The 72,089-nt window shown below is 38.1% G+C and overlaps 1 protein-coding gene across 1 annotated transcript; it reads right to left on the reverse strand.

Moving 5' to 3' along the window:
* Positions 1-23,702: 23,702 nt before the first annotated feature.
* PPIL6 (peptidylprolyl isomerase like 6) lies at positions 23,703-47,674 on the reverse strand. The gene is made up of 8 exons (XM_053709144.1): positions 47,582-47,674; positions 44,283-44,378; positions 42,626-42,814; positions 41,257-41,319; positions 39,904-40,051; positions 35,515-35,571; positions 34,023-34,158; positions 23,703-24,309 (listed from the first exon to the last, which is right to left on the reverse strand). Exons 1-8 carry the CDS (start codon positions 47,651-47,653, stop codon positions 24,198-24,200), a joined length of 873 nt encoding a protein of 290 aa, XP_053565119.1. The 5' UTR covers positions 47,654-47,674; the 3' UTR covers positions 23,703-24,197.
* Between the last annotated feature and the right edge of the window lie 24,415 nt (positions 47,675-72,089).

The raw sequence follows: 72,089 nt of genomic DNA on the forward strand, positions 1-72,089 counted from the left end.
CACACTGTGAGCCAACTCAGATATCAGATTATTGAACATGTACCAGTTGATAGACGAGGGGGTGACAGGGTTAAAAAAATAAAACAGGGAGAGGCATTCTGGATCTACCATTTAGAGACCATATGGCCTCAAGGAATGAATAAAGATTGGGATCTTTCTGTATTTTTATAGATCTCTTGATAATCCTGTTTATTAATTTTTTTTGGATATATACATTGATGCAGTCTTTTTAAAATGACAATTGAGTCTTCATAATGGATAACTTATTTTTGTAATGATTTTTCTGATGTTATTAATGATTATTGCAACATATTTTCTTATGTATAGCACAGAAAATACTGTTGTTATTGATATAGCTAATGATTGATTTAATACTAATTAGTAATCACCTGTGCAATTCTGATGATGTCATAGAGGAGGAGCTGTGTGTTAAAATATAAGGCTAAGCTCACTAGGCTTTTGTATATGCATGATTAAGAACCTGTGTAGTTTGAAACGTTGCATTTTTATGATTTTGTACTAACCCATGAAAATATATATTCATATGGTGCGGCTGCTTTCTGGACTTTGTACATTTTGAGGGCTTAGAGTGTGAACCCTGCAGCCAGCACATTCCTAACACTTGTGCTGAACTTTCCTTTGGTTACTTTAATCTAATAACCCCTAACCTGCCACATACAGCCCACCTCAAAGTCCCCACTACACTGTTAACCCCTAATCCGTCACACCCCAACAACGCAAACTACCCCTCTACTCTATTAAACCCTAAACTGCCACACCCCCATCACAAACTACCCCGCTAATCTATTAACCCCTAAACCACCACACCCCACATCACTAACTTTTAGACACTAATATGGAAAAGAGAGAAAGAATTTCATCAGCATAAGATGCAATTCAAAGACCAGGATAAACAGCGAAACACTATATGATGACAAGAATACTACAATAAATCAAAAAATATAAGTGCAGTTTATTAATTATAAATTTCAATAGAAAACATACTAAATCAAAACATACTTATGTAACTTTCAAATGAAGAAATATGCCACAGAAAAAATATTACAGAGCATACCAAAACCCCCACATAAGGGACAGACAAACAATACACATGGGCCCCACTTATACCACAGAACTAAACCTAAGCCGGCAAATGAAAGTTCATGGCAAACAACTGAATCTGGATGTAAATGAAATGAAAGGATGACATGGCAGCAAGCCAAAACAGAGGATGAATGGCTGGTGATGATAGCTGATGCTATAAATGTAAAATGTTCATAGATGAATGAATGAGATGATGGGTAATGAAAATAAACATACATTCCAAGGCTTAGGTGAAGTTGTAGGGTAAAGTACACAAGCAGAGCAAATGCCAGATTATCAGAAGTATATGGGTGGAGAGGTGTGGCGGGCGTTATACAAATAACAGTTCAAGTGTATATTCCAGTTGGGGGCGAGTACGTGGTCAGATGGCCAATGCACACAAGCGGCAGTAATATAGTACTCCAAGCCCCTAATGTTGATCACTCATGCGATCCTTCCACTCATACTTACGACCGAGCTTCACCAACAACCACCAAGTCTCTGACCGACAAAGATAGCAAATCAAACGTGCTGAGATTCGTTGCTTCTGCATACAAGTAGTAGGGGTATCCCACGGCAAACACACGCTGCTTACCGACGCGTCCTATTGCGCGTTGGTGAAACGCGCAATAGGACGCGTCGGTAAGCAGCGTGTGTTTGCATAAATATATATGTAAATATTCATATACATATATATTAAAAAATGCTGCCCATCGCTGCGCTACTTACCTCCTTCGATGCTCTAGGTTCTGATGCCATCTGTGATGGCATCAGAACAAGGCACCCAAAGAAGCCTATGGAAGCGCTCGCTCATGAGCACAATTTGTGCTTCCTAACTTGTGCACTGGTATTACAAAGTGGAGCTCTAATATCACTTGCATGCAAGCAATATTTAGCGCTCCAATTGTAATCTGGCCCTTTATCAGCAGACCAAGACTTAAGCCATAAAGCTTACTTAGATAAAATAGCTAATGCAGCATTCTTTGCATTAATGTGAATAATTTCCATTGCTACAGGCATTTGTTGTTCTCAGAAAATTAAGGAGATCCTGAATCTCATCCATAACTTTCCCTAGAAACAAGATTTGAGATATTATCATACTAAACAGCAGTGGCCAGGGCCGCCATCAGGGGATGAAAAGCGTGACTCCAGTCAGGGCCCCATGTCCAAGGGGGACCCAATCCCTGACAGTGCCAGAATGCCATGTATCTGGTGTGGTACTTTTTTATGTTATTAGCAGGGAACTACAAGTTCCAGAATGCTGTGCAGCATAAAACTTAAAATCAGAGATGGAGGGTGGTGCTCCCGCCCAGAGCTGCACATAGGAAGTGAGTGGGGGTCTAGGGGAGGAGGAAGTAGCAGCTAAGGTTTCCACCATTTTGGGCTCGGAGTGGGACTGCAGCTGCTGCTGCTGGTGCGTGATTTGCAGCTTCCCTGTCAAGCACTTCAAGTCTGGGGCAAGGTTCCTCCCTCTTCTGCCTTCAGAGGCTCCATTTCAGTTACAGAAGGCAGAGGAGCAGGCTAGCTCTAGCTAACTAGGTATGTTTGCCAAAAAAAACAAACATGTCAGGCTGCTCAGAACCATTGTCCAGCTCAGACAGGGGTTGTTTACTCTGCAGCTGAAAGACTGTGTGCAACTCTAAAGCTGACCCCTTCACCCACTGACACCAATGAATCTTGCTTTAAATGCAATCTATACTGCTGGGGAAAAAATCTCCCACACACATGATTAAAAGTGTCTTGGTAACTTAATTCAGATGCAGTATTAACTGTTAAACTGCTAGTTAAACTTGTCAAGATATTTAATAAATCTTCAGAAACAATATGCTGCTCTGGTGAGAACAAGCAGATGAGTTGCATGGATTTCTACTTGTAAATATCTGAATAAGCTCTGTGAAGGGATCAGATTTTACCTCAGAAAATACATTATAATGTTCTTTTATTTATAAAAATTGGTGAAACACAAAAAAAACTTTGCCATAAACTAAAAAATATGTATTATTAAATAATACATACACTCATTAAAGTGACATAAAAAAGTCCATCTTGAATATGGAAAAGTACTGTGTAAGAATACTACAATATGTTTTTGCCCAATAAAAGCTTAAATCTATTTAAACTGATTTTGAAACTAACTTCAAGTGCATGTTTGTGCACATCTAGTCCCTGAGGACAGATTGTTCAGTGGCTGTTGTGGACAACGTCAGCATCTTCATTAGGGAGACAGGGCTTAGAAGGAGTTGGAGCATATAATAAGAAGATGCGACTGTGACCCAAATTTATATCTGTACTGCATATGTGTCACTCAGATGACTCTTAATTTCTAAATAAGTAACACATCTAATTTACCTTATTGTTATAGATAAATATATGCCCCTGTGTACTCCCCTCCACTCTCAAAATGTATGTGGGTTGGATGTAAATGAGGTTGTGCATGACACTAGCATTATGGGTAATCTTGTGCATGATGTCAGGAGGAATCATGAACCTCCCAGACATCGGGAATAATCAGAGGTTTGCCCACCATCTGGCTAGGTGTGTTGCACTGGCAGAAAGCTGATTAATTACCTAAGCCATATTGAAAGACATAGGAATTGCATTTTTTTTCTTGTTAGAAATAGCTGTTTTATACTGTGTGTGGTATGTGTTCTATACACACATACCACACACACTCTGATATAACACACAAACCACACACACACTTCACACACTCTCATACACAACACACGCACAGCACACACACAATCTCATACAATACACCACACACACTCCTACAACACACACACAAGTCGCGACCCAGTACACATGGTGTTGTGACCCAGTAATGGGTCCCGATCTGTGGTTTGAAGAACCTGCACTAGAACAACCTTGCCTTTCTGCAGCTTTAGCCCCTTTGCCCATTTGAAATGATGCATACATTGCTTGCAGCTGGTAATTAAAGCCTGGGATTTCAATTTCCTTGCTAATTCCTTGTCATTGTCATCATTTATTTATTTTTTATTTTTTAATTTTATTTATTATCCAACAAAGCAAAATACAGCATTTAGCCAATATTACTAGATCATTACACCACGCAGGGTTAATGATCCCGAGCATTATAAAACAACATAATCCTGTTTGTTTTAGCCCCTGTAAACACAATAGTAATAATAAGCTTCTACCTTACAAGTTTAATTAACACCTGTATCTATATTGTCGACAAGAATTTAAACCATGGTTAAATAAATTAACAACATCTATATCCCTAGACACATAAGACCTGTACCCAAGGACTGCAATTTATTAAGATGTGTCTAAAGCTAACTAGGGGCCTCTTAATCGGCCCTTAAGCGGGCCCATAACACCTTTTCCTATTTAAATGCCCTGTATTAATTTAATTCAAATTTAAGGCCGACAAGCATTCATGCACTTGTTGGAGATTTTTATATTTATAACACAAACACACAAAAGCAAACACAAAAAACAGAAAAAAACAAGAAAGAGAGAAAGAGAAGAGGAACAAAAAATAAAAAAATAACAAAAAAAATGTGGGTCCCGATCTGTGGTTTGAAGAACCTGCACTAGAACAACCTTGCCTTTCTGCAGATTTAGCCCCTTTGCCCATTTGAAATGATGCATACATTGCTTGCAGCTGGTAATTAAAGCCTGGGGTTTCAATTTCCTTGTTAATTCCTTGTCATTGTCATCATTTATTTTAATTATTATTATTTATTTTTGCTGCACTATGTGCAGTGCAAGTGTTAGGGGTTGGCCTAAACTAAAGGTGGCAGCACATGGGGACAGGGGAAGAAGTGGCACAGAGAAAGCATCCTGAGCTGCAGACTGCTGCTGACATCTCTCCTCCACTTAAAATAAAAAAATAGGCATTTTATTTTTGTTTTATAAACTGTTAGTGTACCCATCTCCTGCTTTGTGATTACTAGTGGTCTTTTCCAGGTGCTCACGAAACTTGGTTAAAATGTACTATACTCTAGTGCACCCTTAATTGTGAAGGTGATGTTCAATGATTTTGTTGGCCATATTTGACACAATAATGTTCTCCCAGGGGGGCCCCATCAATAGTTTAGTAAGGGGCCCTGAAATTTCTAGTGGTGGCCCTGTCAGTGGCAGCAGCAACGCAGGCTACACGGACTGCAGGTTGAAACATAAAACCTGCAAGCTAAAAGGATCACCTATGAAAACCTCCAAGTTTGCTATCTAAAGGATCCTTAAAAGAGAACATATCTTCAAAAGGAATAGTGGTACATCTAGCAAGAGTGGAAATAGCATTATCAATCTTCGGAATAGTTTACCAAATTTCTGTATTAACAGAAGGAAAAGTACAACATTTTAAATTAGGGGGAGATAAAAGGTTAGTTTAAAATCCTCCACTACGCACAAAATATAGAAAAAATAACTCATTGTGTAGTTCATTAACAAATCTAGACAGGCCCAGAGGCTTGTTTTCCCACAGAAAACCTCTGAATTACACTGTTTCCAATGCAGCAAAGGATTCTGGGTAAGATATGCAAATAAAATACACAATGACACACCTTTTTACTTCAGTCTGCTTTTCAGCAGGTTCCCTTTACGCCAAAGTATCAGAAGGAAAAGGAAACAGATTTAAAGGGACATTAAACCCATTTTTTTTCTTTTGTGATTCAGATAGAGTATGCAATTTTAAATAACTTTCCAATTTATTTATGTGTATTGTTCTGTTTGTATCTTTTGTTGAAAAGTATACCTAGGCAGGCTCAAAAGATGCTGATTTGTGGCTGAACATATATGCCTCTTGTTGTTGGCTTTTATCTGGCTTCCAGTAGTGCATTACTGCTCTTTCAACAAAGGATACCAGGACAATGAAGCAAATTAGATAATAGAAGTACGTTAGAAATTTGCTTAAAATTGTATAATCTATCTGAATCACGAAAGAAAAGAATCAGGTATCATGTTCCTTTAAATTTGGAATACCTGGCTTCTGCCATTCCTTTAAAAAAAGGTCAGAAACTGAATCAGGCACAGGAAAAGAGGAAAGCTGCTTGAGAGCTGCCTTGAAAAAAATGATCAATCCTCTTAACAGGTTGCTTGACTGTGGCAAGACAATCCTCTACCTCTAAAGCAATTAAAAGGTCCCACAATACGGCATGAATATGCTTTAGACAGAAATTAAAGGACACATCCTCTGCCACAACAGCAGAGTCCTGAGACTCAGATAGACTATCCTCAGAATAAAAATGCTAAGATTCAGAGATACTCCAATTATTAATGGGTAACTTAGTGTGGGCACTCCTAAGGGAAGTTCCTGATAAGATAAAGGCCAAAGAAGGGCCACCTACAAATCCTTGTAAACGTCTGCACTTAACAGCTGGAGGCAAGCAAGCTAAACAACACTATTAAACCTATATATAAAAGAAAAATCCATAGAATATATCTATATATTTTACAGTATGTTTAATAATTTTAACTAATTTGTATTAAATTGTTTTAATATTTGATATGTAATATTTCAATTACTAAGCTTTCATGTAGGCTAACTTGACCACGTTAAAATCTAAATCGAGAAACACTATGCCCAAAACGCATATTTTACATTCCTATGTTCTTCATATAGAATGATGTTCTTTTTATTATTAAATATATATTTATATATATATATATATCTTTTACATATCTATACCTATAGATCTATAGGCCTAGATATACAGCTATAGGTATATAGAGATATATATAAATATGTATTTTCAATAAATAGTACATTATCCTGTAAGTGAAGAACATTGAAATGTTAAATATGTACAGTAAATATACAGTAAAACACATAAATACATATGTACATACACACATATAAATAGGGTCATAGGATGTGTACCCCGTCCAGTCTGAGAGTACAGTCCCCTTCCATGTTTTGTATATGTCTAGGGTGATTATATTTGTCTGTGAACCCTTGACTTGTTCCCAGTTTGTTTGATTGAGAGCTTGCATTTGTATGGCTGTATTAGGATCCCAGGTTTTGTGAGAGACCTTGACGTGGTACCTGGGTATGTCCCATTTGGCCAGATGCGGTAACTAACTCTTCAAGTTTTGCTTTAAATCTTAGCTGAGAGCTTGCAAGTGAGTGCTGGATTTTCTCTGTGTGTTGTATAAATATATATACAGTGGGTATTGAAAAGAATCACCCCCTTGAAAATAATCAAATTTTGTTGCTTTGCAGCCTGAAATAAACACAGACACAGTTTTTGTTTATCCAGTTGTAATTACTCTGTGCCACTTATAACATCCAAGTGAAAGATATAACACCAACATGTCAGACAAAAATAAAGACAATTCAAAAACAGAATCACTGAGTTGTAAAAAGGATAACCCCCTTGTGTCAATATTTTGTTGAACCACCTTTTGCTTTAATTACAGCCATTAGTCTGTTGTGAAATGTCTCTACTAACATTGCACATCTAGATTGTGCAATATTTGCCCACTCTTCTTTGCAGAACTGCTCCAGTTCCGTTACATTTGATGGTGACTGTTTATAGACTGCAGTCTTCAAGTCATGCCACAGATATTCAATGGGATTTAAGTCTTAGCAATGACTAGGCCATGCAAGGACATTCATCATTTTCTCCTTTAACCACTGTGTGGCCATCCATTATTCCTTCTATCCTGACAAGTGTTCCAGTGCCTGCTGCAGATAAAACCCCCATAACAGGATATTACCACCTCCATGCTTTACTGTAGGTATGGTGTTATTTGGGTGGTGAGCTGTATTGGATTTCCTCCAGATATATCGTTTGGTGTTGAGGTCAAATAATTAAATTTTAGTCTCATCTGACCATAACATCTTTTTCCATGTGGCCTCAGAATCTCCTAGGTGTGTTATGGCAAAGCTCAGTCGTGACTGCATGTGGCCTGTCTTGAGGAGTAACTTTTTTCTTGCAACCCTCCCATACAAACGACATTTGTGTAGAATTTGTAATGTTGTTGTCACATGCACACAATGACCAATATTTGACATAAATTCCTGCAACTGCTTCAGAATTGCTGTGGGCCTCTTGGTAGCCTCTCTAACCAGTTTCCTCCTGGCTCTTTCATCCAGTTTAGAGCGATGTCCTGATCCAGAGAGGGTTTGTGTTGTACCAAATACCTTCTACTTCTTAATAATAGACTTCACTGTGCTTCTAGGCATTGATAAAGCCTTTGATATTTTCTTTTATGCATCTCCTGACTTGTGCTTGTCCACAACTTTATCCCGGAGATCTTTTGACAGTGCCTTGCCACCAATAGTTGATTGTTTGCTTCAGTTGCACTACTAGGGACTCAGATGCTCCAGCAAAGCTCTTTTCATGCTGAGCTAATCAATATGCCCACAGCTGATCATAGTTGCAGGTCAAATGGCTTTGTGTGTGCCGTTGAGACGGTGATTAGCTACACCTGATTGAGTTTACAAGTAATTTTAGGAGGGGGTGATCATTTTTCCAACTCAGTGATTATGTTTTTGAATTGCCTTTATTTTTGTCTGACATATTTGTGTTATATCTTTCACTTGGATGTTATAAGTTGCACTGAGTAATTACAACTGGATAAACAAAAACTGTGTCTGTCTTTATTTCAGGCTGCAAAGCGTCAAAATGTGATTATTTTCAAGGGGGGGTCATTCTTTTCAATACCCACTGTACATATACTAATTTACACTATGGTAAAGACCTTTGCATGCTTTTTTTTCTAACACCTGAGACCTCATATCTTTTTGGAATCCCCTGGACAGGACACAATTTGTGTCCTGTCCAGGGGAGCAATTCATGTTACCCTCTGCACATCCTGCAGCATGTGTAACTCATAAGTGTCCCGGAAAACATGGCCAAGGTGGCAACCCTAGGCAGCAGGCTCACTTGGAGAACTTAGCTTATAGTGATGGTATACTCACTACATTAAGTCTGCAATATATTATAGATCTAAGTTAAACTCTAAAATAAAAATGTTTATTTACAGTATGAACATTAGGACATTATCACGGGATGGGGGGTGGGGGAAGCTGGAGGGTGCATTCATTCCTAGTAGATCTCTTTATAACATTATTCAAAATAAATAAAGACCAACAGTGAATTGGTATTCAATATACGATTCACTATTTACAATCATGAGGCTGCTGTCGGATTGTCTGAGAATCCTAACTGAGAACCCTTAATGCTGCAGCACGGGAGCGTGGTGATGAGAAAATTCATAGGGCAGATGGTGCATCCCCTATTGGCTGTACCATATGCCTGTCAAAATAGGAAAAAATGGCTTTAACACGGAGGCGGCCAGGAATAGGGTAACGGTGGGATTAAAACGTGTTGATTATTCAATCTACTACATTATTTAGCCTAAAAATGAGAACCTCTATGTATTATTTTAACTTAGAGCTACAATATATTGCAGACTTCATGTAGTGAGTTTACCATCACTTTAATAAGTTTACCCCAAAGAATATAAATAGTAAAATATTTTTATAGACAAGAGCATGTATTTGTTCAGAGTGCAGTACTTATTTTGGCCACTATTTTCACTGTAATAAGGAAGGCTAATATTAAAATAGTAAATAATATTTACTAATCCATTAAAATAAATGTTTTTTTATTCTTATGCTTGGGAGGCGTTCCTGATTAGCCAGTAAGCCCCTATCCTATGGACTAGTTATGCACTGCCTGTTAGATTCATAGAAACATAGAAACATAGAATTTGACGGTAGATAAGAACCAAAAAGGCCCCTCAAGTCTACCCATATTACATGTTACTTTTTCCTTAGGATAGCCTTATGCATGTCCCAGGCATTTTTAAATTAATTTACAGTCTTTGTGTTTACCACCTCAAATGGAAGTTTATTCCATGAATCCACCACCCTTTCTGTAAAAAAATGCTTCCTCAAATTTCTCCTGAATCTACTACCCTCTAACTTTAGATTGTGACCCCTTGTTTTGGCATTTATTTTTTTGTGAAAAATGCTTTCAGCTTCTATTTTATTAAGTCCCTTCATATATTTGAAGGTTTCTATCATGTCACCTCTTTCCCTTCTATCCTCTAAACTATACATATTTAGATCATAGAGTCTTTCTTTGTACGTTTTATATTTTAGACCATGTACCATTTTAGTAGCCCTCCTTTGGACAGCTTCTAGTTTATTTATATCTGTCTGAAGATAGTGGGGGGTAGTTATCAAGCCGTCTACTTTTCTGACTTCGCCGGCACAATACGCCCGCCTAAGCTCGCCTACCTTCGCCGCCGCGGACCTGAAAAAATACGCCTAAGTTATCAAATAAAGCTGTCAAAAAGCCGCGGGGCGATGAGCAGTGGACTGTGACAGTTATCACTCATCCGATCTCGCTGCCCTTCGGCTTTTTCCCAGCTTTATTGCTAGCCTGTCACTAAGCACTCACACTAAACTGCACTGTTCTACCCCCTATACCGGCGCCCCCGGAGCCCCCCACAACTAAATAAAGTTACTAACCCCTAAACCGCCGCTCCTAGACCCTGCCGCAACTCTTATAAATGTATTAACCCCTAAACCGCCGCTCCTAGACCCTGCCGCAACTCTTATAAATGTATTAACCCCTAAACCGCCGCTCCCGGACACCGCTGCCACCTACAGTATACCTAGTAACCACTATCCTGCCCCCCCTACACCGTCGCCCTCTATTATAAAATTATTAACCCCTATCCTGATGATCCCGCACCTCTCCGCAACTAAATAAATAGTTTAACCCCTAAACCGCCGCTCCATGAACCCGCCGCAACCTATATTAAACCTATTAACCCCTATCCTGCCCCCCCTACACCGTCGCCACCTATAATAAATTTATTAACCCCTAATCTGCCCCCCCTACACCGTCGCCACCTATAATACATTTATTAACCCCTATCCTGCCCCCCACTACGCCGCCGCCACTGTAATAAAATTATTAACCCCTAAACCTAAGTCTAACCCTAACGCCCCCCTAACTTAAATATTAATTAAATAAATCTAAATAAATTAACTCTTATTAACTAAATGAATCCTATTTAAAACTAAATACTTACCTTTAAAATAAACCCTAATATAGCTACAATATAAATAATAATTATATTCTAGCTATCTTAGGATTTATATTTATTTTACAGGTAACTTTCAATTTATTTTAACCATGTACAATAACTATTAAATAGTTATTAACTATTTAATAGCTTACCTAGCTAAAATAAAGAGAAATGTACCTGTGAAATAAATCCTAACCTAAGTTACAATTACTCCTAACACTACACTATACTTTAATAAATTATTCCTATTTAAAAATAAATACTTACCTGTAAAATAAACCCTAAGATAGCTACAATATAATTAATAATTATATTATAGCTATCTTAGGATTTATATTTATTTTACAGGTAACTTTGTATTTATTTTAGCTAGTTAGAATAGTTATTAAATAGTTATTAACTATTTAATAACTACCTAGCTAAAAGAAATACAAAATTACCTGTAAAATAAATCCTAACCTAAGTTACAATTAAACCTAATACTACACTATCATTAAATTAACTAAATAAACTACCTACAAATAACTACAATTAAATACAATTACATAAACTAACTAAAGTACAAAAAATAAAAAAAGCTAAGTTACAAAAAATAAAAAAATAAGTTACAAACATGTTAAAAATATTACAACAATTTTAAGCTACTTACACCTAATCTAAGCCCCCTAATAAAATAACAAACCCCCCCAAAATAAAAAAATGCCCTACCCTATTCTAAATTAAATAAATTTCAAAGCTCTTTTACCTTACCAGCCCTTAAAAGGGCCATTTGTGGGGGCATGCCCCAAAGAAAACAGCTCTTTTGCCTGTAAAAGAAAAATACAACCCCCCCCAACATTAAAACCCACCACCCACATACCCCTAATCTAACCCAAACCCCCCTTACAAAAACCTAACACTAATCCCCTGAAGATCATCCTACCTTGAGTCGTCTTCACTCAGCCGAGCCACCGATGGAACTGAAGAGGACATCCGGAGCGGAAGAAGTTAATCCTCCAAGCGGCGCTGAAGAAATCTTCCATCCGATGAAGTCATCATCCAGGCGGCGCTGAAGAAAAGTCTTCGATCCGGCCGATGTCATCTTCAAAGAGGCGCTGAAGAAGTCTTCTATCCGGGCGAAGTCATCTTCCAAGCCGGGTCTTGAATCTTCCTTCCGCCGACGCGGAACCACCTTCTTCACCGACGGACTACGACGAATGACGGCTCCTTTAAGGGACGTCATCCAAGATGGCGTCCCCTCAATTCCCGATTGGCTGATAGGATTCTATCAGCCAATCGGAATTAAGGTAGGAAAATCTGATTGGCTGATGGAATCAGCCAATCAGATTCAAGTTCAATCCGATTGGCTGATCCAATCAGCTGATCCAATAATTATATTCTAGCTATCTTAGGATTTATATTTATTTTACAGGTAACTTTCAATTTATTTTAACCATGTACAATAACTATTAAATAGTTATTAACTATTTAATAGCTTACCTAGCTAAAATAAAGAGAAATGTACCTGTGAAATAAATCCTAACCTAAGTTACAATTACTCCTAACACTACACTATACTTTAATAAATTATTCCTATTTAAAAATAAATACTTACCTGTAAAATAAACCCTAAGATAGCTACAATATAATTAATAATTATATTATAGCTATCTTAGGATTTATATTTATTTTACAGGTAACTTTGTATTTATTTTAGCTAGTTAGAATAGTTATTAAATAGTTATTAACTATTTAATAACTACCTAGCTAAAAGAAATACAAAATTACCTGTAAAATAAATCCTAACCTAAGTTACAATTAAACCTAATACTACACTATCATTAAATTAACTAAATAAACTACCTACAAATAACTACAATTAAATACAATTACATAAACTAACTAAAGTACAAAAAATAAAAAAAGCTAAGTTACAAAAAATAAAAAATTAAGTTACAAACATGTTAAAAATATTACAACAATTTTAAGCTACTTACACCTAATCTAAGCCCCCTAATAAAATAACAAACCCCCCCAAAATAAAAAAATGCCCTACCCTATTCTAAATTAAATAAATTTCAAAGCTCTTTTACCTTACCAGCCCTTAAAAGGGCCATTTGTGGGGGCATGCCCCAAAGAAAACAGCTCTTTTGCCTGTAAAAGAAAAATACAACCCCCCCCAACATTAAAACCCACCACCCACATACCCCTAATCTAACCCAAACCCCCCGTACAAAAACCTAACACTAATCCCCTGAAGATCATCCTACCTTGAGTCGTCTTCACTCAGCCGAGCCACCGATGGAACTGAAGAGGACATCCGGAGCGGAAGAAGTTAATCCTCCAAGCGGCGCTGAAGAAATCTTCCATCCGATGAAGTCATCATCCAGGCGGCGCTGAAGAAAAGTCTTCGATCCGGCCGATGTCATCTTCAAAGAGGCGCTGAAGAAGTCTTCTATCCGGGCGAAGTCATCTTCCAAGCCGGGTCTTGAATCTTCCTTCCGCCGACGCGGAACCACCTTCTTCACCGACGGACTACGACGAATGACGGCTCCTTTAAGGGACGTCATCCAAGATGGCGTCCCCTCAATTCCCGATTGGCTGATAGGATTCTATCAGCCAATCGGAATTAAGGTAGGAAAATCTGATTGGCTGATGGAATCAGCCAATCAGATTCAAGTTCAATCCGATTGGCTGATCCAATCAGCCAATCAGATTGAGCTCGCATTCTATTGGCTGATCGGAACAGCCAATATAATGCGAGCTCAATCTGATTGGCTGATTCCATCAGCCAATCAGATTTTTCCTACCTTAATTCCGATTGGCTGATAGAATCCTATCAGCCAATCGGAATTGAGGGGACGCCATCTTGGATGACGTCCCTTAAAGGAGCCGTCATTCGTCGTAGTCCGTCGGTGAAGAAGGTGGTTCCGCGTCGGCGGAAGGAAGATTCAAGACCCGGCTTGGAAGATGACTTCGCCCGGATAGAAGACCTCTTCAGCGCCTCTTTGAAGATGACATCGGCCGGATCGAAGACTTCTTCAGCGCCGCCTGGATGATGACTTCATCGGATGGAAGATTTCTTCAGCGCCGCTTGGAGCATTAACTTCTTCCGCTCCGGATGTCCTCTTCAGTTCCATCGGTGGCTCGGCTGAGTGAAGACGACTCAAGGTAGGATGATCTTCAGGGGATTAGTGTTAGGTTTTTGTAAGGGGGGTTTGGGTTAGATTAGGGGTATGTGGGTGGTGGGTTTTAATGTTGGGGGGGGTTGTATTTTTCTTTTACAGGCAAAAGAGCTGTTTTCTTTGGGGCATGCCCCCACAAATGGCCCTTTTAAGGGCTGGTAAGGTAAAAGAGCTTTGAAATTTATTTAATTTAGAATAGGGTAGGGCATTTTTTTATTTTGGGGGGTTTGTTATTTTATTAGGGGGCTTAGATTAGGTGTAAATAGCTTAAAATTGTTGTAATATTTTTAACATGTTTGTAACTTATTTTTTTATTTTTTGTAACTTAGCTTTTTTTATTTTTTGTACTTTAGTTAGTTTATGTAATTGTATTTAATTGTAGTTATTTGTAGGTAGTTTATTTAGTTAATTTAATGATAGTGTAGTATTAGGTTTAATTGTAACTTAGGTTAGGATTTATTTTACAGGTAATTTTGTATTTCTTTTAGCTAGGTAGTTATTAAATAGTTAATAACTATTTAATAACTATTCTAACTAGCTAAAATAAATACAAAGTTACCTGTAAAATAAATATAAATCCTAAGATAGCTATAATATAATTATTAATTATATTGTAGCTATCTTAGGGTTTATTTTACAGGTAAGTATTTATTTTTAAATAGGAATAATTTATTAAAGTATAGTGTAGTGTTAGGTGTAATTGTAACTTAGGTTAGGATTTATTTCACAGGTACATTTCTCTTTATTTTAGCTAGGTAAGCTATTAAATAGTTAATAACTATTTAATAGTTATTGTACATGGTTAAAATAAATTGAAAGTTACCTGTAAAATAAATATAAATCCTAAGATAGCTAGAATATAATTATTATTTATATTGTAGCTATATTAGGGTTTATTTTAAAGGTAAGTATTTAGTTTTAAATAGGATTCATTTAGTTAATAAGAGTTAATTTATTTAGATTTATTTAATATTTAAGTTAGGGGGGCGTTAGGGTTAGGGTTAGACTTAGGTTTAGGGGTTAATAATTTTATTACAGTGGCGGCGGCGTAGTGGGGGTCAGGATAGGGGTTAATAAATTTATTATAGGTGGCGACGGTGTAGGGGGGCAGATTAGGGGTTAATAAATTTATTATAGGTGGCGACGGTGTAGGGGGGGCAGGATAGGGGTTAATACATTTAATATAGGTTGCGGCGGGTTCAGGGAGCAGCGGTTTAGGGGTTAATACATTTATTATAGTTGCGGTGGGCTCCGGGAGCGGCGGTTTAGGGGTTAATATGTATAGAGTAGCTTGCGGTGGGCTCCGGGAGCGGCGGTTTAGGGGGTAATAACTTTATTTAGATGCGGCGGTGTAGGGGGGGACAGATTAGTGGTGTTTAGACTCGGGGTACATGTTAGGGTGTTAGGTGTAGACAGCTCCCATAGGAATCAATGGGATGTCTGTCAGCAGCGAACTTGTACTTTCGCTATGGTCAGACTCCCATTGTTTCCTATGGGATCCGCCGCCTCCAGGGGTGGCGGATTGAAAACCAGGTATGCTGGGCCGTAAAAGTGCCGAGCGTACCTGCTAGTTTTTTGATAACTAGCAAAAGTAGTGAGAATGTGCCGCACTTGTGTGCGGAACATCTGGAGTGACGTAAGAATCGATCTGTGTCGGACTGAGTCCGGCGGATCGATGCTTACGTCACAAAATTCTACTTTTGCCGGTCTCGAGCCTTTGATAACTAAGGCGTATCAGCCTCGCCACAAATACGCTGCGGAATTCCAGCGTATTTGAGGTTGACGGCTTGATAACTACCCCCCAGTGTCTCCAGAACTGTACACAGTATTCCATATTTGGTCTAACTAATGATCTGTAAAGTGGCACAAGAACCTTGCTATTTCTGCTACTAAAACCTCTTCCAATGCAACCAAGCATTTGACTGGCCTTGCTGGCTGCACTGCCGCATTGTGTACCAAATTTTAAATCATCTGAAATAATAATTCCCAAATCCCTTTCTTCTTTAATTACAGTCAGTAATGTACCATTGAGACTATAATTGGCCTTTGGGTTTTTGGATCCTGTATGCATAATTTTGCTCTTGGTAATATTACATTTCAGATCCCATTTATTTGACCAGTCCTCTAGTTTATTAATATCACAGTTCATTTGATCAACTCCTCCTGGAACATCTACCCTGTTACAAATTTTTGTATCATCAGCAAACAAGCAAACCTTCCCCTTAAGCCCACTTCCAATATCACTTATGAACATGTTAAACAAAACAGGCCCAAGAACTGACCCTTGGGGAACACCACTAGTAACTGATGCCTCATTTGAATGTACTCCATTAATTGAAACCCTCTGTCGTCTATCTTTAAGCCAGCATTCTACCCACTTAACAATCTTAGCATCTATTCCAAGGCAATACATTTTGTGAATAAGTTTGTTGTGTGGGACGGTGTCAAATGCTTTGCTAAAGTCTAGATATGCAACATCTACGGCTCCTCCCTGGTCTATTATTTTAGTTACATGGTCAAAGAAATCAATTAGATTAGTCAGGCATGATCTTCCAGCAGTGAAACCATGCTGTCCTTTGTCTTCTAAGTTGTTTGTCTGAATGAAAGATACAAGTCTTTCCTTTAAAAGAGTTTCCATTAATTTCCCTGCAATTGAGGTCAAACTGACTGGTGTATAGTTAGCAGAATCTTCCCTACTACCCTTTTTATGAAGAGGGACTACATTGGCAATTTTCCAGTCTTTTGGAACAACTCCTGTTAGAAGTGACTGATTAAATAAATCAGCTAATGGAGTAGCTATTACGGATTGAAGTTCTCTTAGAACTCTTGGATGAATATTATCTGGACCCACCGACTTATTAACTTTTAATTTTGATAAAGCCCTTGAAACCTCTTCCTCTGTAAAAAGAAAAGTACTACTCACATTATTATTTACAGTAACATCCCTTAATAGAATCTCACTATCTTTACCATCTGTTGTAAAGACTGAACAAAAGTAATCATTTAAACAGTTTGCTATTTGTTTATCTTCTTCCATTACTCTATCCTCATTCTTGAGTCTAACTATCCCTCTGTTAGTTTTTCTCTTTTCACTGATATATCTAAAGAAGGTTTTGTCACCGTTTTTTTACAGATTGTGCTATTTTCTCTTCTGCATCAGCTTTAGCCTTTCTGATTAACTGCTTTGTCATCTTTTGATGGGTTCTCCATTTTTCTTTATCCTCTTCTGAGCCAGTGAGTTTGAATTTTTTATGGACTGTCTTTTTTGTCTTAACTGCATGTGCTACTTCTCTTGAAAACCATATTGGTTTTCTTTTTCTTTTACTTTCAACATCAAAATAATCACCTTTAACAACCCTTTCTCCTGTTAAGTGTGGTCAGTCCACGGGTCATCATTACTTCTGGGATATTATCTCCTCCCCTACAGGAAGTGCAAGAGGATTCACCCAGCAGAGCTGCTATATAGCTCCTCCCCCCTACGTCACCTCCAGTCATTCTCTTGCACCCAACGAATAGATAGGATGTGTGAGAGGACTGTGGTGATTTTAATTAGTTTATTACCTTCAATCAAAAGTTTGTTATTTTATAATAGCACCGGAGTGTGTTATTCACTCTCTGGTAGAATTTGAAGAAGAATCTACCTGAGTTTTTTCTATGATTTTAGCCGGAGTAGTTAAGATCATATTGCTGTTTCTCGGCCATCTGAGGAGAGGTAAACTTCAGATCAGGGGACAGCGGGCAGATTAATCTGCAAAGAGGTATGTAGCAGTTTATTATTTTCTGACATGGAATTGATGAGAAAATCCTGCCATACCGTTATAATGTAAACTCAGCCTTAAATGCAGTAGATGTAGCTGGTATCAGGCTGTCATGTATGTATATTTAAAACTTCAGTATTCTGGGGAATGGTACTTCACTGGATTATACTGTATGCATAGACTTAACCTAATTTGCAGGGACTTGCAATAGGTTTTAAATAACAATTAATTTATTGAGGTTAAACGTTTTTTTGCTGGCATGTAAAATCGTTTATTTCTCTGAGGTACTGGGTGAAAAAATGTTTTGGGCACTATTTTTTCCACTTGGCAATAGTTTTGTTTAAATTAAAGCAGTTTACTGGTCTCTCTCACTGTTATGTGTGAGGGGGAGGGGCCATTTTTGGCGCTTTTACTACGCATCAAAAAACTCAGTCAGAAGTTCATTTTGTTCCTGCATGATCCGGTTCATCTCTACAGAACTCAGGGATCTCCAAAGCTTGTTTTGAGGGAGGTAATCATTCACAGCAGAGCTGTGAAGATTGTAGTTGACTGTGATAAAAAACGTTTATTTGTGTATTTTTTCTGCTGTCAGGGTTAGTTATCCTTTGCTAATGGGAACAATCCTTTGCTAAAATTGTATATTTCTTACAAAGATTTGATACTATAACTTATTTATTTTCAACTGTCATAATTTTTTCTGTGCTTCTTATAGGCACAGTTCGTTTTCATGTTATTGTAAATTACTTGAAAAGCATTTCCAAGTTGCTAGTTTATTGCTAGTGTGTTAAACATGTCTGATTCAGAGGAAGATACATGTGCTATATGCGCTAATGCCAAAGTGGAGCCCAATAGAAATTTATGTACTAATTGTATTGATGTTACTTTAAATAAAAGTCAATCTGTACAAGCTGAACATATTTCACCTAACAACGAGGGGAGAGTTATGCCGACTAACTCGCCTCACGTGTCAGTACCTGCATCTCCCACTCGGGAGGTGCGTGAAATTGTAGCGCCGAGTACATCTGGGCGGCCATTTCAAATCACATTACAGGATATGGCTACTGTTATGACTGAAGTTTTGGCTAAATTACCAGAACTTAGAGGCAAGCGTGATCACTCTGGGGTGAGAACAGAGTGCGCTGATAATATTAGGGCCATGTCAGACACTGCGTCACAGGTGGCAGAACATGAGGACGGAGAACTTCATTCTGTGGGTGACGGTTCTGATCCAAACAGACTGGATTCAGATATTTCAAATTTTAAATTTAAGCTGGAAAACCTCCGTGTATTACTAGGGGAGGTGTTAGCGGCTCTGAATGATTGTAACACAGTTGCAATACCAGAGAAAATGTGTAGGTTGGATAAATATTTTGCGGTACCGGCGAGTACTGATGTTTTTCCTATACCTAAGAGACTTACTGAAATTGTTACTAAGGAGTGGGATAGGCCTGGTGTGCCGTTCTCACCTCCTCCGATATTTAGAAAAATGTTTCCAATAGACGCCACCACACGGGACTTATGGCAAACGGTCCCTAAGGTGGAGGGAGCAGTTTCTACTTTAGCTAAGCGTACCACTATCCCGGTGGAGGATAGCTGTGCTTTTTCAGATCCAATGGATAAAAAATTAGAGGGTTACCTTAAGAAAATGTTTGTTCAACAAGGTTTTATATTGCAACCTCTTGCATGTATTGCGCCTGTCACGGCTGCAGCAGCATTTTGGTTTGAGTCTCTGGAAGAGACACTTGAATCATCTACACTAGATGAGATTACACACAAACTTAAAGCCCTTAAGTTAGCTAACTCATTTATTTCAGATGCCGTAGTACATTTAACTAAACTTACGGCTAAGAATTCCGGATTTGCCATTCAGGCACGCAGAGCACTGTGGCTAAAATCCTGGTCAGCTGATGTTACTTCTAAATCTAAATTGCTTAATATACCTTTCAAAGGGCAAACCTTATTCGGGCCCGGGTTGAAAGAGATTATCGCTGACATTACAGGAGGTAAAGGCCATGCCCTGCCTCAGGACAAAGCCAAACCTAGGGCTAGACAGTCTAATTTTCGTTCCTTTCGTAATTTCAAAGCAGGAACAGCATCAACTTCCTCTGCACCAAAACAGGAAGGAGCTGTTGCTCGCTACAGACAAGGCTGGAAACCTAACCAGTCCTGGAACAAGGGCAAGCAGGCAAGGAAACCTGCTGCTGCCCCTAAGACAGCATGAATCGAGGGCCCCCGATCCGGGACCGGATCTAGTAGGGGGCAGACTTTCTCTCTTCGCCCAGGCTTGGGCAAGAGATGTTCAGGATCCCTGGGCGTTAGAGATCATATCTCAGGGATACCTTCTGGACTTCAAATCCTCTCCCCCAAGAGGGAGATTTCATCTGTCAAGGTTGTCAACAAACCAAATAAAGAAAGAAGCGTTCCTACGCTGCGTACAAGATCTTTTATTAATGGGAGTGATCCATCCAGTTCCGCGGTCGGAACAAGGACAAGGGTTTTACTCAAATCTGTTTGTAGTTCCCAAAAAAGAGGGAACTTTCAGGCCAATTTTGGATTTAAAGATCCTAAACAAATTCCTAAGAGTTCCATCGTTCAAGATGGAAACTATTCGAACAATTTTGCCCATGATCCAAGAGGGTCAGTACATGACCACAGTGGATTTAAAGGATGCTTACCTTCACATACCGATTCACAGAAATCATTACCGGTATTTAAGGTTTGCCTTTCTAGACAGGCATTACCAGTTTGTAGCTCTTCCATTCGGATTGGCTACGGCTCCAAGAATATTCACAAAGGTTCTGGGTACTCTTCTGGCGGTACTAAGACCGCGAGGAATTTCGGTAGCTCCGTACCTAGACGACATTCTGATACAAGCTTCAAGTTTTCAAACTGCCAAGTCTCATACAGAGTTAGTACTGGCATTTCTAAGGTCGCATGGATGGAAGGTGAACGAAAAGAAGAGTTCTCTCTTTCCACTCACAAGAGTTCCCTTCTTGGGGACTCTGATAGATTCTGTAGAAATGAAGATTTACCTGACAGAAGACAGGTTAACAAAGCTTCAAAATGCATGCCGTGTCCTTCATTCCATTCAACACCCGTCAGTAGCTCAATGCATGGAGGTGATCGGCTTAATGGTAGCGGCAATGGACATAGTACCTTTTGCACGCCTACATCTCAGACCGCTGCAATTGTGCATGCTAAGTCAGTGGAATGGGGATTACTCAGATTTGTCCCCCACTCTGAATCTGAATCAAGAGACCAGAAATTCTCTTCTATGGTGGCTTTATCGGCCACACCTGTCCAGGGGGATGCCATTCAGCAGGCCAGACTGGACAATTGTAACAACAGACGCCAGCCTACTAGGTTGGGGCGCTGTCTGGAATTCTCTGAAGGCTCAGGGACTATGGAATCAGGAGGAGAGTCTCCTTCCAATAAACATTCTGGAATTGAGAGCAGTTCTCAATGCCCTTCTGGCTTGGCCCCAGTTAACAACTCGGGGGTTCATCAGGTTTCAGTCGGACAACATCACGACTGTAGCTTACATCAACCATCAGGGAGGGACAAGAAGCTCCCTAGCAATGATGGAAGTATCAAAGATAATTCGCTGGGCAGAGTCTCACTCTTGCCACCTGTCTGCAATCCACATCCCGGGAGTGGAGAACTGGGAGGCGGATTTCTTAAGTCGTCAGACTTTTCATCCGGGGGAGTGGGAACTTCATCCGGAGGTCTTTGCCCAGATACTTCGACGTTGGGGCAAACCAGAGATAGATCTCATGGCGTCTCGTCAGAACGCCAAGCTTCCTCGCTACGGGTCCAGATCCAGGGATCCGGGAGCGGTTCTGATAGATGCTTTGACAGCACCTTGGACCTTCGGGATGGCTTATGTGTTTCCACCCTTCCCGATGCTTCCTCGATTGATTGCCAGAATCAAACAGGAGAGAGCATCAGTGATTCTAATAGCACCTGCATGGCCACGCAGGACTTGGTATGCAGATCTAGTGGACATGTCATCCTGTCCGCCTTGGTCTCTACCTCTGAAACAGGACCTTCTGATCCAGGGTCCATTCAAACATCAAAATCTAACTTCTCTGAAGCTGACTGCTTGGAAATTGAACGCTTGATTTTATCAAAACGTGTTTTTTCTGAGCCAGTTATTGATACCTTAATACAGGCTAGGAAGCCTGTTACCAGAAGGATTTACCATAAAATATGGCGTAAATACTTATATTGGTGCGAATCCAAGAGTTACTCATGGAGTAAGGTTAGGATTCCAAGGATATTGTCTTTTCTACAAGAAGGTTTAGAAAAGGGGTTATCCGCTAGTTCTTTAAAGGGACAGATTTCAGCTCTGTCCATTCTTTTACACAAACGTCTGTCAGAAGTTCCGGACGTTCAAGCTTTTTGTCAGGCTTTAGCTAGGATCAAGCCTGTGTTTAAAACTGTTGCTCCGCCATGGAGTTTGAACTTAGTTCTTAATGTTTTACAGGGTGTTCCGTTTGAACCCCTTCATTCCATTGATATCAAGTTGTTATCTTGGAAAGTTCTGTTTTTAATGGCTATTTCCTCGGCTCGAAGAGTCTCTGAGTTATCTGCCTTACATTGTGATTCTCCTTATCTGATTTTTCATTCAGACAAGGTAGTTCTGCGTACTAAACCTGGGTTCCTACCTAAGGTGGTCACTAACAGGAATATCAATCAAGAGATTGTTGTTCCATCTTTGTGTCCTAATCCTTCCTCGAAGAAGGAACGTCTGCTACACAATCTAGATGTAGTCCGTGCCCTGAAATTTTATCTACAGGCAACTAAGGATTTTCGTCAAACGTCTTCCCTGTTTGTCGTTTATTCTGGTCAGAGGAGAGGTCAAAAAGCTTCGGCTACCTCTCTCTCTTTTTGGCTTCGTAGCATAATACGATTAGCCTATGAGACTGCTGGACAGCAGCCTCCTGAAAGAATTACAGCTCATTCTACTAGAGCTGTGGCTTCCACTTGGGCCTTTAAGAATGAGGCTTCTGTTGAACAGATTTGCAAGGCTGCAACTTGGTCTTCTCTTCATACTTTTTCCAAATTTGACACTTTTGCTTCTTCGGAGGCTGTTTTTGGGAGAAAGGTTCTTCAGGCAGTGGTTCCCTCCGTATAAAGAGCCTGCCTGTCCCTCCCGTCATCCGTGTACTTTTGCTTTGGTATTGGTATCCCAGAAGTAATGATGACCCGTGGACTGACCACACTTAACAGGAGAAAACAAAATTTATGCTTACCTGATAAATTCATTTCTCCTGTAGTGTGGTCAGTCCACGGCCCGCCCTGTTTTTTATGGCAGGCTAAAAAATTTTTTTGGATTATACTCCAGTCACCACTACACCCTTGGGCTTCTCCTTTCTCGTTGGTCCTTTGGTCGAATGACTGGAGGTGACGTAGGGGGGAGGAGCTATATAGCAGCTCTGCTGGGTGAATCCTCTTGCACTTCCTGTAGGGGAGGAGATAATATCCCAGAAGTAATGATGACCCGTGGACTGACCACACTACAGGAGAAATGAATTTATCAGGTAAGCATAAATTTTGTTTTTTCATACAAAAATATTTAATATGATTTAAACATATATGTGTCTAATGTTTCTTTAATGGACCACCATATACAGTAGAATTAAATAACTGATCATTTGAAAACAGCAGTAGAATATTTTTTGGCAAATTTAAAATTTAATTCAATTTTCCAATATCATGTGACAGCCATTAACTAATCAGAAAATGCATATACGGTGCACTTTTGCACATGTTTAGTAGGATGCACATTTTGATACTGGAAGTATATACTGGAAAGTGTTTTGTTTAACTGACGCTTTATTATTCATTTGTATAGATTCTGAAAGTAATGTAAGAGTTTTGCTGTGTTTATTTTTCCCTTTTTTTGTAAATAATATTTTTTTTGTTATTTCATATTGCATGATATACCATTGTAATCCATACATATTTTTTATAACATTTAAAAAAAATGGTGCATCTTGCTTACCTTAGATAAATCAGCATTAAATATTATACAGATTTAAAGAATACCTGCACAACTTTTTAATAATGTAAAGTAATATCATTTGCAGGGCTATTCTGATGGTATAAAGACGGTAGTAGTATTGATGTTCTGTAAAGTAACACTATAAATGTTACAGATATATTGCATTCACGGAGTAAAAATGCCACAGTCAATAATCTTGCAATCCAGATTTGGCCTCTCATTGTATGTTGGGATGTCTTCTATTTTCTGGAGGACATCACTACCTTCAATAAGTTGTCTGAAATGCAGAAAAAAACATCAAATTATAAAAAACCTTGACACATTTCTTGAACCTTAATTGCAACAGTCAGTAGTAGAATGTAAACCAAGGTATATATATATATTTTATATAATGATGATAATAATAATAATAGTAATAATATCTATTCCAAAAAAGGAATGGCGTATTCCAAATATTTGTGACCACCAGTTTATTGTATAAGTAAAAAAAAAACACATATCTATTTGCAACTTTTACTTCATTCTCTTTGCATCCTTTGTTGAAAAGCAGATAGGTAGGCTCAGAATTGTGAATGTGTTTAGAGCAGAAGCTCAGGCCTCCCTAAAAGGGGCAGATTTTCAGGATTACTTTGGGTGAGAGCAGGTTAATAACCATATTTACTAATCAGACGATTATTTCACTTGTGCTCCAGTTCAGATATCCTAAAAAATCTGTTCGGGAGGTCTGAGGCTAGGTTTGAAAACCCCTTGTCTAGAGTAAGAGTTTTGCAAGAATGCTTTTTTACATTGAGAAAACACTGCTGTAATCTAGAGCTCAAAAGCATTCTTGCAAAACAACTGCCATACAGTTCCCTGTGCACATACCTAAGTGTAGAATATACAGTTCCCCGTGCACATACCTAGGTGTAGAATATACAGTTCCCCGTGCACATACCTAGGTGTAGAATATACAGTTCCCCGTGCACATACCTAGGTGTAGAATATACAGTTCCCCGTGCACATACCTAAGTGTAGAATATACAGTTCCCCGTGCACATACCTAGGTGTAGAATATACAGTTCCCCGTGCACATACCTAAGTGTAGAATATACAGTTCCCCGTGCACATACCTAAGTGTAGAACATACAGTTCCCCGTGCACATACCTAAGTGTAGAATATACAGTTCCCCGTGCACATACCTAGGTGTAGAATATACAGTTCCCCGTGCACATACCTAAGTGTAGAATATACAGTTCCCCGTGCACATACCTAAGTGTAGAATATACAGTTCCCCGTGCACATACCTAAGTGTAGAATATACAGTTCCCCATGCACATACCTAGGTGTAGAATATACAGTTCCCCGTGCACATACCTAAGTGTAGAATATACAGTTCCCCATGCACATACCTAAGTGTAGAATATACAGTTCCCTGTGCACATACCTAAGTGTAGAATATACAGTTCCCCGTGCACATACCTAAGTGTAGAATATACAGTTCCCCGTGCACATGCCTAAGTGTAGAACATACAGTTCCCCGTGCACATACCTAAGTGTAGAATATACAGTTCCTCGTGCACATACCTAAGTGTAGAATATACAGTTCCCCGTGCACATAACTAAGTGTAGAACATACAGTTCCCCATGCACATACCTAAGTGTAGAACATACAGTTCCCCGTGCACATACCTAAGTGTAGAATATATAAGCACTTAAAGGGACACTGAACCCAAATTTTTTCTTTTGTAATTCAGAAAGAGAATGTAATTTTAAGCAACTTTCTAATTTGCTCATATTATCAATTTTTCTTCATTCTCTTGCTATCTTTATTTAAAAAAGAAGGCATCTAAGCTTTTTTTTTTGGATTCAGTACTCTGTACAGCACTTTTTTATTGGTGGATGAATCAGCAAGGACAACCCAGGTTGTTCACCAAAAATGGGCCGGGATCTAAACTTACATTTGTGCATTTCAAATAAAGATACCAAGAGAATGAAGAAAATTTGATAATAGGAGTAAATTAGAAAGTTGCTTAAAATGTCATGCTTTATCTGAATCACGAAAGAAGGAAAATTGGGTACAGTGTCCCTTTAAAAAGGGGACACAAAAGTGAAAATTAAAATGCACATGAATGTATTTCAATTTTTTGGTAAAATCATTTCTTTTCTTCTTACACATATTAAAGAAATGATTCTAGGGAAAGAAAAAAAAAAAGTTTTGTAATGGTTTTGTAATATAACTGCTAAAATAATTTGTTGTTTATCTGTTAAAATAAAGTAATGTATTTCTATCTTTATTCTGTTAATTATCTAAATGCCAGAGGAATGTAATCAAAAATGATTGAGTGAATTAGTGTTGATTTATTTTTCTCTGCAGTTACTCTGTGCTAATAATTACAAAAAAATGGATTTGTATTTCTCTGTAATCCTCAAATAAAGTTTTATATAGCTTTATAATAGTTTTAAGTAAGGATAAATTAAATGAAATACAAGATACACCATAGAACTGTATAGAGATGCATCTAAGGACACAAACATGTTTTTGTTTATACTTAGTGATGTCATTAGATTAGACTAAGAAACTATAAATATGTCTCTTTGTAGCCAGAGAGACTACAGGGAGTGCAGAATTATTAGGCAAGTTGTATTTTTGAGGATTAATTTTATTATTGAACAACAACCATGTTCTCAATGAACCCAAAAAACTCATTAATATCAAAGCTGAATAGTTTTGGAAGTAGTTTTTAGTTTGTTTTTAGTTTTAGCTATTTTAGGGGGATATCTGTGTGTGCAGGTGACTATTACTGTGCATAATTATTAGGCAACTTAACAAAAAACAAATATATACCCATTTCAATTATTTATTTTTACCAGTGAAACCAATATAACATCTCAACATTCACAAATATACATTTCTGACATTCAAAAACAAAACAAAAACAAATCAGTGACCAATATAGCCACCTTTCTTTGCAAGGACACTCAAAAGCCTGCCATCCATGGATTCTGTCAGTGTTTTGATCTGTTCACCATCAACATTGCGTGCAGCAGCAACCACAGCCTCCCAGACACTGTTCAGAGAGGTGTACTCTTTTCCCTCCTTGTAAATCTCACATTTGATGATGGACCACAGGATCTCAATGGGGTTCAGATCAGGTGAACAAGGAGGCCATGTCATTAGATTTTCTTCTTTTATACCCTTTCTTGCCAGCCACGCTGTGGAGTACTTGGACGCGTGTGATGGAGCATTGTCCTGCATGAAAATCATGTTTTTCTTGAAGGATGCAGACTTCTTCCTGTACCACTGCTTGAAGAAGGTGTCTTCCAGAAACTGGCAGTAGGACTTGGAGTTGAGCTTGACTCCATCCTCAACCCGAAAAGGCCCCACAAGCTCATCTTTGATGATACCAGCCCAAACCAGTACTCCACCTTCACCTTGCTGGCGTCTGAGTCGGACTGGAGCTCTCTGCCCTTTACCAATCCAGCCACTGGCCCATCCATCTGGCCCATCAAGACTCACTCTCATTTCATCAGTCCATAAAACCTTAGAAAAATCAGTCTTGAGATATTTCTTGGCCCAGTCTTGACGTCTCAGCTTGAGTGTCTTGTTCAGTGGTGGTCGTCTTTCAGCCTTTCTTACCTTGGCTATGTCTCTGAGTATTGCACACCTTGTGCTTTTGGGCACTCCAGTGATGTTGCAGCTCTGAAATATGGCCAAACTGGTGGCAAGTGGCATCTTGGCAGCTGCACGCTTGACTTTTCTCAGTTCATGGGCAGTTATTTTGCGCCTTGGTTTTTCCACACGCTTCTTGCGACCCTGTTGACTATTTTGAATGAAACGCTTGATTGTTCGATGATCACGCTTCAGAAGCTTTGCAATTTTAAGAGTGCTGCATCCCTCTGCAAGATATCTCACTATTTTTGACTTTTCTGAGCCTGTCAAGTCCTTCTTTTGACCCATTTTGCCAAAGGAAAGGAAGTTGCCTAATAATTATGCACACCTGATATAGGGTGTTGATGTCATTAGACCACACCCCTTCTCATTACAGAGATGCACATCACCTAATATGCTTAATTGGTAGTAGGCTTTCAAGCCTATACAGCTTGGAGTAAGACAACATGCATAAAGAGGATGATGTGGTCAAAATACTCATTTGCCTAATAATTCTGCACTCACTGTAGTCTATTGGTGATAGAGAAAAGGTTGCAAGGTCATTTGATGGTACAGTATTGTGCAAAAGTCTTAGGCCACCACCAGCTTTGTTGTTTTAGCAAAGTTTTAATGACCATACATATATTTTTTCAGTCTCTTTATTAAGATACAAACAGAAAATACAGGAAATAAGTACACAAAATATAAAAAAATCACAATTTTCTAAACAAAATGGCTTCTTCGGGCAAAAGTCAGTTTTTAGTGTGACTTCCCTTGGCACTAAGCACATCTTGAACTCTTTTGGGGAGACTGTCCTGAAGTTTTCTGAGGTAATCTTCTGGTATATTTCAGCACTTCCCAGATATCTTCTTTAGATTTAGGTTGTCTTTCTCTTTCCAGGTGATCCCATACTGCCTCTATAAAATTTAGGTCTGGAATCTGTGGAGTCCAGTCCATGACTCTCAGGGGTTTTTCAGTTGTTTTTATCTTCAAATATGACTTCACTGCATTAGCAGTGTGCTTGGGATTGTTATCATGCTGGAAAATAAAACCATTCCCAATCACGCACTTTCCAGAAGTAATGGAATAATGAATTAAAACCTGTCTGTACTTTTCAGCATTTATGATCTCATCAATTCGGGCAATATGCCAACACCACTGGCAGAAACCAGGACAAACCCTACACCATGTTTGACTGAAGGCCGCAAGCACTCATTCTTTCATCTCTCTCCAACTCTTCTTCTCACATATTGTCGACGATTAGACCCAAACATTTCAAACTTGGATTTGTCACTGCATAATTTTCCACTTATCTTCATTCCAATCTTTGTAAGCTTTAGCATATCTTAGCCTTTTAACCTTTTCCCCTTCTGAAAAAAGTGGTTTCATGGCTGCAACCCTTCCACAAAGACCATTCTTGATCAAGCTTCTTCAAACTGTAGAAAGGTCAACTTGGCATCCCAATAAAGCTGCCAGATGTTAAACCAGGTCCTTGCTGGACTTTTGGTCTCTCAAAGAAGAAACTCTGAGAAACTTCTCATCAGATTTTGAAAGTTTTCTTGGCCTTCCAGTCCTTTTTTTGTCCTTGACCTCTCCTGATTCTTCAAATTTCTTTTGTTTTAGTTGCCGATTTCCCTTTGATAGTGGCCTTGCTGATGCAAAAGTATAATTTTATGTCTGTCAAATTCTGTGATCTTTGGCATTATGAATGGAATTATGTGATTGAAAGTTAGTCTTATTAGCAAGCTTCCAATTAATTAAACTCATACCACATGTGTATGTAATGCTCAAGCATGTCTTGCACAAACCTGGTGTAATATACCTTTTTCACAGCAGTCATTTTGACATTAAATAGTAGGACAAATACAGGTGCTAGCAATGAGATTAATTATCCCTTTATCCTATTCCATTAAGGTTTACGAGAGCCAGATTCCTGCTATTGCTTAAGTGTAAGGGGAGGTCACACTTTAGCCTATAGAAGCATTTTTTTCTGATTTTTTTTCTGTCTTTTAATACTGCATCCAAATATCCTGTATTTCTGGTAGTATTTTAATAAAGAGACTGAGAAATAATTATATATGGTCATTATACTATTAAAAATCTAATGACGGCCGAAGTCTTTTACACAGTATTGTATATCTGATGGTATTTTTTGTAAATTTTATATATAGGTATAGATAAATATAGGAATATTTATTTAAAAATACTTTGAACATATTCCCCTATGTGAAGAACATTGGAATGTGAAATATTTACAGTTAATACATAGTTAAACACTTTATTAGATATGAATATTGCATAATATGCTTTTACATGTTTTCATCTACTTGACTGTAAAGGGCTCCAATGCACTTATATATGTCTCTATATGTATTTATGTGCTTATATGTGTTTATATATGTCTGTAAATACATATATACACATATATATATATATACACATATGTATACATATATATATTCATATATAGATACATACATATACATATTTAGACATGTATATGTATGCATCTCTATGAAAGCCCTTTGCATTCCTTTTTTTTCTAATACCTGAGACCTCATATCTTTGAACCCTTATAACTTTTTTATCCATTTTTTTTAATACTTTTTATTAGATAGTGTTATTATGAGTGTAACTGTACTTTTAAATGTATTTTTGATGTGTTTTGTGACACCTTTTATTCGAGCATAATAGTTAACCAGAGCTTTGAGGTCACGCTATCCCGCCGCACGTTAAATTAAATTGCACTCAAGCGATCACGTTTACTTTAAACTTGTAATATGCAAGCTACTTCCGATGCGCAATAAACCCGATATCGCTAGGGCACCACTCATAATCAGGCCCTATATAACTTTACTTTAGAATGTATCACTGCTGCAATTTGTTTTCCACTTTATCCTATGACCCAATGTTTCCAATTACTGTACTCATCTCTCTTCTGCGTCATCTTTGCCCAATTTAACTTATATTTCTCTTTCAACTAATCGTATATTCTCCTTTTAACCATTGTCACATTTCCATTTCATCTCTGCTTCATCATACACTGTGCTGTTACATATGGTTTATACATATATCTGAACAAGTGGGAATTAGCAATTGATGGAGTGATATAAGCATAGGTATGAATGTCTTACTGGGCAATAAAATGAGGGAACAAAAGAAGGCAGAACTAGAACATATGAAAAAAGACATTGTGAATCTTTCTGATGTAGTTTTGACCAATGATGATGTTAGGTTATTGGGAAAGGGCTTCAATTTTGCCCCAAAATCGAAGCCCAATAATTTTGAGGTGTATATGGACATTCAAAAGTACATCAGAAAGATGACACTTAAGAGATATTTCTTTAAAGATACAAAGAGCTATGACAAACCAAACACTAATAACTATTTGGAGGGTAGAGATATTCAAACACTCTGCACACTTAAAAGTTTAGAATCAGAAACTGGGTTTAATATGGAATTTTCCAACTTAGAAGTAGATAGCCCTAATAGTTGTAATGATCTGCTTGACCTCTCTTTGTATGAAGAGGACTTGCAGATAAGACACACAGATTTTAAAGGCAAATCACGCTTTTATCCACATCACATGCAAGGTGAACAACTTTCTCTGTTTAATAAATTAGTTTGTAGGGATCTTGAGTCTGAATTAACTAAATGTAATTTAAATAAATATAATGATAATCTCACAACTAAAGAGAGAATAGCCATGAACACACTAAAAAAAGAATACAAATGTGGTGATAAGAGCTGCAGATAAGGGCGGTGGTTTGGTGATTCAGAATCGTGATATATATATAGGAGAAGCACATAATATTTTAAGTGATCAGCAAACCTATAAATGCCTAACTTTCAACCCCACTATAGATTTTTCCAAACAATTGGATTATCTATTAAAAAAGGCTAAGGAACAAGGTATTGTCAACCAGGAGGAATTTAATTTCATCAAACCTTTAGATCCATCAGTGCCCACCTTTTATCATCTTCCCAAGATCCATAAAGATCTTGTGAACCCACCAGGACGCCCCATTATTTTGGGTATTGGTTCTCTGTGCCATAACTTGTTCAAATATGTGGACCATTTTTTGCAACCCTTAGTAGTTAAAAATAAGGCATATCTTAAAGATACCGCAGAGACAATTAAAATCTTTGAGGGACGGACCTGGGGAGATGATCTAAGGTGGGCAACGTTTGATGTGTCATCATTATACACTGTTATTCCTCATAGTAAGGGATTAGAGGCTGTTAAAGAAGCATTTCTTGGATATGATATTCCAGAAATCCATCTTGCATTTTTATTGGACTCTATTTCATTTATATTATCCCATAATTATTTTGAGGTTTTGGGAAAATTCTATTTACAATTAAAAGGGAAGGCGATGGGGACGACTTTTGCCCCATCGTACGCGAATCTTTTTATGGATAATTTTGAAAAGAGTTTTATCCAACAATCCATATAAAAATAATATGTTGGAATACTTTAGATACATAGACGACGTAATAGTTCTGTGGAAAGGGTCTGAGGAATCTTTAGCTAATTTTACTAATTATATTAATAAGAATAATTATAATTTACAGTTTAGTGGTAACAATTCTAGTAGGAGTATTGAATTTCTTGATATTAAACTTTTTGTGGATGAAAGAAACAATAAAGTATCTGTCCGGAATTTCAGAAAGGCAGTTGACAAAAACAGTTTTGTTCATGCGAGTAGTGCTCACTTAAAGAGCTGAAAGAATAACATTCCAGTGAGTCAGTACATGCGTATTAAACGGAATTGTACTAATCTTGAGGATTTTGAGAAGGAAACCTCCATATTAGATGAAAAATTTATTAAGAAAGGCTACAATATAGATATTTTAAATAAAGCTAAAACTAAGGCTGCTGACTGTGATCGAAAAAAACTTCTGGCTAAAAGTAAGAAACATCTTCCTATTAGTTTTAATAATACTGTAGATTCCAAAGGTAATATGAATGCAATACGTTTTATAACTAGTTTCAATGAAGGGGCCCCTGTAATCAGTAAGGTTTTAAATACTGGGGTATCTTAAAATCTGATCCCATTCTAGGTAATTTAATAGGTGATAGACCAACGATTACATTTAAGAAGAATAAGAACCTTAAAAACCATCTAGCACCCAGCAAATTAAGGGAAAATAGGGAAGAAATATCTACATGTAGAGGCAGTTTACAAAACTGGTTATCAGCCCCTAGAGGTACATTTAAATGTAATAAACCTAACTGTCCAATGTGTTAAGAGAGGGGACCTTTTCTTTAATTACAATGGATCTGAGACTTTTAGTATGAAACATAGGTGCAATTGCCAAACTACATACACTGTCTATCTTCTTTCCTGCAAGTGTGACCATATTTATATTGGTCACACTAAAAGAAAAACGTCTAAAAGGTTTAGTGAACACCTTTATAACATTAAAACCAAGTTTGATAAACACAGTGTACCAGTCCATTTCACCTCAGTACATGGTAGCGATACCAGGGGTTTAAATGTACAAATTATCGATTGGGTACCCCCTGGAACTTCAAACAGATTATTACATTTAAGGAGAAAAGAAACCAAGTGGATATACAAGTTGAGAAGCCTGGCTCCACTCGGTTTGAATATTGATCTTGATGTCCAAGTGTTCCTGTAATTTTGTTTTAACCCAAACAAACTTAATAAATAGTTTTAATTATATAATAGTTGTTTTCTATGATAAGTGCTTTTGTAATCCAGTTTTAAGCCATCATGAGTTTTTAAAATGGTCTTTCATAAACTTGTTTTAACCCATTCATTCATTTTTTTACTTATGATGTTTTTAATATTGTGCATTATTATATTATGGATTATGAATTTTTCATGTATTAAATTATTGTTTTATTTTTACTGTATTAAATTAATGTTTGATCACCACTTTTTAATATACTAACCTGTATTTGTCCGTTTGCCCATCCCATCTTCAACTCGCATGTGTGATTTCTTGAGACCAATCGGAGCCTTGCGAATGGGTATATAAGGACATAAACAGACTACAACCTATTACTCTTGAAAAAGCCGTGGTGTCACCGGCGAAACGCGTTGAGGTTTTTTGGTTGTACTGAGCATCCGTAAATTTTTTTACGAGCGTTAACTTGAATTGTGCTCAAGCAATCGCGTTTACTTTCAACTCGTAACACAAGAGCAATTTAACTTGTGCGCAAAATATCGTGAAAACCAGATCCGCGCAAACATTTGTGCTCCACTCGTAATCTGGCCCAAAGTGTTTTGTGTCCTTTCACATCTGAAAAAATGTGCCTTTTCAGCTTACCCTCTTCATAATTGTATATTTTTTTTCAATTAAATATTTGAATGATGATCTAACGACTTACCCAAAAGCCACAAAATTTCTATCCATGTATGGGGTAGCCTGCAGAGTGATGTAGAACTGTGAACCATTTGAATGACGTCCTTTATTGGCCATTCCAAGAATTCCTCGCTTATTGTGGGATACTGCATAATTTTCATCTGCAGAAAATAATTAACAATTTACAACTTCTCTATAACAAGTGCAGGAGCAACATATATAACTAAACTATAAAATGTATAAACAGTTACAATGGGCATCACTTTTGTTTGATACATTAAAACCTGTCAAAAACAGAAACTTTTTTCTAACCCTCTATGTAAGCCTTGATTTATACAACCCTTAAGAAATCTTATCGTAGTCCATTTTACTTTGTCTTCTGCACTTCTTATTCTAAGTTTACGTGGTACCTTTCTGCATCTTGTCAGTGTTTTTTACTGTACTTTTTCTTGTTTATTTGGCTGTTTACTGCTTATAGTTTACATTACTCATTACTGTAATGTTTACACTACAATAAATTAGTTTAAAATGTATGGAGAAGTATAAATTTACGATTATTTTGGTACATGAAATTGTTGTTTCTACTAATTGAAACTATAACCCAATCAAATAGGCTATTCTTTCACGAAAATGAGACCTCATTATCTTGTCTCTCTAGAACTAAACCAAGTGCCCCTCATCTTACCTCTCAATAATATTCTATCTTTATGAGCACTATATTGTAATGTATATGTCTCTCCTACTGCATAAACACCTCTCAAGGTAGAACTTTCCTTTCTAAAATTGTTAGACCTCTCAGTGTTGTTGAGACTCCTTAGATAATCTCACCAGAGCAGAGAGCAGTACAATTGAAAGATAAGGATGTGCAAGTGAAAGGAGCATATGTAAGTATGTTCTCCTTATTGTCTCACTGGCCATATCCTTATTTGAAGTGACACAAGAGCATGCTAGGTGGGTACATTTTCAAGTATTAACCACATAGTAAGATAGCTAAAAATTAAATGAACTAAATAGAGTACTTTATTTTTATACTGGAATATCCATTAACGTATAATGTGTTCAGACATGAGTTAAGACATATGTTTATATTTTCTATTTTCCATAGAAATGTTTTTTTTTTCTTCTGTTACAAAGTAAGGTTTGAAGTCCTATTATACATAAAGAGGATAGCAATGGTATTACCCTTCATTAAAATGTTATAAACAAAGGGCTAGATTACAAGTGGAGCGCTAAATTATCGTGCTCCCGCAAATGGGCAAATTTGCCCACTTGGGGGCGTGCGATAATTAACCATCCATTACCATTATTGTGGTAGCAATTAGCGCTCACAAAATTAACCAGAGATCTGATCTCTGGTTAATTTTCTAAAAGTACCCCAAATGCCCTCAAAATAGAGGACATTATAGTTTTTTATTTTAAAAAATCTAGAATTTTTTGCCCTCCTTCTTAATAAGTGCATTCCTACCTAGGTGTAAAGTATCTTACCATAAATCCAAACATGACAAACAAAATTTTACCTCCAAATGTTTCTCCAAAAATAGATTCACCTCCATTTCCTTTTCCGGACAATATATCTATTAATAAAAGAGATATTAATGTGAATAGCAACTGAAAATATAACAACAGTACCTTTTTTAAATATATATTTTTTTTTAAATATAATTTTCTATACACTTGTTCTTGAACTTCCAACAGCAACTAAGCTACTAAATCATGTGTTCATTATTTTCTCCATATTCTTATCATTTATTTGTTAAATACCATTAAATTCCATAGTGCTGGGTAATAAAAATATAGATAAATAACCAGACTAAACAAAACTACCTAAGATGCACTCTGCTGCAAACAGCTTACAATATGCAGGTGGAAGTTGTGGGGAAGTCATGTGTTTTTTTAGTTTAGTTACAGCAGTGAAACAACTCAGCTCACAATTTATTTTTGTTGGTTAGGATGAAGATAGATTTTCAAAGAGCTCTTGAAGTTATGCAAGTGAGATATAGGCCCCTATGTACTAAGCAGCGAGCGGACAAGCTTCAGACATTGTCCGCTCACCTTCCGCTACATGCGGGCAGCAGAAGAACCGGATCCTCTGACCATATGTATAATTACATGCTCAAGTGAGCGTCTAAAACCCACCCCTTCTCTCTTGTGACCAATCACGTGAGAGACGGGATTGTCAATCACTGAGAGCAAGCGAGCAAGCTATCTGTGATTTTCCCTCGCCACCTCAGAGGTGGTGTAAAGTGTGAGAAGCAGCGGTCTAATGACTGCTGCTTCTTACTGCACAATTTGTGAACACCCAGAAATCAATGAATTATGTGATCAGTGAATTAGATAGAATTTCATACGTCTAAGAGCTACAGTTTGTACAACATTGTAGGGGTTATAGTTGTATATGAGAACTGTATATTTGTGCTGTTTTCAACAGAAAAGATGGATATAGTTTCTTCTATGGAACTATGGAATTTCACATGAAACTACCTTGCAGTGTTAACACCAGTGTTTCAAGCAAATACAAATCAAAATGCTAGTTACTGTAGTCTAATTTGTATTTTCTTTTGTATCCTATACATGACATTGCAAGAAACCCCAAAAACTGGCAGTTTAGGTGTTAATAGGTTTAGCTTATTAGTTGTGATGTGGGGGGCTGGCAGTTTAGGGGTTATTAGGTTTAGTTTATTAGTTGCGATGTGGGGGGCTGGTGGTTTAGGGGTTAATACTGTATTATAGTGTTGGCTATGTGGGTGGGCAGCGGATTAGGGATTAATAGGTTTATTTAATAGTCGTGATGTGGGTGGCCGGCAGATTAGGGGTTAATGAATTTAATATAGTATTTGCAATGCGGGAGGGTGGCGGTTTAGGGGTTAATAGGTAGTTTATGGGTGTTAGTGTACAATATCGTTATGGATTTTGTGAAACATTTTTGGTATAAGCTATAATGCTAGCGTTATAGCCTGCCTGAACAACTTGTAATACGGCGCAATGGAAAATCCCACACTCAAAACTTCATTTTTTGAGTGTGGAATGGATCATTGCGTTACAGGTTAAAATGCTTACGGTATAGCTATACCGCCACAACTTGTAATACGGCAGACCTGCCATTCCACGCGCAATGGCCAATTTTTCAGCGGTATAGCAGTACCGCACCATAACGCAACACTTGCAATCTAGCTGAAAGACAGCAGTTCTAGGAGTACCTTGAGTGGAACTGTGAGATCATTAAGGGCTTTTTAGGTTAGGGACACTTTTTAATTGGATTCTAAAGCATATTGTGAATCAGCAGTGACTGACAGGAGAAGGGAAAACCACATAGAAGTAAAATGCAGTAGTCAATACAAGACTAAATGTGTGAGTTAATTTTTATGGTTTCTTGAGTAAGGGCAAATTCTAGAGATATTACATGGGCACAGCAATATTTAATACGTTTTGTATTGGTGGAATGTAGGAGAGTGCAGAGTCCAGTTTGACACTGAAACAGTGGACCTGTTTTGAATACAAAGTCTCACACAGCAAGAGAGATTTCTGGTGTAGGGTGTCCATGAGAAAGGGGGATAAAAAGCTCAGTGTTTGAGAGATTGAGCTGAAGGTTGGGTGAGGTTTTTACAGAGAGACGGTTTTTTACCTGATTTAGTAAAGGAGGAGAAATAACAGGAAAAAAAGATAGATTTTTGTGTCATCATCATAGAGGTGTTATTGGAATCCAAATAAAGTAATACATTTCCAAGGGAGGAATTTATGAAAAGAGAAAGGCAAAGCACAAAAGAGATCATTGTGGCCTTCCTACAGAGAGAGGCAGAGACTCAGCCATATGCTATTTAAAGGAATTGTAAATTACCAGTTGTAGAGGAATGAAGTGAACCAAGAGAGAGTTATGTCTCAGATGCCAAAGACTGAAGGTTTTGTAAGAGTAGAGGATGATCGACTGCAGCATAAAGGTTTACAAGCATAAGTAAGATGCCTTTGCCTTAGCAGATAGCAGTTTGTGCAAGCAGTTTCAATTAAAGGATTACTTTCTGTTATAATTTTTAAGCTAAACAACTAACATATTAAAGTTAATAAACATGAATTAAAACCTACTGACCTATATTTTCTCCAAAACGAAGTTTCATAACATTCTAAAAGTTATATCTTTTATTCGCCGATGATGTCACGTTATCCTGCCCACTATTTTCAGCACTGAGTGTTCAAAATACTTAAACCAATAACTTTGTGTTTAAAGCGCCATTTTGAAACCTAGGTATTATAAACAGATTGGTACAGAGCAAAGGATACCCACGGAGTGGGTTTGGAAAACAATTAAATTTGCAGACAAGATTTCTGATATACGGTAGAGATATGTTAATGAAATGCTATTGATAAAAAGCGTATTTGGGGTAGTTAGTTAGTAACAGGCATAGAAAATATTTACTTACAGTGGCCTTTAAGTGTTTTGGGAGAGAGTCAAGTAAAGCATTTGTTGAGAGAAAGTATGTTATGTGATCATATAATAACTGCTACAGGTAAAGGGAATTAAGGAGACGGGTGAAAAGTTAAAGGTAGTGGTAGAATCAAGAAAAGTTATGTTTAGGATGGGTCTGAATAGTACTTGTTTGACGTGATCAGGATATGTAAAAAAAAAAGTAATATCATTGCAAAAAAAAAACCTTTCATCTCAGTTTACTATTTTATTCTCATTGTTTAATGTAAAGGTCTGTAGAAAGCACCAGATATTGTCATAACCTAAAGATAGAGTTTAAACATTATACACAATGAATAATTAGCATATAAAGAAGTGTTATGAATCATGCAAGTTGTACTGGTTATTTTGCAGCACAGACATTGCTCCACAGAACTTATTGGAAAATCTGTATACAAATGTATCAGTCAATATATTGTTCATATGTAAGAATGCCACTCTTTATGTTTACATTTTTTGTGTGCAGTTTTAATAAAAACAGTTTTTGAAACTCTAAAAAAGATGATTAAAGGGACAGTCTAGTCAAAATTAAACTTTCATGATTCAGATAGGGCATGTAATTTTAAACAACTTTCCAATTTACTTTTATCACCAAATTTGTTTTGTTCTCTTGATATTGTTAGTTGAAAGTTAAACCTAGGTAGGCTCATATGGTAATTTCTAAGCCCTCTTCTAACCGCCTGTTATCTGAATGCATGTGAACGTTTTTCATAGCTAGACAGCACTAGTTCATGTGTGCCATATAGATAACATTGGGCTCACGCCCGTGGAGCGATGGCACTGATTGGCTAAAATGCAAGTCTGTCAAACAAACTGAGTTAAAGGGACACTGAACCCAAATTTTTTCTTTCGTGATTCAGATAGAGCAACTTTATAATTTACTCCTATTATCAATTTTTCTTCATTCTCTTGCTTTCTTTATTTGAAAAAGAAGGCATCTAAGCTATTTTTTTGGTTCAGAACCATGGAAAGCACTTGTTTATTGGTAGGTGAATTTACCTACCAATCAGCGAGAACAACACAGTGTGTTCACCAAAAATGGGCCGACATCTAAACTTACATTCTTGCATTTCAAATAAAGATACCAAGAGAATGATAATAATTTGATAATAGTAGTAAGTTAGAAAGTTGCTTAAAATTGCATGCTCTATCTGAATCACGCTAGAAAAAAAATTGGATTCAGTGTCCCTTTAAGGAGGCAGTCTGCAGAGGCTTAGATACAAGGTAATAACAGAGGTAAACATTGTATTAATATAAAAGTGTTGGTAATAAAAACTGGTGAATGGATAATAAAGGGATTATCCATCTTTTGCAACAACAAAAAAATCTGGAGTAGACTGTCCCTTTAAGAATCAAATACTTGTTCTCATTTCTTTCCTCTTTACTTCAGTCTCCCCCTGGATTGTAGTCAGTGAAGAAAACCTCAATTTTCTGGTTTCTATCATCTTACCTCCTCCTTGTATCCAGCCATTTTTTACAATACGATGGAAGAGACAATCCTTGTAATATAATTTAAGACCATTTTGAGAGGTGCCAGCTGTTCCAGTGCACAAAGTCTTAAAGTTTTCACATGTTAGAGGGCATATATCTGTAAATAACTGGAGAACAAGGACATTTTATTCAGTTATGGTGGCAGACTGATCCATTTTGTTTGTTAGTTTGTTTTTTTCTCACACAATTTCTCACACAATTATATGCCATGCTGAGACTGTTTAGAGCTGTTCTGAGTTTGTAGAGATGCTTTAGAAACTCATTTGTTTTATTGAGGATTCCTAAAGGAAAACAAGTCTCCTACATTACAAGCTACAAAATACTCAACATAAATAAAGAATGTGTTGGAATTACAATTAAAAAAAAATCCATAAATCCGCTTACTAAGGTAAAGGCCCCTATTTATCAAGGTCTGGCGGACCTGATACGACAGTGCGGATCAGGTCCGCCAGATCTTGTTGAATACGGCGAGCAATACGCTCGCCATATTCAGCATTGCACCAGCAGCTCACAATGGGCCGCCAGCAGGGGGGGTGTCAATCAACCCGATCGTACTCAATCGGGTTGATTTCCGGCGATGTCTGTCCGCCTGCTCAGAGCAGGCGGACAGGTTATGGAGCAGCGGTCTTTGTGACCGCTGCTTCATAACTGCTGTTTCTGGCGAGCCTGCAGGAGCTTGATAGATAGGCCCCAATGTCTTTACCTTATTACAGTAGAAAGACATATGAAGGTTATTAAGTATAGAAATACATCCTAACAAATTTAATCTTAAGGAGCACTCTTCAAATATGTTCAAAATCCATGAGCCAGACATTTATTATGGTGAGGCCATGGGCCTGGAGTATATACACACTACTGACTGGCTGTATTGCTATATGAAACTCAAACGGCATAAAGGAAATAGTTCCCATTGTGAACCATGCAGCTCAAAATACAACAGCAGAGGCCACAAGAAGCAAATAAGTAATAATTGAGAACTTCGGTAATATGGGATGGATAAATGAGAGCAAAGAAGGCTTTAGAAATATTGGCCCCCAAGGACAATATTTGAGGCATTATGGCACCAGAGATGTACTGAGGAGAGATTTTATATAGATCATATCACTCAAAGGAACATTGTAACACTCAATTTCAATTACCCAAACAAGACACACGTATTCAAGAGAATTTTAATAGGATGTTTGGTGCTCCTTTTCCTACTTTTCTGATTTTTTTTTTCCAATATGTGTAATCTAAACACATTTTTTTTTAAATGTATTTGAAAAATATGTGCTGAAATTGCATTGCTAATTTTAAGACAAAAACAATTTACCTCAAACAATAGTCTTCCAATAGGTATTGACTGAATTGCAATGTCCATGTACACGAAAACATGCTGTAAAATAAAATTACAACAAATATCACTGATTAATGTATTAAATTTTTTTTTTAAAAAACAGCTGGAAATTTACTGATATAAATGTCACAAAATTACTTAATATTTAAAACTTATTAACTGAAAATATATTTAGAATCACTTAATGTACCTTTAACTAAAAACCTATATAGAAAAATATCTAGAAAAAAATCATAGTATTTTTAACAGCAGATAATACTTCCCATACTTGACCCAGGACATACTTGAAAATGAGAGAAATCTCAATGTATCCTTCCTGGTAAAATATTTAATAAATAAATAAATGTATTGTCCACAAGCTATACCTCTGGATACAATGTAAGTTTTCCCCCTCAAAAAAAAAAAAGAGAAAATAAACTGTTTTGGAAATTCTGACCAGTAGGTTTGAAGAGTATATTATTTTGGTATATTTTCAAGAAAACAACATTCTGTTGGAGAATAGATATATGTTATAGATCCCTAGACAGCGGTACCATTGTTGGATTTAAAGATATTCAATATATAACAATTATTAAGGTAAGACGTCTAAGTAAGCAATATACTGTCCCAAAATAAATGTCATGCTATATCATGTTAAAAGAAAGAGCTCTAGGCAATCTGATCATTCAGACTATTTTGCATAAGCGTATTTAGACAAAAATTCCATTTACTTTCAGTTTGTAATAACATCATTTTTTTATATTTTTTTTAAACCAAGGTATGACTTTTTTAACTCATGTATTCCATTAACTTGTAAAATGACAAGCTACTGAGGTCAATTTATCACCTTTTGAATGATCATTTTTCTAGTCCTTATAATACTCAGATGTTCTCCAAACTATGCTCTGAATTCCTTTGATGTAATGCCCACATACCTTTTTTTACAAGAGGGCTCCGATCAATAGTTTTCTCCAGTTGAATACATATTTAACTCTTTTACTCCCATAGAAGAAAATCTAAATTTTTAATTAGATTCATGTACAGGGGCAATGTGAACACAAACCACAAGAATATGTTCCTTTTAAAGTGTCCTTTCTAGTGAGTATCTTCAAGATAAAATTGTCATTAATCATTTTGTCTCTTATTGCTCTTGCTTTCCTCTAAAAGCAAAGCAATACTCATCTGTTCTCAAAATGCGTGCATATTAATTTCAAAGAAATCTCACTATGATTTATGTTCTCTGAGATATCACACAATGTGAGTTAATGTCATCTGTAATTAAAGCAGCTACATCTTAGAACCAATGGGAATCAAATGCAGTATATGTTTAGTTTTTTTGTTTTTTTGAGAAATTGACTCCACTCACTTTGGTGCTTTTCATATGCTTGCAGAAAAAGTCCTCAGTCAATGCATTGTACAGAGCTAAAGGTCTATAATCTGTGTAACCCCATGCAACGTTTGCCCATTTCAACAAGTCTCTTTCATCTCCTAGAAGACTGCCATCAAGGAAGCACATTACTTTGGAGGAAAACTCCCAGGTTTCTCCTTTGAGTTCCTGAAAAAAATCCAAGAAATTGCACAATTCCAATAAAATATATACATTTTCAAACAGCATTTTAATACATGACAAATTTAAAAAATAGGATATTTAAATGTTCTGTGAAGCCTAACAGTATACATTGCATTATATTTTGCAGCTATAGAAAAACATTAATTCTGTGGTGGAACATGTTAGAAGCAATTGGAATGTAGATCTCCATAAAAAATCATTAATCAGAAGCAATTTATTTGTAACTCAATCTCTATAACTTCAAATTTTACTGCACAGTTTGTGAACACCCAGACATCAATGAATTATGTGATCAGTGAATTAAATAGAATTTCATACGTCTAAGAGCTACAGTTTGTACAACATTGTAGGGATCATAGTTGTGTATGAGAACTGTATATTTGTGCTGTTTTCAACACAAAAGATGGATATAGTTTCTCCTATGGAACTATGGAATTTCACATGAAACAACTACCTTGCAGTGTTAACACCAGTGTTTCAAGCAAATACAAATCAAAATGCTAGTTACTGTAGTCTAATTTGTATTTTCGTTTGTATCCTATACATGACATTGCAAGAACCCCCACAAACTATTACTAAGCACCAGGCTTAAATTAATTGACCAGCTGCATTTATCTGTATGGTCTTCATTATGGAGCTCTCTCCCGTTGTCGCTTGCTCCTCTATTTATGTCTCAGTTTCTGTTAATGTAACCTGGGATGACCAAAACCCCACTTTAAACCAACCAAATCCTGCCTCTTGAACACTCAACCAAGCCCACTGCCAGACTATACCACTAGACTTATCAGACTTCATCATCCTTTTACCTCCTGAACTCTGTTTCTGGCTGCCTGGTACCAGGTCATATTATTAAAATGTTGAAAGGTATACACTGCATTACATTACCCCCACCCCCACCAAGGCATTGGAAAACCCACCAAACTAAACTATTACCCCCCCCCCCCACCAAGGCATTGGAAAACCCACCAAACTAAACTATTACCCCCCCACCCCACCAAGGCATTGGAAAACCCACCAAACTAAACTATTACCCCCCCCCCCCACCAAGGCATTGGAAAACCCACCAAACTAAACTATTACCCCCCCCCCACCAAGGCATTGGAAAACCCACCAAACTAAACTATTACCCCCCCCCCCCCCACCAAGGCATTGGAAAACCCACCAAACTAAACTATTACCCCCCCCCCCCACCAAGGCATTGGAAAACCCACCAAACTAAACTATTACCCCCCCCCCCCCCACCAAGGCATTGGAAAACCCACCAAACTAAACTATTACCCCCCCCCCACCAAGGCATTGGAAAACCCACCAAACTAAACTCTTTTCGTGCATTGTGTGAGGGGCCTTGCAGTAAATCAGATCTCAGAGAGAGACAATAAATGAGTTACTTTCTCTGAATAAATAGATAATATGCCTGATTAATTAAATATAAAATTAAAAAGACTAGTCATACCTTCTTTTTCCTCCTTACGTAGTCATGCCAAGCACTTTCTAGCAAAGGAGTCAAGATGGGGTTTTTAAATTCAGCTGGGAATGTATTTTTCAGTTCCTATGAGACAATTTTAGAGAGTTTTTGAAAATAAATAAAAAATAATATAACAAATTGAAAATCTGGAAATTAAATAATATATTTCCATAGCTTGGCTCATGCCCCTTCAAATCACTTACCAATGCTAATATGCCCTTTAGAGGTACTAGAGCTAAGACAATCAATATTTAAAGCATATGACGGCATTCAAAAACATCACAGACATGAGAACAGGCAGGGGATGTAGATATTTTGCAGTGTCATTAAAGTTTATGCAAATTTATCCTGAACCAGGTACCCTCTAACTTGAGACCTTGATCCCTTGCCCATGCAGAATCCAGGGTTTGTCCACATACTGTATATTCTTTTTATTTATTGATTGATTTCTATTTTTTAAAATTTCTCTTTTTATTTGAGAAATTGTTTAAAGACACATTTGTCAAAATGGAATAAATATAAGCTGTGTGTTAGAAAAAAATGTCCATATATATATAATTGTTCAGGAGCACTGTCCATCAGAACCCCCCCAAAAAAACAAACAGCTATAAAAAAACACAGTTCTTCATTATACTAGCAGTGAACAACATTAAAGTGAGTATATAACACTGAAGGAAGTGATCCAGAGCAACACTCCTGTTAAAGGGACATTAAAGTCAAAATGCAACGCAAGAAGAACAACATAAATTTATGTACAACCTACATTTATGCTTGAATGATGCATTAACGACATAGTAAAGAAAAAAATGAAATATTATGATTCATATAGAGCATACAATTTTAAGCAACTTTCCAATTTACTTCTTTTATATAATTTGCTTTATTCTCTTTGTATCTTTTGTTGAAAAGTGCACCTACTAGATAGGCTTAGGAGCAGAAAAGCACTACTGGGAGATAGCTGCTGATCGGTGGCTGCTAGATATATGCATTCTTAACAAAACGGAAGGAGACCACAAGCACTTTTCTGAGCCGTAATTATTCTTCGAACGTGCAACAAACTGAAATCTGGATTTGCACAGATCTCAGTGTGTTGTGCTTTCACAAGAATAACTGCGGCTCAGAAAAAAGCCAAATACGGCTTGTGGCCACCTTCTTTGTGATTTGTTATGGAAAGATGTGCACAAATGCACATATCTAGTGGCTGCACGTATATGTATCTTGTCTATGTCTATCTGATAAGTTCAGCTAGCTCACAGTAGTGTATTGCTGCTCTTTAAACAAGGGATACCAATAGAATTAAGCAAATTTGATAATAGAAATACATTGTTTAAAATTATATATTCTATCTGAATCATGAAAGATAAACATTGGATTTCATGTCTCTTTAATACCCTTGACACCCCTGGAGCCTTGCAGAATGAAGATAGTATGAGCTAGTTTGACACAAGATAGCACCAGCAACAGGCACCATATTCAAACTCAGTGTTTTTCAACCAGTGTGCCGTGGCACACTAGTGTGCCATGAGAGATCCTCAGGTGTGCCACGGCAGACTGACAACAGTGTGACATTTTTTTTAAATTTTGCTTGTTTTTTACTTTGGGCATCCACAGATAACACTTTTCCCAGTGCGGGGGTGTCCCTCTTTCAAATTTTTAAGTATTGGGAGGTATGTGACAGGCTCATCAGGCAGACAGTCAGGCATCATTTACAAACATGACATATTGACATTTATTCACAGACAATCATTATGATTGTTTGTGAATGAATGTCAATATGTCACGTATAGTTTGTAGGAGGCATGGCATGACAGCACAGTACAGTATGTGTGTGTGTGTGTGTGTATATATATATATAGTTCTACTCTGTGAAAAGCATTACTGGGCTAAAAAGCTGCACCCAGGTGGTAAATCGCCATAGAACAGGCTAACAATGGTATTGAGCCAGTTGTTCGTTCCTGTGAGTGCACTTCTTTCTGTATGTATTTAGTCTCCCTATGGGAAAAAGGGGCAACCAGACGTGGACTCCTTGCTCAGTGTGCTTAGAGGAATACTGCTACACCTCACTGACGGGGCCCAATGAAGGCCGAAACGATCGTCTGGGGTTGCTGTGTTCCTTGTTCAGAGAGGAATTGCCTGGTATTTCGGCGCTGGACTGACCGTAATAGGCGGGATCAGACTGATATACTACAGGAAAGTTCTACTCTGTGAAAAGCATTACTGGGCTAAAAAGCTGCACCCAGGTGGTAAATCGCCATAGAACAGGCTAACAATGGTATTGAGCCAGTTGTTCGTTCCTGTGAGTGCACTTCTTTCTGTATATATATATATATATATACACACTGTATATATATGCTGTATTAGGCTACAATGTGTGATTTTGTAAAATTTTGGGATGGTGGTGTGCCACAGGATTTTTTAATGTAAAAAAGTGTGCCACGGCAAAAAAAAATGGTTGAAAATCACTGTTCAAACTGATTAACCTAATAAAGAAGATGAAAGAATAAACTTGAGACAGGCGGTTACATTTAAAAACCCCTCCAATAACTATAAAACAAGCTAGGGAAAAAATCGAGTCAATTTTAAAGGGACAGTCAACAATAGTTTTTTTTTATTGTTTTAAAAGATTGATAATCCCTTTATTACCCATTCCCCAGTTTTGCATAACCAACACAGTTATATTAATACACTTTTTACCTCTGTGATTACCTTGTATTTAAGCATCTTCTGACAGCCCCCTGATCACATGACATTTTATTTATTATCTATTGACTTGCATTTTAGCCAAGCAATTAGTGCTGTGTTGTGCTAATTCTTAAATAACTCCTGGGGTTTGAGCAGTGCACAATGTTATCTATATGGCCCACATGAACTAACAGTCTCCTGTTGTGAAAAGCAAATAAAAAAAGCATGTGATAATGATAAGAGGCTGTCTTTAGTGGTTTAGAAACAGGCAGAAATGTAGGGGTTTAAATGTTATAAAGTATATTAATATAACAATGTTGATTGTGCAAAGCTGGGGAATGGTTAGTAAAGCCATTATCTATCTTTTTACACAATAACAATTTTAGTGTTGACTGTCCCTTTAACAGCATTATTGAGTACGGTTTAGTCTCGGGCTAGGATATCTGTTTAATTTGTCAGAAGGAAATAATAAAAAAATAAAATAGCATAAGTACTAGTAGCAGGAAGACACACTTGCAAAGGTAGCATTTCAGGCTTTGGAACTTCTCCCTGATCGATAAATAAAACAATTCTCTATGTTGGTGAGCTGAGATTTACTCGCTTACCTCAGCTGCACATTTAGCGATGTGAAAAGGGGGCTCTTTAAGAAGACCAACAACTTCCAGCTGTGCTGCCATGATCTGATGCTGCTCCGCTGTATTTGGTGTGCACCCCCGTCACCATAGCAACAGGACGCCGAGAATGCGCCGCGTTTTAGGGGTTCTTGCTCTTGTTAGGTAACTATGGCAGCAGAAGCAGCGTGTTACGTCACCCTCACCAGCGCAGCCGTTTTCACTTACGTTCTGTCACAGTCGCAAGCTAACTAGTAAAACGAAGAAATCTTAGATGTGCGTGTTGTATATATATTATTGTCTTTATTTCCCAATGGGAGCGACATGTCGTCAGAGATCTATTAAACGTCTAGACAACATTTATTCACGTATTAGTTTAAATGCTTTAAACTACTTGAATATTTTTACAAAGAATAACTCAATATAAATAACATAATATAGTAACTGACTGTTATTGTTTGATATCTTAATTACAAAGTTGTGAATCTTTCTTATGTAATGTACAGTATTATATAGTTAATATTAAGATTAGAAAATGCATATGATTTTACCATATAGCATCTAACATTTTACGAGAGTGTGTAAGAGAGTACGTTGCTTTACCTATTCTACTTCATAACTTTTTGTTTAAACCCTGTTTATCTGTATAAATGTTACAAATACATATTTCTCTTCTTATCCTTTCAGGATCCTTAGCTCCTTTCCATGACATAAAAGTACCAAAGTAGGCTAGGCTCAAGAATGCGAATGTCTCGAGCACTCTATGGAGGCAGTGTTTGTAACAATGTTGTATAACATTGTTCCAAACGTTAAAGGGACAGTCAACACCAGAATTTTTGTTGTTTAAAAAGAAAGATAATCCCTTTATTACCCGTTCCCCAGTTTTGCACAACCAACAAAGTTATATTAATATACTTTTTACCTCTGTAATTATCTTGTATCTAAGCTTCTGCTGACTGCCCCCTTATTTCAGTTCTTTTGACAGACATGCAGTTTAGCCAATCAGTGCTCAGTCCTAGGTCACTTTACGTGCATGAGCTCAATGTTATCTATATGAAACATGTGAACTAATGCCCTCTAGTGGTCAAAATGCATTCAGATTAGAGGCAGTCTTCAAGGTCTAAGAAATTAGCATATGAACCTCCTAGTTTTAGCTTTCAACTAAGAATACCAAGAGAACAAAGCAAACTTGGTGATAAAAGTAAATTGGGAAGTTGTTTAAAATTGCATGCCCTATTTAAATCATGAAAGTTTTTTTTGGACTTGACTGTCCCTTTAACACAGCAGCCATATGGAGTTTGATTTTTGTTTTTGAAATTGCTGGTCCTGTCTGTAAAGGGACATAAAATACCTTGTAATTAAAACGACTTTTCAGACAGTAGTGTAATAATAGTGTAACAATCTCTGATGAAGCGCATGTACGCATGCGCAAAACGCATCAGGAGTTACCTGGTGTCGCCTGTTCCCAATAAAAAACTTTTGTAGATCTACTGCAAGACTCGGCGCTTCTTTTTCCTCTTTGTATAATAAATTAACATACCAATGAATGTGTATACTTTATATACCTTCTACTTTACCGCAGTTAGTTCAATAGTCAAACTACAGCTAGCACTTGCCTTATTTGTTCAAGCCAATACTGATATAGACTAGGCTAGCCACCGCCATTTTTGTTATCAAAACTGCATTGCTTTGAAGTATGTTATCACCCCCATGAGGATAGTTAGGGACAGTTATATAACAGGGTTAGGTTTGTGAAGTGAACATCCTGCACATATGATTCTCATAACTGGAAACCCCACAATTTTCAGGTTAAATTACAAGAAAAGGGGGAAAATAATAGTATATTACCTTTTTTTTATTATTATTATGCATTAACATTTTGCATCAGAGTCTTAGTGTATTTTACGTCCCTCCTAAAGTGTTTCATATCTCATATTTCTCAATGATCGATTGTAGAGGTGTGTTGTAGCATTGCGTGACTTATCTCTGAGAATAAACACTAAGGCAAGGGTGTGGTTCAAGCTCTACATTAGTGCTTATGGATAAGGGGGCGCAGGGTTTAATCAGTTGTACCATCAAAGAGGTGCTGTGACACAAGCACTTGGGTATAGAAAAGTAGTTTGCAATTTAACATGACATGGCAAGGTATGTTTCCTTAATTGTTTACTATAATGAAAATATTAAAAATATGGGGGCGCCCTAGGTCAAAATTTAAAAATGCATGTAGACAGAGTAATATCTATTAGCTTTAAAAATTCACAATAAGGTTTATAGCTTTAAAAAATCACAATAAGGTTTATAGCTTTAAAAAAATCACAATAAGAAATACATATACAAATTGACAATGTGATTATAGAAATAAAGTCCCATATATCTTGGATAAAGGAATGGGAGGTCCAAAGGGTAACTTGTAATGAATCCAAGCCCATGCAGCTCCCTTTGGAGGGATCAATGGTACAAATCCCAAAGGCAGTGATCTGTAGACAATAAATGAAAACAGAAGCGCCACATACATGGTCTAGTAATTGAATGAAGAGTACAACAAGTGAAAATTCACTCACATGTAGGAATGCACCCCTATATAGTGCAAGTGTAGCAGGCTGTAATCTCACAGTCACCCAGCAGACTGGCCTCTTGTGGTTCACCAACAATAGGAATACAATTCTTCCCAAAGGTTTTTCTCTCCAATTCAGGATACAGAGTATGAGCAATAAATGGTTGATAGCAAGTGATAAGATTAAAAACGTTCTTTTAATAACATTGTAAAATAAGCAACGCGTTTCTCAGCTTAACAAAGCTATTTCATCAAGCCTGATGAAACAGCTCTGTTAAGCTGAGAAACGTCTTGCTTATTTTATTCTTATCACTTGCTATCAACCATTTATTGCTTATACTCTGTATCCTGAATTGGAGAAAAAAAAATTGGGAAAAATTGTATTCATATTGTTGGTGAACCACGAGAGGCCAGTCTGCTGGGTGACTGAAATTCCAGCCTGCTACACTTGCACGATATAGGGGTGCATTCCTACACGTGAGTGAATTTTCTCTTGTTGTATTCCTTATCCGATTACATGCAATACTAGGTCATGTGGCGCTTCTGTTTTCACTTATTGTCTACAGATCCTTTATTGTTTATTGAACCTTTAAGAGCTAGATTATGAGAACAGCGTTAACTGTTCCACATGAGCGATAAGGGATATATTGCGGCTCTTTATAGAAGTAGCGCTCGTATTACGAGTTGAAAGTAAATGTGTTCCCTTGAGGGCAATTGAATTGAAAGTGTGTCGGGTTTGTAAGAATTCAGAGCTCTGGTTAACTGTTACACAAGACACAAAAGTTGCACAAAACACATATAAAATACATTGTACAGTACAGTTACACTTTTAATAACACTAATTAAAATTGTGTGCATAAAATAGATATTAGGATGTCAAAGATAAGAGGTCTCAAGTATTAGAAAGAAGAAAAGAAGGCTGCAAAAGGCTTAAACATAGAGATACATACACATTTATATGTGTGTAAAGACATACATACACATATAAACAAATAAATACATATGTACACACACACACACACACACATATATATATATATATATATATATATATATACAGGTATATACATATACATGTTCTGAGGAAGGGGAGGTTCACTCCCTGAAACGTCAATAAATTTTGACTCCACGTTTGAAAAAATCCTGGTTTGTTTCTGTCTTTTGGTGAAGCTATATTTTCTACACAGAACATCCGGGTGGTTGACCTAAGGAGGGCGGATTCACTTATAGTGGATATTCATAGTGCATTGGAGCACTTTGCAGTCATGTAGCTGAAAACATGAAAAATCATATTTATGTAATATCCATATTTAATAAAGAGTTTAAATGTGTATGTAAATATTTCACATTCCAATGTTCTTCACATAGGGGAATATGTTCTAAGTATTTTTAAATAGATATTTATATACTGTATATCTATATATATATATATATTGTATATATACACTGTATAGTAGTCTTAAAGACCGTTATACGAGCCAAAATCACATCTCCCTCCAAGAACCTTTCCCTACCCTCTGATTCCCTGTCCCTCAACCCGCCTCCCTCCTTCCCCCTCCCTGCCACTCTCAACTTTTTTTTTCTGAAGCGTAGCGGTCCCAACCACTCCCGCACCCCTCCAGCGATAGGCCTCCCGCTGCCCCCCTCCTAACCCTCCCACTCCACCACCTTAGCAGCGTAGCAGTCCAACCCACTCCCGCCCCCCTACAGAGATAAGGCGCCCACCAGCCTACCTCCTAACCCTCCCACGCCACCAACTTGTCTATATCGCACTAATCCTTTAAGGCCTTGCACCCTTTCTCATGCAGTTAAGGCCTCGCACCCTTTCTTGCGCAGTCGGACACTTGCGCAGTCTGTCACTTATCGCCGGACACTGATCCTTACGGCCAGCTATGTTTGTCTCGCGCTGCAGTCTCTACTGCGCATGACTGCATAGGACAAACATACCTAATATAGGATACATATATATGTTTTACCATAAAACATCATATATAGAAATATGTATTTCAAAAAGTCATGGTAAACCTTAGCTAATCAAATGCCATATATTTAATCTTTGCCATTAAAAAAGTATATGTATACCTTTTTCTGTTTTTAATCCATTTGTTAAAGGGTTAAATTAGTGCATATAGTAATGCTTCTATTGCAATGTTATGCCGGCACACTTGGATGAACTCTTTTTTTTTTTTTGACAATTCTAGTGAACATCCAATCAAAGTTTGTGTCATATGACAATCTTGAAGTCCAGCCCCTTTTAAGCCCATAGAAAGCTTATGTAGAGAGTGGATGTGACTGCTCTATACCTCACAGCCCAGCCAAAAGAGGAAATGAAGGGGAACAGACAATACCAATTAGGATTATAAATATTTTATTATAAAATATATATACACTTTTTAAAAAAATAATTATGTGGTTTTACTTGCAAACTAATATATTTTTCTTTGCAACAATCTTATACTCTGAAATTTACCATCACTTTAAGAATAAATAGAACATATTTTGCTATGCAAAGAACATTGGAATGCTCATGCACAACATTTTTACTTTCAACTTTTAATATGAGCGCAACCCCGCGCACCGAAAAAAGCCTCCATCTAGCAAAGTTAACGCGCGAGTAGGAGCACTAATTTGTGCTCCACTTGTAATCTAGCCCTAAATCAGGAACGGCCTACTGGTGGAAATGAGCGAGTGATTCTCGATGTAAATTCAAACTGCGCATGCGCAATACCTGCACTAGAGCGTAATGCTAGAGTTCCTGTGGAGCTTGATATTGCGCATTCCCAGTATGTCTCCAAGAAGCCCTGTCAATCAAGGAACGTGCACCCTTGACACTCAAGGAGCTGCATGGTCGATTCATAGGGGATAGGTTAGGAAGCTTAAAAAAATAATAAATTACATTACCGGCATTGGGCGGCCAGAGTTTAGAACATGAAAGTGAGTTTCGTTAAGATTTTAATAATGATCTACGTTTGCAAAAGTGATATACAGCTAGATCGTTATATTTACATGTAGCATTTAGAAATATTTAAAGGGACATAATACTCATATGCTAAATCACTTGAAACTGATGTAGTATAACTGTAAAAATCTGACAGGAAAATATCACCTGACAATCTCTATGTAAAAAAAGAAGATATTTTACCTCACAATTTCCTCAGCTCAGCAGAGTAAATTATGTGTAAAAAGTTATACTCAGCTGCTGCCCAGCTTCAGGTAAAAAAAAATATGAAGAAATGAACAGCAGCCAATCAGCATCAGCAGTGCTGAGGTCATGAACTCTTTTACTGTGATCTCATGAGATTTCACTTAACTCTCATGAGATTTCATTGTAAACTTCCTTACACTGAATAGGGAAATAAGATGAGTGTGCACGTAAGCTCGCTCCTTCTGCTGTCCCGGGACAGACATACTGATTTGCTGCTTAGAAGTCCTTTACAGGCTACTGAGGAATTTTTGAGGTAAAATATCTTTCTTTTTTACATAGAGATGTTCAGGTGATATTTTCTAGTCAGCTTTTTACAGCTATGCTGCATCACTTTCAAGTATTTTAAAGGGACACTGTAACCAAATTTTTTCTTTTGTGATTCAGATAGAGCATGACATTTTAAGCAACTATCTAATTTACTCCTATTAACAAATTTTCTTCATTCTCTTGGTATCTTTATTTGAAATGCAAGAAAGTAAGTTTAGATGCCGGCCCATTTTTGGTGATCAACCTGGGTTGTTCTTGCTGATTGGTGGATAAACTCATCCACCAATAAAAAAGTGCTGTCCAGAGTTCTGAATAAAAAAAAAATCTTAGATGTCTTCTTTTTAAAATAAAGATAGCAATAGAACGAAGAAAAATTGATAATAGGAATAAATTAGAAAGTGGCTTAAAATTGCATGCTTTATCTGAATCATGAAAGAAAAAATTTGGGTTCAGTGTCCCTTTAACATTTGGGTATTATGGCCCTTTAAAGATAGGTTTACTGTCCCTTTAACAGCTGCCCAAAATATAATTTTCTGTTCCAGTAAACACATGATATATTCATAAACAATAAGTAGATTTGTTAATGTATAATTGAAGAGTTATATATGCCTGATCCATAAGGGGGAGGGGAAAGGGAAGTGAGGGGGCAGGCGGAAGAGGGGATATGCCAATCTTCTGAAAGAGAAGGACAATCTCTATAGGGGCCAATTTTCAGTGATCTTTTTGATACATGGTCCACATCTGGAGCATTATTTCATGTGTTTCAATTTGTGATGTTCGCAAATAGTGATATCTTTCTAGTTGCAAAGTCGTCGTCATTTTAGTTCTCCATTCCTTCACAGTAGGAATGTTGGTCATTTTCCAATTGGCCGGGATGAGGCTTTTAGCGCAAGCTAACATTAAGACCAGAAGGGATTTTTTGGGTTTGTTTTGGATTTTGGTTGTAAAATTAAATAGTAGTGTTTTGGATGTTCTAGGTAATTCTAGTTCTCAGATATCATTCATATCTGACCATATTGATTTCCAATATTCTTCTAGTAACAAGCAATCGCACCATATATGTATGAGGGAGCCTTTTGCTCCCCATCCTCTCCAGCATTTGCCTGTTGTTGTGGGGTAAATTTGTTTCAGTCTGGCTGGCGTAAGATACCACCTAGTCAGCAATTTATAGTGTGATTCTTGTGTGTGGGCTGAAACTGATACACATTTTCCTATTTTAAACATACGTCTACATTCTTTTACTGTGAAAGTAGTACCCAATTCCTTATACCATTGGGTAGTGTATGTTGGGAGAGTAGTCTACTATGGTGTCAGTAGGATCTTATAGATAATGGAAATTAGGTGTCTAGGTATATGTGACATGGTACATAGGTTCTCAAATAGGGTGACGTCTCTGAGAAGGTGTTGTTTTGTGTTAGTGAGTACAGAGATAGTGTTTAATTTGTGTATAAGCGAACCATGATGCTGCAAGTATAGGGTGATCATCCTGTAGTTCTTGTGGTGTTTTAAGTCTCCCTGCAGTTAGTATTTTGTTAATACAGTTTATTGGGAAGGTCGGTGAGTTCTGCGTTGAGTTGGTGTACAGTGGAAGTTCATGGTTTCTGTATATTGGTGTCAGCGGAGAGAATGGAGTGGATATATGGGAGCTTGTACGTGTTATTTTATCCCATTCTGTGAATAATTCTTCCAAGAGTGGGAAGTTAGAGATGTTGGTAGGTCTGTGTTGTTTATTTGTCCAAAATAATGTGGCTAGGTCCTTTGTTTTGAGGACCGTGATATTTATTTGTTTCCATGCTTTAGGTAGCTCATTGTGGCACCACTCAAATGTTCTTTAAAGTATTATGACTCGTCTATATAATTGGATATTAGATATTCCCAAACCTCCATTCTCCCGAGGGAGATAGGGTGTGTGTCTACTACCCTTGGTTTGATGCCTTTCCATATGTAGTCTTCTAAGAGATGTTGAAGGGAAGGTAAATATGCATAAGGGAGTGGTATGGGTGCAGTTTGTAGAGTCTGCACTTGGGATAATGGGTGCATTAAAGTCCCCTCCCAAAAAAATTACTCCTTTGGCTACTTCCAGAAGCCTCTGGGAGATATTTTTGATGAAAGTATGTTGTGCTACATTCGGTGTGTAGATATTAGCCAGGGTGACTAATTTGCCATATAAGTAACCAACAATGTACCTGCCATCTTTGTCCTTTTCTGTGTGTAAGTGTTGAAACGGGAGAGTATGTTGTAGTAAAATCCCTACTCCATTTTCTTTTTGGGGTCCCGAGGCAAAATAACCTACCGGATATCTGTGGTTATACCATTTAAGTTCTTTGTGACTAGAAAAGTGTGTTTCTTGAATAAACACAATGTTTCCTTTTAATCTGTGTAGGTCTCCTGTCACAATTGAGCGTTTGCCCGGATTATTAAGGCCTTTTTTATTCACTGTGATTAGTTTGAGTGCCATATTTTGTCAGTACAAGTTAATGTAATTTGTTCTAGTATGAGGTGGTTCTTATGTGGAGAGGGGGGTGGAAGGGAGGGTGAGGGTGAATGTGTTTTCTCTAGGATCAGGCAGTAGTAGTAATCTCTGGTGTATTGTTCAAAACAGTTTTAAACAATTCTAATAGCTGTACAAAATACACAATGCAAACCTGGGATAGGTAAACAAGAGGGATTGCATATTGAACTTTCTTTTACATTGAGGGGGTTGTGTATATATATATATATATATATATATATATATAAATATTTTTTTTATTTTAAGGGGGGTGATCTAAGATAAGCATAAAGTAATAGACTTGCAGAGATATCAATCAACTTTATAAGTGCAGCAACAGTCATTTATGTCAAAGTCAATTAGGACGTGCAAACCTGTATGTAGCTTGAACAGAGTTGTTACCCGGTATGAGGGTGCTTCATCTATGTTCCATTTGTAAGTTCCCATGGTTTTCAGTGGTGGGTCGATGATTGAGGTGCTTTTCCCTTGTCGGTGCAGTTATATCTCCTGGTGGATTGTTGTCCATTGGTAATCCTGAAAGTGTGGGAAGTGGGATCCCCAAGGTGGTGCAGAAGGGTTTGAGGTCTTCCTGCATTTTAAATATGGCTGTAGCTTCTCCTTCAATGGCAATAATGCAGGTTGGGAAGCCCCATCTGTAAGGGACCTTATCTTCCTGTAGGGTGATCGTGAGAAATCTCATGTCTCTCCTTTTCTGAAGGGTGGTGGGGCTGAGATCAGAGAAGATTTGCAGGGTGATTCATGACGGGGTGTTTGTTCCTACTATGCCTTAGTATCTCTACTTTGTCATGGTAGTTTAACAGTTTGAGTAAAACATCCCAAGCGGTGCTTTTGCTGAGGGCCTGGGATGGAGAGCTCTGTGTGCTCTTTCTATTATCACTTCTGGTGATGAGGGAGTGTTCTTTATTGTGCGAAATAAGTCTTGTAAATATCCCTGAACTGCTGTTGGATGTATAGATTCCTGTATTCCCCTGATGCATTGGTTATTCCGCCTACTGCGGTTGTCCAAGTCCTCCACTCGATACATAAGACTTTGTACCATTTCAGCACTATAATGTGCTTGGTTAGAGGATTCTGTGATCTTTTCTTGCATAGTTTCCTGTGATTTTTCTATGATGGTGACCCTTTGTGTGAGTTTAGTAACATCTTTTTTTTAGCTCACTTTATAAACTTTTGACTTCTGTCATGATTCCTTTAATATCTTCCTTTGAACAGAGAGTTTACAGGTCTTCCTTAGTAACATATTGTGATGGACGTTCTGGCGGTATAGAAGTTTGTGTAGAAGTTGCATGCCTGGATTCAGTGTTAGATGTATTATTTTCCTGTGTGTTGGTGTCAGCCATTTTTAGATAGTGGTTCATTTTTTTGGATTTTGAGGAGGTTTTCTTTTGTGGCATTCCAATGGAAAGTTCTACGTACTAGCAGGGTTGTAGGGGTTATGCGGTTATCTGCGGCAGGTTACAGGTATTATCTGTATATGTAGAAGTGCTTTTGCAGCATGTAAGGCAGAGAAAACATAATTTATGCTTACCTGATAAATTCCTTTCTTCTGTAGTGTGATCAGTCCACGGGTCATCATTACTTCTGGGATATTACTCCTCCCCAACAGGAAGTGCAAGAGGATTCACCCAGCAGAGCTGCATATAGCTCCTCCCCTCTACGTCACTCCCAGTCATTCGACCAAGGACCAACGAGAAAGGAGAAGCCAAGGGTGTAGTGGTGACTGGAGTATAATTTAAAAAATAATTACCTGCCTTAAAAAACAGGGCGGGCCGTGGACTGATCACACTACAGAAGAAAGGAATTTATCAGGTAAGCATAATTTATGTTTTCTTCTGTTAAGTGTGATCAGTCCACGGGTCATCATTACTTCTGGGATACCAATACCAAAGCAAAAGTACACGGATGACGGGAGGGATAGGCAGGCTCTTTATACAGAAGGAACCACTGCCTGAAGAACCTTTCTCCCAAAAATAGCCTCCGAGGAAGCAAAAGTGTCAAATTTGTAAAATTTGGAAAAAGTATGAAGCGAAGACCAAGTTGCAGCCTTGCAAATCTGTTCAACAGAGGCCTCATTCTTAAAGGCCCAAGTGGAAGCCACAGCTCTAGTAGAATGAGCTGTAATTCTTTCAGGAGGCTGCTGTCCAGCAGTCTCGTAAGCTAAACGAATTATGCTACGAAGCCAAAAAGAAAGAGAGGTAGCAGAAGCCTTTTGACCTCTCCTCTGACCAGAGTAAACGACAAACAGGGAAGACGTTTGTCGAAATTCCTTAGTTGCCTGTAGGTAAAATTTTAGGGCACGAACTACATCCAGATTGTGCAGAAGACGTTCCTTCTTCGAAGAAGGATTTGGACACAAAGAAGGAACAACAATCTCTTGATTGATATTCCTGTTAGTGACTACCTTAGGTAAGAACCCAGGTTTAGTACGCAGAACTACCTTATCCGAATGAAAAATCAAATAAGGAGAATCACAATGTAAGGCTGATAACTCAGAGACTCTTCGAGCCGAGGAAATAGCCATTAAAAATAGAACTTTCCAAGATAACAACTTTATATCAATGGAATGAAGGGGTTCAAACGGAACGCCCTGTAAAACGTTAAGAACAAGGTTTAAACTCCATGGCGGAGCAACAGTTTTAAACACAGGCTTAATCCTGGCCAAAGCCTGACAAAAAGCCTGAACGTCTGGAACTTCTGACAGACGTTTGTGCAACAGAATGGACAGAGCTGAGATCTGTCCCTTTAAAGAACTAGCAGATAAACCCTTTTCTAAACCTTCTTGTAGAAAAGACAATATCCTAGGAATCCTAACCTTACTCCAAGAGTAACCTTTGGATTCGCATCAATATAGGTATTTACGCCATATCTTATGGTAAATCCTTCTGGTAACAGGCTTCCTAGCCTGTATTAAGGTATCAATAACTGACTCAGAAAACCCACGTTTTGATAAAATCAAGCGTTCAATTTCCAAGCAGTCAGCTTCAGAGAAGTTAGATTTTGATGTTTGAAAGGACCCTGTATCAGAAGGTCCTGTTTCAGAGGTAGAGACCAAGGTGGACAGGATGACATGTCCACCAGGTCTGCATACCAAGTCCTGCGTGGCCATGCAGGTGCTATTAGGATAACTGATGCTCTCTCCTGTTTGATTCTGGCAATCAATCGAGGAAGCATCGGGAAGGGTGGAAACACGTAAGCCATCCTGAAGTCCCAAGGTGCTGTCAGGGCATCTATCAGGACTGCTCCTGGATCCCTGGATCTGGACCCGTAACGAGGAAGCTTGGCGTTCTGTCGAGACGCCATGAGATCTATCTCTGGTTTGCCCCAATGACGAAGTATTTGAGCAAAGACCTCCGGATGAAGTTCCCACTCCCCCGGATGAAAAGTCTGACGACTTAAGAAATCCGCCTCCCAGTTCTCCACTCCCGGGATGTGGATTGCTGACAGGTGGCAAGAGTGAGACTCTGCCCAGCGAATTATCTTTGATACTTCCATCATTGCTAGGGAGCTTCTTGTCCCTCCCTGATGGTTGATGTAAGCTACAGTCGTGATGTTGTCCGACTGAAACCTGATGAACCCCCGAGTTGTCAACTGGGGCCAAGCCAGGAGGGCATTGAGAACTGCTCTCAATTCCAGAATGTTTATTGGTAGGAGACTCTCCTCCTGACTCCATTGTCCCTGAGCCTTCAGAGAATTCCAGACGGCACCCCAACCTAGAAGGCTGGCGTCTGTTGTTACAATTGTCCAATCTGGCCTGCTGAATGGCATCCCCCTGGACAGATGTGGCCGAGAAAGCCACCATAGAAGAGAATTTCTGGTCTCTTGATCCAGATTCAGAGAAGGGGACAAGTCTGAGTAATCCCCATTCCACTGACTTAGCATGCACAGTTGCAGTGGTCTGAGGTGTAAGCGTGCAAAGGGTACTATGTCCATTGCCGCTACCATTAAGCCGATCACCTCCATGCATTGAGCCACTGACGGGTGTTGAATGGAATGAAGGGTGTGGCAAGCACTTTGAAGTCTTGTTAACCTGTCTTCTGTCAGGTAAATCTTCATTTCTACAGAATCTATAAGAGTCCCCAGGAAGGGAACTCTTGTGAGTGGAACGAGTGAACTCTTCTTTTCGTTCACCTTCCATCCATGTGACCTTAGAAATGCCAGTACTAACTCTGTATGAGACTTGGCAGTTTGAAAGCTTGAAGCTTGTATCAGAATGTCGTCTAGGTACGGAGCTACCGAGATTCCTTGCGGTCTTAGTACCGCCAGAAGAGCACCCAGAACCTTTGTGAAGATTCTTGGAGCTGTAGCCAATCCGAATGGAAGAGCTACAAACTGGTAATGCCTGTCTAGGAAGGCAAACCTTAGGTACCGGTAATGATCTTTGTGAATCGGTATGTGAAGGTAAGCATCCTTTAAATCCACTGTGGTCATGTACTGACCCTTTTGGATCATGGGTAAAATTGTCCGAATAGTCTCCATCTTGAACGATGGAACTCTTAGGAATTTGTTTAGGATTTTTAAGTCCAGGATTGGTCTGAAAGTTCCCTCTTTTTTGGGAACCACAAACAGATTTGAGTAAAACCCTTGTCCCTGTTCCGACCGTGGAACTGGATGGATTACTCCCATTAACAAAAGCTCTTGTACGCAGCGTAGAAACGCCTCTTTCTTTGTTTGGTTTGTTGACAACCTTGACAGATGAAATCTCTCTCTTGGAGGAGAGTATTTGAAGTCCAGAAGGTATCCCTGAGATATTATCTCTAGCGCCCAGGGATCCTGGACATCTCTTGCCCAAGCCTGGGCGAAGAGAGAAAGTCTGCCCCCCACTAGATCCGATCCCGGATTGGGGGCCCTCAATTCATGCTGTTTTAGGGGCAGCAGCAGGTTTCCTGGCCTGCTTGCCCTTGTTCCAAGACTGGTTAGGTCTCCAGCCTTGTCTGTAGCGAGCAACAGATCCTTCTTGTTTTGGAGCAGAGGAAGTTGATGCTGTTCCTGCTTTGAAATTCCGAAAGGAACGAAAATTAGACTGTCTGGCCTTAGGTTTGGCCCTGTCCTGGGGCAGGGCGTGGCCTTTACCTCCTGTAATGTCAGCGATAATTTCTTTCAAACCAGGCCCAAATAAGGTCTGCCCTTTAAAGGGTATATTAAGTAATTTAGACTTAGAAGTAACATCAGCTGACCAGGATTTTAGCCACAGTGCTCTGCGTGCCTGAATGGCGAATCCTGAATTCTTAGCCGTAAGTTTAGTTAAATGTACTACGGCCTCCGAAATGAATGAATTAGCTAGCTTAAGGACTCTAAGCTTGTCCGTAATGTCATCCAGAGTAGCTGAACTAATGGTCTCTTCCAGCGACTCAAACCAGAATGCCGCCGCAGCCGTGACCGGCGCAATGCATGCAAGGGGTTGCAATATAAAACCTTGTTGAACAGCGAGGCATTTCCGGTGGGAGGAGCTGTTCAGCAGCACACGCTGAGTCTGGCGGGGTGCATCGAGACTGAGCAGCTGTGTACAACGATCTCCTGTGGCCATTTCTCCCGTTGCTGGTGCCCTGCTGCATCCTAGGGAGACGGCCGAATAAATCCTGGCCCAGGCGGGAAAAACCTCCAAGGACTGTTTTTCACGGCTTCTAGTCCGAGCCGCAACCTCACCCTGTAAAATAAATGGGACGTGAGAGAAACCATTACTTAATACCGTTTATTCTGGTTAACTGAAGCCTGTGGACATATCTATCCCGCAAATCATAAGGATTCAGCTGGCGGGGCTGGAGTACACTTGGTCCGCTACGGATACAGCAGCACTGTGGCACTGGAGCAGAGCGTCTGCAGAGGACCGAACTGAGACCAGGGAAGGAGAGCGGTACCCGTTGTGGGGTGATTACACCTCCTAGGATTCGCTCAAGGTGAAGAATTCCCCCGTTTCTAGGGGTATGTCATATCGGACAGCTGTAAGAACGGCGACCCAGCAGTAGAAGAGAGCCGACCAATCGGGAAGCCACCCTGCGGTTGAGCCCTTTATTTCCTCCAATAAGAAGTGAAGGTGTGTGAAAACCTCTCAATCAAGTCACGCCTTGCAAACCAGTTAGTTTCTGCTTTGAGTATCGGAGCAGTGCCCGGGTTCCACAGGCAGAGGAACGGGCTCCTAGGTACTTGCGGCCATAATTGGATACAGAGGAGAAGTTCAGAGTGGGGCACGTAAGTTAAAATCTCCTGTTGCCTGCTTTGCTACTACAGAACTGTAAGCCCGCTTGTTAATGGGAGCCATTAGATGTTGGCTGTAAGAGAGAGGCTGACTCTCTAGTCAAAAGACATAGTGTTTGCTTCCTCTCCTATTGTCAGTCCTCAAGAAAAAAGGGGACATTTGCACAGTGAACTGGGTTTGCCTCACCAGGGTTGATATCGAGTCTTTGCCCTAAATAACGCTTTCCCTATATGTGAGACTCTCGAACTGCTAGCTTCAGTTTGCCACTTAGATGTGGAGGACAATATGGGTATTATATGAAATTGGCTAATTCTACGTGTCAACAAAGAAATGTTAGAAATGTATTTCCAGGGTTGCATATTGTAATTTGAGAACTGTGGGGATAACTAATATGTTTATGCATGTAATCACCTGTTATGACAAGTTTGGTCAAACCTTATTATCCACAGGGAGATCCTGAATCTGTTTAATTGGGGCGGTTTGCCTATATCTACATAGTAATGTGTAATAAGGATTGCTATACGTGCCGTGTATTTTTTTAAATCCCCTATACATTTTCTGTATACTTGTTGGCTCTTAGAGGAGTTAACAAATTAGACCTAGGCTTAGGAAAGCTTTAGGTGAACAAACAGTGGTGTAACAACTACGTAATAAGCCCCCTTTCTGATTGCCTTAATTTGAGTGCTATATAAGCCCCTACAAATTTGAGATAAAACTGAGCTATAAGGGCTCTGTTAAAAACCCTGTGTAGTTCTACCTGGAAGGAGGCAAGCTCATAGAAACACAAAAAAAGAAAAGGGCAGAAAGAGGAAAAAAGGGGGAAGGATAGCTACAAAAGAAAGGGGGGAAAAAGGAAAATAGAGGGAAGATAAAGGAAGGGAATAAAAGGAAGGTAAAAAAAAAAAAAAAAAAGATAATACCATCTGGATAAGGTAGTAGAGACTTTCAGGCCATACGCACTATTTTGCTTTATTAAGCACTTTGCAGTAACACTAGTATAATCACCAAATAATAGATTGGAAATCTATATAAGGGGAACGGGTGGGAGGGGGGTTCTTGTGATTGATGTTTTTCTTTTTCTTTTTTTATTTTTTGTTGTTGTATGGGTCTTCACTTTAAGTGCACTTGATTTATTTCTATTTTTTTGTTCTATCCTTTATGGATAGATTTATCACTCAGGTGAAGTCAAATTCACCCAAAATGCCTGTAAAAGTAAAAGATAAAAAAAGTAAAACAGCTGATTCCAGTTTGGATAGCTCTTCAGAAATTAGTAAAATGTCTTCTGATTCACATACACTGATTACACAGTTAACAGAGATATTTTCTCCTCAGTTCGATGTAATTAAGAAAGAACTAGGGACTATCTCTGCTGAATTAGTTTCACTGTCCTCTGAAATCAGACAGTTCTCAAACAGACTTACTGAGGCTGAGACAAGAATCTCTGAGGTTGAAGATATAACTCATATTCATGGGGACTTAATCCAGAAACAGGATGCTAAAATTAAAAGTATGCAGTCACGCCTGGAGGATCTGGAGGATCGTTCCAGGCGGAACAATATTAGGATAGTGGGTCTCCCAGAAACACCTGAATTTGAGGATTTATTAAAATTCACCTCAATTACATTACCACAAACGTTAGGGTTTTCCCCTGAGTTGTTACCCCTGGCGATAGAACGGGCACATAGGTTGGGCCAAAAGAAACCCTCTTCAGATGGAGTCTTGAGGAACAGAATCTGTATTTTTAAATTACTAAGATTTCAAGATAAAGTTGAAATTTTGAAACGTTTTAAAAATAATGATCCTCCTATATTTGGAAAGAATCGGATTCTGTTGTTTCAAGACTTTTCGTATGAGACTTCTGCTAAAAGGAAGTTGATGGCCCCATATTGTTCGCAGTTGATAAATAAAGGGATTAAAGCTCGACTGGTATATCCTGCACGTTTAATTATCGAGGACAAAGGTACTAAACTTTCTTTTGAACAGGCAGCAGATGTTAAAAAATTTATAGAGACAGGGTAAAGTTGGCTGTCTTAGATGGAAATGTGTTTCTCTCTCCCAGACAATAAGGAACATATGTTAATAAAAGTTGTGAGGCTGTTGTTTTTGCACCTTTTAGGTATATGTCTTTTCCCTTTCCCCCTCCCTCCCCCCCATTTGGTAATTTATTTTCTCTTTTTTTTTTTTTTTTTTTCCCCTCTCTCTCTCTCTCTCTCTCTCTCTCCCTCGCCCCTCTCCGCTGCCGCCCCTCCTCTACCTCCCTTACCCCGGGCCTTCAACCCACCTCGAGTGGTTTATTTCTTGTATAATGGCTAAATTAGTTGAATTTTAGATGGCGGAAGGTATTAAGATTTTATCTTGGAATATAGGAGGGATATCTTCCCCCATCAAACGCAAATTGATTATTAAAACTCTGGCTAGCTATAAACCAGACGTTCTCCTTCAGGAGACACATCTCAATGAGCAAGAAGCGGCTAAATTGAAGATAAAATGGGTTGGGGAAGTAGTCTCCACAACCGGTCGTGCTAGAAAATGTGGGGTTGCTATTTTGTTTCATAAAGAGTTAGAATATAAAATAGATAAGGTAGATATAGATCCGGCGGCAAGATACATCTTAATTCATGTGTCTATAAAGAATTTTAAATTGATAATCTGCAATATATATGCCCCAAATAAGTTTTCCAGAGACTTTTGGCAGAAAATACAATTCAAATTATTTCCTTTTAGTGCCGAAAATTTAATTTTAGGGGGGGATTTTAATGCCACTTTATCCCCAACACTTGATAGATTTTCTAACAAAAACAGATTAGTTAACGCAAAGAATGCAAAATATCTATCACTATTCTGTGCAAAGCTAAAATTATTGGATATATGGCTTTAAAAAACCCTGATAAACAGGTATTTTCTTGCGAATCTAAAGCACACTGTACTTTTTCGAGAATTGACTTTTTGTTAATTACGGAGTGCTTGGCCAATCAGGAATTAGAGGCAGGAATTGGGGATATTCGTATTTCAGACCATGCCATTATCTCCTTGTCACTTCTTTCTGGGCTAAAGAACAGAACACAAACGCCTAGTTTTTATTTCCCTCGATATTTGCACACTAATCCCAGATTTGTTAATTTCTTGAAATCCCTCTGGCTACGATATTATTCTGATAATATAAGCTATGCTAATAAACCGGAAATTTTTGGGGAAGCTTTTAAAGCTGTAATGCGGGGAGAAATACAATCATATATTAGTATAGCGAAGAAAAAGAGTAAAGCAAGGGAAATCCAAATCATGAATAAAATTAGGAACTCATATAGGAAATATTGCTTGAGGCGCACTTCAGGAAACTGGAAGAAATATCAAGACAATAGGAAGGAAAGAGATTTGTTCTTAAAACAAAAACTTTTGGAGGAGGAAGGAAGAATAAATCTTCAATTTAGGGGATTGCATGGCTCTTCCGCTAAATATTTAGCAAAACTCATTAAGGTCAGAAAAAAGAGAAATATTATACCTGCCATTCAAACTGAGAAGGGAAGATATACGGAGACGAAGGGTATTATGGAGGCATTTCATGCCTATTATCATCAATTATACTCGGGAATAGAGATAGATACTTGTAACCAAGATATTTTTTGGTCCATCTTAAAGTTGCCTCAATTAAATAGTGAGGACTTAATAGCGATCAACGCCCCAATATCTATTGATGAAATCAGAAAAGGCATAGATCACTTGAAGATGAATAAGGCGCCGGGACCAGATGGGTTTCCTGCGGAGTTCTATAAATGTCTTGGTGAGGTTCTCCTCCCTACTTTAGAAAAACTCTTTAATTTCTATTATATGTCTAATAATGTGATCTCTAGCTACTTCTCTGCCGCCAATATCTCGCTTATTTTAAAAAAAGGCAAAAATCCCGAAGATCCGGCCTCTTATAGGCCGATTTCGGTTCTGAACATTGACTATAAGATATTAATGTCTATTATTGCTTCAAGGCTTTCTTCTCATATACATAAAATCATTCATCCAGATCAGACTGGATTTATGGTTGCCAGAAATCCATCTAAGAATACTCGCAAATTAATTAATTTTTTAGATTACGCCTGGAATGTGGATAAGGAAAGGAAGGAGCCATTATGGCAAGGAACTGCCATACTTTCTTTAGACGCGATCAAAGCCTTTGATTCAATTGTCTGGGAACATCTCTTTAGGGCGATGGAGAAGTTTGGCTTAAAAGGGGAATTTCTACAATTCATCATTAGATTATATCATAAACCAATTTCTTTTTTACTTATTAATGGGTCTTTATCTTCTAAAATAATACTACAAAGAGGCACTCGGCAAGGGTGTCCTCTTTCTCCTTTACTTTTTAATATAGCTTTGGAACCTTTTGCGATCCGATGTAGAGATATTTTGAGTGGAGTCCCATTTGGTACATACCATCTAAAAATGTTGCTTTATGCAGACGATGTGTTGATCTTTCTTACCAATGTCCAGCAATCTATTCCTATGATTCTACAGGTATTAGAAGTCTTCAGTTCCTTTTCAGGTTATAAGATAAATTTGGAAAAGAGCGAATTAATGTGCATAAATACTTCTAAGTTGGAGGGCCTTGTTATCCCATTTAAGTTGGTTGATGCTATTAAATATCTAGGTTTGGTTTTGCATAAAAACCCTAAATTCTGGTATAAAGCCAATTTTGAGCCTCTTTTCCAAAAAATTGCATCTGATTTACACCTCTGGGCTACCTTTCCATTATCTATCACTGCCAGAGTTAATCTGATAAAATCAATCATTTTTCCGCGCTTGCTATATCCACTCCAGAATTTGCTCTTATTCCTAATGAATAAAGACTTGAAGTTTTTTAATTTGCAAGTTTCTAAGTTTATTTGGAACAATAAAAAACGCCGAATCGCGCTGGCTAGATTAATGCAAAACTCCGGTTCGGCGGGGTTGGCGCTTCCCAATATCAAATTGTATAATTTAGCTGCCATGGTCAAAACAGCAATAGATTGGATTGCTGGTACTAACTCAGTTTCATCAGAAGATTTAGAAAATCATTTGATTGCCCCATTTGTGTTAAAAGCAATTTTGCACATTGATGTCCAGAAGTTGCCTCAGAATGTCAGGTGTCTTATTACTATTAGGAATATAGTTTTTGCCTGGCAAAAGTTCTGCGTGATGTTAAATATAGATTATTCTTTTTCTGAATGGTTGCCTATTGTAAATAATCCTAATTTCTTGCCCGGCCTCCATCAAAAAGTTTTCAAAGACTGGTCTGATAAAGGACTATATTATGTCAAACAGTTACTAGATGAAAATGACCAATTATTAACGGCGGATTCGATCTTTAATAAATTTGACCTGGCTAGATCCAATTTATTTTGCTTATTTTCAAATTCGCCACTTTGTCCTTTCACAACGTTGGCCCTCTCCTTCGTTTTCGGACTGGTCGGTTATCAAGCTGTTTATACGGAAAGCTGTGGCTGGAGATTCTTCAATATCATTGATGTATGACATCATGTTGACCAAACAGAGTCTTGTAATTAGGGAAAATATCTACACGTTCTGGCTGTCGCTAATCCCATCAGTAAATCAAGATAAGATTAGTCAGAGTTTTGTCTCGTTACATAACTGTAAAGCCCCGGTAGCCGGGGGAGAGAGAATTTTCAATTTATTTATTTTTATTTTTTTTCCCTCTTCCCTCTTTCCCTGCTAGGTTTTTATATAGGGTCGAAGTACGGTTGGTGAGAGATGGATCTCACCTAACCTAAGATCCTTCAGTAATAAGTCAATATCTGTGATTTAGTTTTGCGTTATGTTTTGCTTTTATTTTTATTATCTTTGGAATTCAAGGCTTAAAATTTACTTTTTTTTTTTTATGTAACTAAAATAGGAAATGTGAGGTTTATTTATGGAATTTTCGTTACTGGCATATTTATGATGTAACAGACTCGCTATATTTTTTGCAACTTGTGTGCTAGGTTTTCTATTCATTGGTATATGTTGGTTGTATTTCATAATGCCTGTTGTTTTTTGTCTCTTTGATTTTTAAACCTCAATAAAAAATTATCAAAAAAAAAACAAAAAAAAAAACCTTGTTGAACAAACATTTTCTTAAGGTAACCCTCTAACTTTTTATCCATTGGATCTGAAAAGGCACAGCTATCCTCCACCGGGATAGTGGTACGCTTAGCTAAAGTAGAAACTGCTCCCTCCACCTTAGGGACCGTCTGCCATAAGTCCCGTGTGGTGGCGTCTATTGGAAACATCTTTCTAAATATCGGAGGGGGAGAGAACGGCACACCGGGTCTATCCCACTCCTTAGTAATAATTTCAGTTAGTCTTTTAGGTATAGGAAAAACGTCGGTACTCGTTGGTACCGCAAAATATTTATCCAACCTACACATTTTCTCTGGTATTGCAACTGTGTTACAATCATTCAGAGCCGCTAACACCTCCCCTAGTAATACACGGAGGTTCTCCAGCTTAAATTTAAAATTTGAAATATCTGAATCCAATCTGTTTGGATCAGAACCGTCAGCCGCAGACAGAAGCTCTCCGTCCTCATGTTCTGCAAGCTGTGACGCAGTATCTGACATGGCCCTAGTATTATCAGCGCACTCTGTTCTCACCCCAGAGTGATCACGCTTGCCTCTTAATTCTGGTAATTTAGCCAAAACTTCAGTCATAACAGTAGCCATATCTTGTAATGTTATTTGTAATGGCCGCCCAGATGTACTGGGCGCCACAATATCGCGCACCTCCCGAGCGGGAGATGCAGGTACTGACACGTGAGGCGAGTTAGTCGGCATAACTCTCCCCTTGCTGTTTGGTGAAATTTGTTCAATTTGTACAGATTGACTTTTATTTAAAGTAGCATCAATACAGTTAGTACATAAATTTCTATTGGGCTCCACTTTGGCATTATCACAAATAGCACAGGTATCTTCCTCTGAATCAGACATGTTTAACACACTAGCAAATAAACTTGCAATTTGGAATACTATTCAAGTAAAATACTATGAAAACGTACTGTGCCTATAAGAAGCACAGAAGATTTATGACAGTTGAAAATTAATAAACTGAAAAAGTTATAGCATCAATCTTTGTAAACAACACAACTTTAGCAAAGGTTTGTTCCCATTAGCAAAAGACAACTAACCCTGATAGCAGAAAAAAAATTACAGAATAAAAGTTTTTTATCACAGTCAACTACAATTTCACAGCTCTGCTGTGAATGATTACCTCCCTCAAAACAAGTTTTGAAGACCCCTGAGTTCTGTAGAGATGAACCGGATCATGCAGGAAATACAATGAGCTGCTGACTGAAATTTTTTGATGCGTAGCAAAAGCGCCAAAAAATGGCCCCTCCCCCTCACACACAACAGTGAGAGAGATCAGAAACTGTCAGAAATTAGATCAAGCAACTGCCAAGTGGAAAAATAGTGCCCAAACATTTTGTTCACCCAGTACCTCAGAAAATGAAAACGATTTTACATTCCAGCAAAAACGTTTAACATAAATTAAGAGTTATTAAAAAGCCTGTTGCTAGTCCCTGCAAAATAGGCTAAAGTCTTATGTACCCAGTGTAATTCCAGTGAAGTACCATTCCCCAGAATACTGAAGTGTAAATATACATACATGACATTATATCGGTATGGCAGGATTTTCTCATCAATTCCATTGTCAGAAAATAAAAGCTGCTACATACCTCTTTGCAGATTAATCTGCCCGCTGTCCCCTGATCTGAAGTTTACCTCTCCTCAGATGGCCGAGAAACAGCAATATGATCTTAACTACTCCGGCTAAAATCATAGTAAAAACTCTGGTAGATTCTTCTTCAAACTCTGCCAGAGAAGTAATAACACACTCCGGTGCTATTATAAAATAACAAACTTTTGATTGAAGGTATAAAACTAAGTAATAATCACCATAGTCCTCTCACACATCCTATCTAGTCGTTGGGTGCAAGAGAATGACTGGGAGTGACGTAGAGGGGAGGAGCTATATGCAGCTCTGCTGGGTGAATCCTCTTGCACTTCCTGTTGGGGAGGAGTAATATCCCAGAAGTAATGATGACCCGTGGACTGATCACACTTAACAGAAGAAATATAGGTTTGCTGTAGCTCTGCAGATGTCTGTTGATAGCAGGAATTGCTTGTAAATTATTTGTTTGTAAGGGGATAGCAAGTGTTGGAAAATGGTGGCCTTTTCTATTTTTTATGTTATAGTACTTTATTCTATAAGGCAGATGAAGTCCCTTTTATTTTGTGCCTTTTGGGGGTTAGGTTCCTTATGTGCACTGTACAGACTGCTTGCACGCAGTTATTAGTGCAGAATTGTGCTCAGATGTCAGTTAGGTTTTATGCCCTATCACAGCTATATAGCAGTTATTAAGGTGGTGTTAGGTCAGGTCACAGTCCGTAGTGTTTTGCTTGTTATGCTAATTGATGCTGAGGTGCGATGTTTCAGGCAGTGACTGTGTCACAGCTCTTATCCACTGATCTCCTGTGTTTCGTTTGTCTTCGGCGATGTTGTATGTAGCACTGGTTGCTGCTGCCTAAGCGGGTTGATGCCTGTGAGTCCAGGTGGGCGGAGGAGGTGGTGGTTGTCAGTCCTCTCCGTTTATGACCCTGTTGCTGAACTATGATGCCTAGGTGCTCCAGGGGGTCCGGTCCCCATGTGCAGCGTTGCAGTGACGCCTGTGATGGTAGGCCAGGTTGCGCACTTTAAGATATTTGGCGGGTGGAGTAAATAAACAGCTCGGTTTACTTTTAACCCTTAAAGGCACAGTACACTGTAAAATTGTTTTTCCATTAATGTATTTTATATGACTTGTTATACCAACTGCAGAGTATAAAATAGTTGAGAAATTCCATTTTCATGCTTATTTGTGTATAAGAAGTAGCTGATTTTGTGCTTTGAAATCACAGCCTATTACAATGGGTTGAACTTAAAGGTGATATCAGATCTCATTATGTTCTAAGTTTGTGTAAACAGACTTGCTTCCTTATCTTTTATTTGGCTGGAACACCAAAGCTCAATACATAGAGAGAACAATGGAAAATTATCATTTTATTACTTAACTATCCTGCATCCCACTGAGAGTGTAATCTCCTCTGCTGGCTGTGTATACTTAGGCTATTCAATAGCCTATACTCCAGTATTAATTTGTTCAGTATAGGTGGCGATACCACAGGCTAAATCAGCTATTTCAAATGCTGAAATAGGAGTAAAGGAGCCACTTGTAACCAATTTAATACACTCTAGCAGGTTAAAAGGATCATTGGGAATAATTTAAAGGGGAGAAAACATTTGGGTGAACTGTCCCTTTAAGCGTAGGATAGTTGTTCACCTCAGTGTAGCTGTTTTGCTAGGTAGAGTATATAGCCCTTTTCATGGTTTTATGCCGTGTGGGCCTGTGCAGGTTGCAGGAGAAGTTGAAGCGGCCATCTACCAGAGTGGCCAAGCTCCGCCCCCGAATTTTGTTTTATATTTTATCAATCTTGACCTTTTAAAATGTTTTAAAGAGACCATAAAGTTATGCAGCATAGCTGTAAAAAGCTGACTAGAAAATATCACCTGAACATCTTTATGTAAAAAAGAAAGATATTTTACCTCAAAAATTCCTCAGCAGCCACATCCAATTGTAAAGAATTTCTAAGCAGCAAATCAGTATGTCTGTCCCGGGACAGCTAAGGGAGTGAGCTTACGTGCACTCTCATCTTATTTCCCTATTCAGTTTAAGGAAGTTTACTGTGAAATCTCATGAGATCACAGTAACAG

Source organism: Bombina bombina, chromosome 4 (genome assembly GCF_027579735.1).
Source record: "Bombina bombina isolate aBomBom1 chromosome 4, aBomBom1.pri, whole genome shotgun sequence".
Lineage (NCBI taxonomy): Eukaryota > Metazoa > Chordata > Amphibia > Anura > Bombinatoridae > Bombina > Bombina bombina.

What these genes read in the sequence shown, in the direction of transcription:
- PPIL6 (XM_053709144.1), bottom strand. Translation starts at nt 47,653, where the DNA reads ATGGCAGCACAGCTGGAAGTTGTTGGTCTTCTTAAAGAGCCCCCTTTT. An exon ending in AGCATATGAAAAGCACCAAA is followed by an intron (nt 41,320 to 42,625) that starts GTGAGTGGAGTC and finishes TTTATTTTACAG; the next exon opens with CATGTTTTCGTGTACATGGA. An exon ending in TGGCTGGATACAAGGAGGAG is followed by an intron (nt 35,572 to 39,903) that starts GTAAGATGATAG and finishes TTTTATTAATAG; the next exon opens with ATATATTGTCCGGAAAAGGA.